This window comes from Manacus candei, unplaced genomic scaffold (assembly GCF_025592945.1).
Source record: "Manacus candei isolate 608988 ecotype Guabito, Panama unplaced genomic scaffold, ASM2559294v1 h1tg000067l, whole genome shotgun sequence".
NCBI lineage: Eukaryota > Metazoa > Chordata > Aves > Passeriformes > Pipridae > Manacus > Manacus candei.
In genome coordinates, this window is record NW_026138115.1 from 13,492,704 (window position 1) to 13,564,792 (window position 72,089).

General features: G+C 42.6%; 1 protein-coding gene and 1 long non-coding RNA gene across 2 annotated transcripts in view; one reads left to right on the forward strand and one right to left on the reverse strand.

The window, feature by feature from the left end:
• The first annotated feature begins 21,427 nt into the window (after nucleotides 1–21,427).
• Nucleotides 21,428–51,391, forward strand: EGLN3 (egl-9 family hypoxia inducible factor 3). Its single transcript, XM_051806296.1, has 5 exons — nucleotides 21,428–22,137; nucleotides 43,545–43,664; nucleotides 45,556–45,692; nucleotides 46,375–46,448; nucleotides 47,617–51,391. Exons 1-5 carry the CDS (start codon nucleotides 21,781–21,783, stop codon nucleotides 47,652–47,654), a joined length of 726 nt encoding a protein of 241 aa, XP_051662256.1. The 5' UTR covers nucleotides 21,428–21,780; the 3' UTR covers nucleotides 47,655–51,391.
• A 16,534-nt stretch (nucleotides 51,392–67,925) lies between these two features.
• Nucleotides 67,926–72,089, reverse strand: part of LOC127479403 (uncharacterized) — a 12,081-nt gene continuing 7,917 nt past the window's right edge. The window contains exon 3 of the long non-coding RNA XR_007907549.1: nucleotides 67,926–69,396. This is a non-coding gene — a long non-coding RNA (uncharacterized LOC127479403). The remainder of the gene's footprint in view (nucleotides 69,397–72,089) is intronic.

The window sequence follows — 72,089 nt, forward strand, 5'->3', positions numbered from 1 at the left end:
GAACTGTATTAAAGATAGAGAGAAAAAGTATGCAGAGAAGAGACTATAGGAGTTGACAAGTCACTGCTTGAGGTCCTAAATGATATTAGAGTTTATATCATAGATTTCAGTGGGTATGCTGGATCTGTATCTTCCTTTGCCTTTTATAGCTCTGGAACTAATTTTACTTCACAAATGAAGTACTTTGTCGACTCTGTGTGTCTAGCACTGAATTTGTAAGTCCATCCTTTCTATCAGTCAGGCATGATTGGGTGATAAAAGAAGTGACATGAATAATTCTTCCTTGAAATAAGGTCAATGTTATCTTCATGTGACTTGAGCTGTGTGGAAGGCACAAAGACCTACATCAACCAGCTGCTATTAGCAACTCTAGGTGCAGACATATTTTGTCATAAGTCTCAGCTAATAATGAAAGAGTCATTACAATTATCTCAGTTTTTTTCAAGAAAACAGTATTCTTCATAGAAATGTGTTTCAGCATCAAATCCACCTTGGGGTGAAAGAAATTTTGTCACTACAAAGCAACTTACATGTTATGCCTCATATACATTTAATAAAAAGTTGCTAGTATTCATATTCTGATTGGTCTTTGTCATCATAAACCTAATCTCTTCTTGTCATATTAAAATGCACTTTATGGATTTTTTTTTTGTTTTTTTCGTTCCTTCATGTACTGATTTCTCATTTCAATATATAACACAACTGATTTACTATTGTCAGCTACCTCTGCCATACATACAATATTTTCAGTGTAAAAGAAGTGGTAATAGTTGACACAACCTGCTTCCTGTGTTCAGATAGCATCAATTTCAATCTAGATTAATTTAGTGTGGAAAGATTATTTTGTCCTTACCACGAAAAGAAAAGGACAATTTTGCAGATATTTTTTTTTCTACAGAATGACAGAATAGCACCAATGGTCTTGCTAGCAGAAAATGACAGCATCTTTAGCAAAATGAACTTGCATAGATTTTTCTTTGATTGTTGAAAGTATCTGCCTTAAAGAGTAGGTACTCTCTTCAGAAATGCTTAAGTTACCAATTTCACTGCCACATTACACTTCTGCTTATCTCTTAATAGGGGTTCACATTCTGCACTATGTCTATCTAAATCTACTTAGAGGAAGGAAGGATAAGTCAGATGTATTGCATTGAAAGACCTACATTATGTTCTTCTTCTTTTCCTTACTTAACTCTAACTACTCTCAGCACAAATTAAATAGCATAGGTAGGAAAACTTGTCTTTCTCATTTATACTGATTTATCAGGTCTATGTATAATATTAAACCCATGCTATACAGTTTTACAAGCATGCCACCAGTTTCATAAACATAGGACTTTAAAAATTGCTTATGGAAAGCTTATGATGCACTACTGAATCATCACGACAATTCTCTCTACCATGCGATCCCTTCTGTTTAGTGTGGAGAGATGTTATGTCAGAGGGTTTTTTGTCAATTGATGTTTTGCTTCAACTCTTTCAAAATCTGCATGTAGGAGTCAGGTTACAGGAAGGATGCTGGATGAGGCATCCTGGGAAATGAAGTCCCGAAGTACTCCCACACATGGACAGCGAGATGTTACTTTGGGGTGCATATAAAAGGTGTAGTCTCATTTGAGTAAAGAGGATTTGGCTGTGAACCCTCACCAAGCTAGCCATATGGTTTATTATGTATTATATTAATGCGCCATATCTGCAGTTATAATCTGGTATCTTGTAGACCAGTTCTTTGCCCTAGGTGAGTACCCAGTGCAGCACTTGGAATATGGGACCAAAATCTCTTCTCTGTTTGCTGCCCAGTCCAGATGGATGATGAGCCAATCTGGATCTGTGACTTGCAGAGGCTATGGCAGGAGCTAAGGATGGTGTGGAGAAGGTGAACAAGGAGCATGCTTTCTGTTGCCCAAAATACTGTTGGGTGATGCACAAAAGCAAAATCACAAATAAGCTGCGGGAATCACAAAATCTGCCTTAATTTTCATATTTCTAGTCGTTTAGGACATGCAGGTTTGAAAAGCACAGGTCAGGACAGATTGCTGAGTGGCAGTGGGAGGCTGGATGTCGCGTACACTGGAGCTGCACCACAGTTCTCTCAAAACAGAGGATGCAGTCACTCCCCTCTCTTTGAAGGAGATGGGGCAAAGCAAGAAGGCAAGGTGGGCATTAGTCTCAGTGGCTTCAATACATAAGTTGCTTGGCTGACACTACTGACTGTTTTTTCTATAGAGGAGAGTATTGCCAGGTAGCAGCAAGAGGGAGGAGGATGTTATGGATAGGAATGTTTGGAGTTCACAGGATGCAATGAAAGTTTTGAAAGTGCTACCCTCTTGCATCAGTATTCATTAGCATATTCAAAGATTATGCTAAGCACATATAAGGCATCATAAGGCCTTGCATGAGAGATCAGAGAACAGTATTCTGTGGTGTAGTGAACCTTCTCAGGTTACCCAAGAAAATACATCTAAAATATAAGGTGGTCTGTCACAGGTGTGCTGTGTTATGGGAACCACTTTCTATAACTCCCAGATTATCTTCATATCATATTTGATTATTCTGGCGAGATTACCAAGACTGGGTAAAAGAAAGCAGATGGAGATAGAGGTTTATATCTTTTGCTGATACTACAATATTTTTTGATAGACTGTTCTCATTACTGGAATCTGGCACAGGTCATGGAAGACTATATTTGAGTAATCTTTTTAATTTATTATTGATTTACCTATCTTTTGCCCAGACTGTGTAAATACAGCTAAAATTAATTATTTTTTTCCATTCTGTTTCTCAGTGGTGGACAGTTATTTCCAGTGACAGCAATTCAATTATTTTTTTTTTAATCTGGCAGATTGCACAACTCTGATTTACATCCCAGTCTTTCTAGGCATAGCTGAAGCCATTATCAGCAGATTTCAGTTCTTGCATTCTAAAAGGACAGAATTCTGGCCAAAATCAGCAGTCATAGAATCAAAGAATCATACAATCATTTAGGTTAAAAAAGACCTTTAAGATCACTTCAGCAATGTAGGAATGTGACCAAAAGTCAATTTCTTATCCATTGAAAATAGATCAGGAGATTAAAAAGAGTTCAACAAACACAGAGTTAACATGGGTTGGAAAGCAAATTCTAGATATAACAATATATAAAACTGAAGTGGGACATATTTGATTTTAGGGAACTGCAGTGATCTAGATCCTTTGAACCTTTGATTTATATAAGCCAGTTTATATAAACTGACTCCTTTAAAGATGTGGAAATTAAATTTACATGTAAGCTCTGTTTTTCTGAAGAATTCAGTCAATGTACTTTTCCTGAAAGCCAGTGGTCCTTTTTAGCACTTCTCCCGATGAAAGAAAATATTTTAATGATTGGGGAATTAGAAAAAGTAAAACTGTCTTAATGTCAGTTTAGCTCTGCTAAACAAACTTTTCTGTGCTTTCCAGGATCCTGCCTCCATAGTCCAATGCAAGGCAGTAAAAATGGAACTTGCACACCCTAACTGTATTTAGATTGGTTTTCCAGAAAAGCAACAGAGCCTGATCTCAGAATTTAACCTTGCATCTACAGAATACAACACACTGAAGCCATTAACTCTTTAGCACTAAATTTAGTGATGAGAATTCCCTAGGTTATTTTTGCATTCCAGGGCTGCTACCACACAAGATTCATGGGGACATGAGGAAGAATCAAAATCCTAAACAAACACACACACACACATATATATATATATATATACACTTATATATACACGCACACATAATATTTTATTATTCCTCAAACTGTCTGGTGAACTAATATTGTCTTCTAACATCACTAATTAGGTCTTGAAAAAATTCTGTGGTATCACAGATGTTACTGCAGAGGAAACCACACTGGCAAGCAAGGAGGAAATAGTAACAGTGTTTTTGTTGATTTAACAGAATAGAAGGCTTAACCCTTTTGGCGTTAGAGCAGGATGAGGGTCTGATGTTTTACACTGAATATTTTCATCCATTTCAAGGTGTTAGTACTTTTCCCCTGGAAAGAATTTTGGCAGAGACTGACTGGACAATTCATACAGGTTCTCTTTCATTATGTCCCCAGGTACAAATGTCACCATACCAAAAAATGGAATTTTGATTAGCAGAAGGACATCGTAACACAGATTCTTTGGACTAATATGCCTTCGGTCTCTACTGATAAAACTCAGAGCAAAGACTAGTTCCACAGACAAGAGGAAAAAAAACCACCTGAGATACAAGTAAAAAATTGTAATGGAATGTAATTTTTAAAAATATATGTAAGCAATTCCAATGACAACCCACTTGATTTTGTCTGTTCTCAGAAACACAGAATAACAGAAGTGCTTAGGATGAAAGGGGCATCTGCAGATCACGTGGTCAATCCCTCTGCTCAAGCAGGGCCACCTAGTGCAGGTTGCCACAGACCATGTCCAGTTGGGGTTTGAATATCTCCAAGGATGGAGACTTCACAACCTCCCCGGCTAACCTGTGCCAGTGCTCAGTCACCATCACAGTAAAAAAGTGTTTCCTAATGTTCAGATGGACCCTCCTGTGTTTCATTTTGTGCCCATTGCATCTGTTCCTGTCACTGAGCACCACTGAAAAGAGTCTGGCTCCATCTGCTTTGCACCCTCCCCCCAGGTATTTGTGCACATTGATGAGATGCCCCAAGCATTATCTTCTTCAGGCTAAACAGCCTTGTATGAGAGATACTCTAGTCTCTTTATCATCTTTGCTGGACTGTCTCCAGTATGTTCATGTCTCTGATAGTGGGGAGTCCAAAATTAGATGCTGTATTCCAGGTATGGCTTCATCAGTGCTGAGTAGAGGGGAAGGATCACCTCCCACTGCCTTTCTCTTCTATTTTCTTCCTTAAACTAGGATTGAGGACATTGTACTTTCCAACATCTTTATCCAAGCTTGGTAAAAGATATTTACTCTTACAAAAAAACTCTGAAATAATTTTTCTTGTTAAACTCTTGGGGGAAAAAAGATTTAATAACTTGTCTAGCCCTTGGGAAGTATCGTCTGCCCATATGCGTAGCAGAAACCATTGAACTTTCACAGTGGAACTTCCTATTTTAGTCCCTATCTTGGGTCAAGACAGAGGGCATTGGAAGGTTTTCATGCTCACTTATGGTGACTTTAAAGGATGAAAATTTTTGTTTTGCACTTAGTAAGTTATTTCCTTTGCTGTGCCCCCTATTAGTAATCTGACATTGAAGCTTTGGCTTCTAGCCATTGGATTGTTTTCTATGTTTGTATACCAAAGTAAAGACTTTTCTCCCTGTGAAGTAATACAGTCTCCTTGGGCTCCCTATAAGGTGGGTTTTCTGCCATTCATTCTCTTTAGGAACCTTTCAAAAATTTTTTTTACATTTTCTTTAGGAATGACCTAAATAGGAATAGGACACTGGACTATTCCAGTCATGGTCTATCTGCTGTGGTGTGTGGTGGCACCAGATACACTTGTATTAGCACAAGCCACATATTAATGCTTCTATCTTTCAGAATCTACACATAAGTTAGCTAAAAATACAACTGTTGATTTTGCTTACCCAAAAAATGTTATTGGTAGGGCGGCTGATTCTGAGCCCTGTTGTGTCCCAGCTCTTCTCTCCATGTGACAGTGTGGAAGTCCACCACACATGGATAACCAATGTCCATGATCTTACTCGCTGCAGCTGTGTCTGTTAGAGAGGTCAGCAGTGACCACTCATGCATCAGGGTGCTGTGAGCAGCCGTGAGTAAGCAGGGCAGGGCCTCCCAGACAGGGCCATCCCACCATCCCCAGCCAGGTTCCAGGGCAGGCTGGGGAGCACTAAGGACAGGCATATGGCCAGGCTGAGATCTCAGCCTGTGGATGGAGGCCTAGGGTCAGACAGCCCTGGGATGGTCCAGTTGAGGTGGCAGGCAAATGGTTGGGACTTGGCTCGGAGCAGCTCCCGTGGAAAGGGGGGCTAGCCCTTGCTGCGGCTCCTAGAAGTGTTGTTTGGCAGCCTTTTACCACAGCCACCAAAGGGACCCTGAACCCAGACCTCTGGGAGCAGGGATACTCTTGGAGCCCTGTCAGCATACCATCTCTCATCATAATAGTGGGAGCTGAGGTTCAAACACTGACTTTTTCTTTGTTTAATCTATTAATTTATTTGACTGTCTCATTCCTGAGGGTACCATCACCTGCATGGAGAAGGACCGAATAATTAAGTACTTTCGTGTTGTTAGGTCAGGATATACACTGCTGTAATAGGGAGGACCCTGGAAGTATTTATGTCCAAGGGTGGAAAACATGTCAGAGAGGAATAAAGTTTAATCGCTTGTAAGTGTAGTGTTTGCAGGGCAGATGAACAATTTGGTGAATCTGGTTGTTATATTGGCTAGCAACGAAACTAAAAAAACAGGGTGCATCATGTCCTTGGAGCTGTGGATTTTCAGCAACAAAATGTACAGGGAGACTACATTCCCCATATGTACTCATTCCAAGTTCCTAATTGATTGTGTGTGTAATTAATTGTGATTTTTTGTCATCCTCACCTATGGGAGCTAGTAACTCCCATGTTAGCAGGTTACTGGGGATGCCTCAGTACCATCAGCCTGGGGTGGATAAGAGCATTAGGCAAAACATTTGGCAAAGCTGTTTGTAAGGACTTCTCCCTCCCCTAATCACCTAGTTGATATTCATGACACTAATCAAGATACTAGCTGTCCCTGCCTGTCTCTCTTCTTTTCCAGGCTAATAAAAAGCAGAGCTGTCTTCTTGCTAAAGGAGACAAGTGGCAGGTGATCATAGGTGTTGAGCAGTTCTGTGGAAAGTCAATAGGCAAGTGGATGTATCTTATAATAGGGCTTAAGTTCAACAAGAAAACTACATGAGACTACCTCTCCTGTTTCATTTTTGGTATATAGAATTTGTGAAGTTCACTTTTAGCATGTGAATGTACCACCATTTTGGATGGGGATGGCAATACAGTACTAGTTTGAGAGTAGGTGATCGTGATACAGGAGTGATTGTAAGGCTGCACCCTAGTGCTTATCTCTACTCTCTCTATTGTTCATCTCCTATCTATTCTTATGGTTATCACTTACAATAAAAGGACATTGATTTACAAAACACTTGAACTTCATTAACAAGGCATTGTTGTAAGATGATGAAGTCAATTGAGAGCTCCAGAGGAGGAGCAGGAGGAGGTGAGTTGATGGAGTATGATGTATGCATTTGCTGGTGGCAAGGATTTGCATGCCTTCAGCTCTATAGCTCTGGGCTTATATTTTCTGTCCTTGCAAGTGTACTCCTTGCTATTATTTACAGTAGTTAGTCTTGTGTTTCATTGTCCAGATAGCATCTAACAGCATGTCTTTCAGTATTTCTTTGCCATTCCCAGAAGGATGGCCATACTAGACTGTAGGGGAAATCCAGTTACCATTCTCCTTGTGGCAGCAGTACGTACTGAAGGACAGTATCTGTTGGTGTTTTTGTTGGCCTCTGTACCTAAGCTTACAAAATACATGCTCACCGCTCTTTTTCTCCTATGGTTCAAACCTTGACCAGAAATTTTGCAGAGGTATTGTAAAATATCTGTAAGATATTGCAGAAATTTACTTCTTCTGGTTATGCATGAACTGAAAAAACAAAGAACAGATAATTGTTCCTAGTTTTTTTATTTCCCCACTTAAAACCATGAATTTAAACCTTAATTAGAGTCTTGAAGTCCATTTAAGGCCTTACTGTGCAAGATCAGCATATTGTAAAACTTCTCCTGGGAGTACTGAGCTAAAGGGATAGGGAAGGGTAAGCAGATGAAGTATTTAATAAAGGATGTTAAACCATTCCAGACAGAATCCTTGAGGGAATATCTTTCAAGAGGAATCCCTAAGTGGCAAGACACAATCTGGGAAAATATGAAACCAATATCTTTTACAGCCTTCTGAGAAAGGCTGGTGGAATAATATGACGAATGTTTTCCTTTCTTGCCACATTGTTTCCTCTTCTGTGCAGTGCTAGCAAAACGTTAAGCACCCTATGAAATACTGTCTCTAAATACATGAATGCTAACGTGTTTCTATAGCTGTAAACCACAGGACTGAGTGTGGCTACCTCCAGCGAGTTGTTAGAGGCTTCTACCAAGCAGCCTCTCTGGTTCCCTCCCCTCTGCCTCTCCAGTACTGGCTCATCACTGTGTGTCTGCACTGGGGATTCAGTGGCCGTGGCAAGCTCCTTATAGCCCAGTAACATTACCCTGTAGATAATGCCTCTACTTCCCATGCCCTAAATAAATACTGCCTTTGCCCGTACTTGTATCACATGCCAAAACAGGCAGAGCGTGACCTGAAACATGCATGGCACAATCCACTACTCAAATCTGCGTCTAAACAAAAAAGGTGGGTTTCTGATGCACACGCAAGGCAAGTTTATGTATCTGTGACTGAGTTTGGAAAAAAAAATCCTGTTCTACTTAAAAACTTGAATTTTTGTGAGCTTACATGTCTTTTCCCGTAGTTGCTTACATGTGTGCATCACATTTCACACCACATGTAACACAATCAATATGTGGTTTGTATGCATCTATACATATAATTTACTCCTCTATTTTTCTATATGATGGCATTACATAAAAATTAGTTTTGTCATACAAATCTTGTATAATACACTTCATGTGATTTAAGTGGTTTTCATTAATGGATTGAATGATGTGCTTTAAAAAGATCAACAAGTTATTGTATACTATTATCACTGAGGTGAAAATGCTGCCATCTCCAAGCAGCGTGTTTTGTTCTTACATTCAGCTTTTGGCAATAATTAGGTGCCTCTGGGTGTTATGTAAGGATAGAAGAAGCCGCTTGCTGGAAATTAGTGAACTGTTATAAAAGAGAATTTTAGTGAGTTTGAGAAACCTTATGATCCATTTTCAAGAAACTATTTGGGGCTTTGGGTGGTGTTTGTTTCTTTTAGGCAGTAGAGAATTGGAAAAAAAATCTTGCCAGAAAGGAAATGGACGATGATCTGAAACCATGTGAATTAAGTGGAGAAAAGACAGAATCTCTATCTTTTAACTCATACCTGTTTTCATCATCTGAGAAGGTAGGGGCCAGAGATGCTTACTGAAAATCTAAGTACAGTAAACATTACTTTGAATGCAAGGTAATTTGACAGAGATTAGTATAAAATGCTTAGCTGAGTTTTGTTTCTTGTGGAATAAAACTTCAGGCATCTGAGTAAGATTCTGAGCTCCACCTCTGTGTTAGGGTTGGACATGGACCAATGCTGGGCTTTCAGACAATTTATTGTACTTGTTCTTTGCCTTTCTGTCCAAGACGATACATGACTTCCTTTCTGCACCTTACTGATCATGTAGTGAATGTTCATTGACAAGGAATAGAAGTGGGGAATGTAGCATCTCATAATATAAAAAGGCCTTTTAATATCATTGCAATTTTGAATTATGAACAGAAGCACTCAAAAAGTTTGCCAGATTCTTGATTGTGGAATGTGAGAAAACCTGCACTCAGAGGACCGTATCAGTGTAAGTCACCATTTCCACTGCTCTGATGTGGCCCACTGGGAAGGGTTTGCACTATGAGAAAAGAGTATGCCAAAGTGTCAGTAGGATGTGTCAGTGTCAGGTAGATATGGGTAGGATGCACACACATTTCTACTAGAGCAAAATGAATTCTCATGACATAATTTCTGCGCTTAGACCAACAGTTCTGTCATGATTGCAACAGTTTCTCAGCCATGATCCTACAAAACAAACTTATTTTCCCTGACCTTTAAGGCCTTTTGAAAATCATTCTGGATCCCAGAGCACAAAATAGTATATAGTTCAGCTATTATACATCTAAATATACATGCACACAGAGACCACATCTTATCTATGTTCTTTACTTCTCAGTGCATAGTTGATTTGCACTAAAATGTGTGTTGTTGATACCAGATAGACTAATGCAATGATCCACTTTTCTCTGTAAAATCAGCCTGTCCTTATCATTGATGCAGTACTGGTCACATTTAATAACATCTACTCCTGGTTATATATTTAATAATACACATACACTCAGACAGCTTGTTGATGAAACAGCAACTTACTTTAAAGATTATCTTTAAGATGTTGATTTATCTTTTCTGTATTTAATTGAAAAGACATAGGAATTTGTAAGGGAAATGACAAGAAAAAAAGATGAATATGAATCAATCCACTCTGTGATCAATACATTATAACCTACTGAGACTATGGCCTCTAGAAAAGCAATAACTCTGCCAGAAGAAATGTCTTTTTCCCCCAAGATTTTACTGAGATCACAAGCAAGATTTCAATGGGCTTTTCATCAGGCAGTTTGTTCTTATGCTTATAAGGCAGAGTAGCTCCTAGGATATAACATGCCTTAAAAATACTCTCCTGGGACCCCAGGATAGATTTTTACCTAGATCAAGCCTAAGAAAATAGTGTAATCAACCTCTCAAATTACAATACAATGTGGCACAGATCTCTTCACGTGACTCCTCAGTCCCAAGCCAGAAAGCATAATCAGTAATTCCTAGTGAAGTAAGGGTGCAGTCATTTGCTAAAAATCTTTCTTTGTAAAACATAAACACCTTTTTCTTCCTTAGGGAAGGGAGAAAATGAACAATTTTAAGTTTTTTTATTTCTTTGTTTTGGTTTGGTTTTTTGTTTGGGTTTTTTTTTTTTTTAATTCATTCAGGTCATAATGTCAGATCATTCAGAGCACAGCAGTGCAGATAAGAGCCCAGATGAAGTTTCCATTCACCACCACACAATGGGGAGACAAGCTTAGTCATAGGTGTTCTCCAAGTGTTTTTCTCTTTCTTCCATATATCCAGAAAAAATAGATATTTTTCTCTGAAAATTGCTAAAGAATGAATCATGTAGATTCATGTATCTCACTTACCATAGACATAAAGCCTTGAACACATGCCTAGTTGCTCCAATCTCCGGATTTGGCAAGTATCTGGTATCTACTCAAATTATCTTAATCTAGGTAAATCTCCACTGAAGATATTAGCTGCTCCCATCTGGTTTGGGCACCCACATTCCCAAAGCTGGTGTTGCTCTGTGATCTCCAAGCCTGACTTCCTTGACATTGCTATTGAACCTCCACTGGGTTTTTGGCAGTAAATAGCTACTTACCCTCTGACTCGGAAATCCCCAGAAAGGCAGAGAAGGAACTGCAAAGTGAGATTGACCTGTTTATTAAGGAAGAATGACATTTTGAACTGAATCTAATTGCTGCAATTTCTGTGCAGGAAAGGCAGCTCGAAAAATCCCTCATGGAAAAAAAATTGGTGACAAAAATATACCTCTTCAAAGGAGATTTTGGTCACTATGTCCAAGGGTTTTATTTGAACCTATCAGCATTCTGACATGCTAACATTTCATAGGCAAACAGACAGTGAAAAACAAAATAACATCAGCCTCTATGGATAGATGATGAAAAACATGAATTAAAGTCAATTAATCCATTCTGACAATGAACTAGGAGTAACTGGATCCTTGCTTTTGCTACAAGATGAATTGTAGGATTATTGCCTTGTCTACCACATTAACGCTTTAACTGTATATAAATTAAATATATAGTCTGCTCCTTTGATTATAATATTTTTCAGTCCTTTTGCTTTCAGAACTAATTAAGCAAGACAGTCATTCCACAAGGCCTTTCTCCATTAAACCCCCTTATCTATCAGTTAAGTCATCATTTTGTGCCTGTAACACAAGTTCCTTTTAAGTTTTCCCATTGTAAGCCACAAAAATAGTTTCAACACTTATGAGAAAAGATATGTACATATCTTTTTTTGCCACAATTCTTATAATCCCTTTAAGAGCCTGCTTTTTCTAGGCACTACATGAAGGCTTGGATTTTCTTTTCTGCATTGCCTTTTGAAAGTTTTGCTGGGGAAAGACTACTGGCTAGTTGGAAACACAAAGTATGTTTGAAAAGTCAGGTTTTAATTACGAGTAGTGTTTTTTTTCTGCTGAATTGCATATGGTTTGTGAAAGGCAATGTCATTTGGCCAGCAAAGTCTGTTGGAGCCCCATGTCAGAGATGATAAAGTGTTGTGCACACTATTCAAACACTGGGAAAAGGACTTTCAGGTTTAGGAGTAATAGTGTAGCATTTGGCCAACACCAGCTGAAAACTGTGCCAGTGTGATTGATAACTACTGTAACTTCTGCTGTTAACTTTTGACTTAGAATCACCTAATAACATTGATTTTTGTTGCTATTTTGTGTCTGGATAGCTTGCTATCAGTGCTTGAGGCAGCAAAAATTGTAAAGGAAAAAAATGCTTATCAGAAAATCAAATGTGTGAACAAGAGGTAATCACCTATGAGATCCTCAGAAGTGCATGAGTGTCAAGATTTTAATTACATTTTATTTACAAAAAAAAAAGTCTTATTTTAAGTAGATCAAAGCCTATGTCCTGCCACAAGGGTGTTTAATTAGAACTGTGTATAGGACAAACTGAGTGCAGCTTTGCTTTAACGCTGGTTCTACAACTTTACATGTATAAATTATTGATTTTATAACTTCCTATGGACATGTATTTTATATGTTATGCAAACTAAAACTTAGGCAGTACTTGCTTGGAGTAACATGTGGCAAACATCCTACAAAATAGATGAGCTTTATTAGAAAAATTAATTTAAGAGAGGAAAACAAATCTTTTGTGTTTTATTAGCAAACCATTCAGAAGAGAATTTAGGGAACAGTACTTTCATGGTTCTGCATTAGGAGGAAAAATTGCTTTAATTAGATATGGTAAGTGATCAGTTTTGCATGCTATGATTAGGAGGACAGCTCTAGTAATTATATATAGGATAAGACGTCCAACTCCTTGAACATCTGTTCCTAATAATCAAACTTACAATATAGAAAAAGTTTACATTTGTATTCATTTTGTATGACAGAAACCCAAATCCCAAATATTTTATTGTGATCTTTATGCAAAAGTGCCAACTTTATTTTTAATAAAATAAAAAAACCCAGCAAGGTATGTTCTATATTTTCATTAACACAATTGAAAAAGTCTTTATGCTACAGATAAGCATTTAGGAAGGCAGAAGTTGCATATTATTTATAGCCTGGCTATACACAACATGATAATCAGTATTTTTTACATTTTTTAACTGAATAATTATACTGGTATAAGTACTGATGTGGATATAAGTACAGCAGTAGAAACGTGCCTTATATTTTATAGGATTTATTCTCTATCTGATGCAAAAAAACCCTATATACTAGTATAAAGTACCTTTGTATGTGCATAAATACACCAATACTTGTAGAATAGGAAAAAGAGGGCAGAAATACACAGCTTTAATTATCTTAAGTAGTCTAGACATATTTTGACTTCTCACTCAGGCAGTTTGAAAAAATCTTATTTTCTGTTTGTTTAACTTGTATCATATCTTAATCTAAAGACAGAGTGGAGGACTATAATTCTTGAGAGATAAGGCATGAGAGTTAAAATGTATATTCACTAAGCTGCTTAAAAATTTTCCAGTAGTTAGTAACGGCTTCCTAAATAAAAAGGCAAAGAGATGAAATAAGATAAAGCAAAATCATCACTCATATTGAAGACTATTTTTATAGCCATGTTGATCAGAAACAGGTAAGAAGGACCGGAATTCTGATTTTGTTCCCTTATAAGGTGTTTTGCTGTCTCTGTTTCAGCAACTTTAAAAACATAGCCCCCCCCGAAAAAAAAAAACACTCAAAGAGAAAACTCAACAACAAACTAACCCAGACAACTCTCTTATTTACTGGCATATCAGTAACTGCTGAAAGTCAACTGTAATTTTTGTTGCCAGCTAGGGGTTTCTCAGAAATTAAATCTGCCTGTACTGACAATTGCACAGTGGAGGCTTTAATTATAAAATCCAGATAATAAGCTACTGCTCATTCATTAACTAACACGACAGGAAAAGTGGAAAGTCTGATCCCTAAAATTGTCCATCCTCTAAGATCCTCTTGTTTTGGTTTTTGTTTACATCACATACTTATTTCTTGTTTTCCTTGGAAGCTGGAAGAGAACTAGAAATGTGAAAACTCACCTGCAGACCACCAGAGAAGATATTTATTTCTGGCTCTCTTATTCTTCACCTATATTAATGTTAAATGAGCAGTTAATGTCTTTGAGAAAGAAAAGACATAAAAAAGATTTCAAAGTCAGGTTCTATCAGCAGAAATCTCTTTAATATCAAGAACTTTGATTTCTGGTCTGTCAAAATTTGTGTTTCTGGCTGTTATATATCTCTGACTTGAAATACTTGGCAATGCAGCTAACTCGGCTATGGTTCCAGTCTTCTGATCAGCGGCTTATTGTTTTCCTGGACAGATTCTCTATTTTGTTACAATGCATCATTTGGGGCACACTTATTTCCCTGTTCTCAGGATTTACTGTTTAATTCCAGAAACACTGAGATACACTTGGGAGCAAATTATATGGTTTCTGGGGAAGAATATCTACTTAAAATGGAAATAAGTTTTAAGGTAATCATAATGTTATCTATGGTAATTTTCTATTTAATTTCAAACGTAAGTACTTGCATAGATATAGTTCTTAACTGATCACTCCAAGTCAAAAAGGTAAGACAAACCTCTCTAAAACATGGAAATATATATATGAATATCTGTACACTCAGATTTCTATAAAGATATTAACAATTTAAAATTCATTGAAACTTAGTTTTACAAAAATATTATACTGTCAAAGTTTACTGCTTTCCCTTATTTGCGCTATTTACTTACCACATTGAACTTCTCTGTTTACGTAATGAAAGTCTCAATAATTGCCTTTTTTTCCTCATAGCCATACTTCCAAGTTCTTGGTGGTATGATACTTGATAGCCATAAAATTAACTGCCTAGTGCTATATTGGTCAGATTGTGCATTAATTGCATTTACTATACAACTTCCCTCTACTTGCATTCTGCTCACTTGCTAACTCCCTGAAGGACAGTTTTGAATGTCCCACGGCTCCTCAAGGAGCTGACAGGATGCCACAAACAACCATTCTTCTAGAAGAGATGCACCACAGGCCAGTAAAAGCTGCAAGTTTAACATCTGGCATACCTCAGGAATGGCTGGCACAAGATAAGGGCACTTAATCCTATCAGGAAGGCCATTTTTGCACCTAGAATGCTTTGATAAAACACTCAATTGTGGCTGAGGCTAGCTGAGGTCCCTTAGCCATAACAACATTTCTAGTGTTATATTTTCCCAAGACTAGGATGTGGAAGATACTTACTGGTGCATCAGATACACAGCCTACTACAAACAATGGAATCTTTAGCAGATGTTAAGCTGAGTCAAAGCCTATCCTGAAGTTTCATCACATTACTAACTCTGAAACCTAGTGCAGGCCAGGTGACTGTGGCAGTGATGGCTGAGCTATCATAGATCACAGAATGCCTTGGATTGGAAGGGACCTTAAATATCACCTAGTTCCAAACCCCCTGCAAAGGGCAAGGATGCCACCCACTAGATCAGATTGCTCAGAACCCCATCCAACCTGGCCTTAAATACTTGCAGGGATGGGGCATCCACAACTTCTCTGGGCAACCTGTGCCAGTGCCTGAACATCCAGTCTAAATCCTAACATCCAGCCTAAATTTCTACTCTTTCAGTTTAAAACTATTCTCCCTTGCCTTATCACTATCTGCCTGTGTAAAAAGTCCCTCTCCCTCTTTTTCATAAGCACCCTTTAAGCTCTGGGAGGCCACAATGAGGTCGCCCCAGAGCCTTCTCTTCTCTATGATGAAAAACGCCAGCTCTCTCAGCCTGTCTTCATGAAACAGGTGCTCCATCCCTCAGATTATCTTTGTGGCCCCCCTCCGGGCCTGTTCTAACAGATCCATATCCTTGTGCTGAAGACTCAAGCCCTGGAGACAATACTCCAGGTGGGGTCTCACAAAGGTAGACCTGAGGGAAGAATCACATCCCTCAACCTGCTGGCCACACTTTTGATGCAGTCCAGGATGTGGTTGGCCTTCTGGGCTGTTAGCGCACACTGTTGGCTCATGTCCAGCTTTTAATCCACAAGAACCCCCAAGCCCTTCTCTTCAGAGCTACTCTCAGTGAGTTCTTCTCCCAGTCTGTACTCATGTCTTGGATTGCCCTGACCCAGGTGCATCACCTTGCACCTGGACATGTTAACTTAATGAGATTGTCATGGGCCCACTTCTCAAGTTTGTTCAGGTTCCCCTGGATGGCATATCTTCCTTCTGTTTTGTTAACTGTACTGCTTTGGGTCATCTGCAAAGTTGCTGAGGGTGCACTCCATCTCACTGTCTATGTCATCAATAAAGACATTAAAGAGCTCCAATCCCAAGACAGAGCCCTGAGGGACATCATTCATCACTGGCCTCCATCTGGACATACAGCCATTGACTACAACTCTCTAGCTGCATCCATCCATCCAATTCCTTATCCACTGAATAGTCCCTTCAAATCCTTATCTCTACAGTTTAAAGATAAGGATGTCATGCTGGGACCATGTTACAGGCCTTACAAGAGTCTAAGGAGATTGCATCGGTCGGTCTTCCCATGTCAACTTTTGCAGTCAGTCCACCACAGAAGGCCACCATATTAGTCAGGCATGATTTGCCCTTAGTGAAGCCATGTTGGCTGTCTTGGATCACTTCCTAGTCTTACATGTGCCTTAACATGGCAGCCATGAGGGCCTGGTCCATGATCTTACCAGGCACAGAGGGGAGGTACCAGTCTGTAGTTCCCCAGGTCTTCCTTTCTCCATGTTTTAAAAATAGAAGTGATGTTTCCCTTTTTCCAATCAACAAGGACTTCATCTGACAGCCATTACTTTCCAAACACCATGGAGAGTGGTTTGGCAATACCATCAACCAGTTCCCTCAGGACTCTGGGATGCATCTCATCAGGCCTCATAGACTTGTGCCTATTCAGTATCATCAGGGGATCTCGAACCTGCTCTTCACTTACAAGGTGAGGGACTTCACTCCCCCAACTCCCATCTAGAGGCTCATGGACTGAGAGACACGGGAGGCCTGACTGCTGGTGAAGACTGTGGCAAAGAACTTTTTGAGTAGCCCAGCCTTCTCTGTAACCTGTGTTCCTTCTTGTTTATCAGATCATTCACTCCTTCCCAAGTGGGTCAGTCCCAATGATTCCCATCCTTCCAGTGCATCTCACTGGACCTGTCTCAAGGTAACTTAACCCTCCAACCTGGCATACAGTGACTCTTTCTTTATTGTTTTGCTCAGGATAGCTTTTTTGTCACCTTAGCAAGTGGGATTGGCTGTGAAGGAGTTTAAAGTGTGCCAAAGCGAGTGCAAAGAGAGGTGTGGGGGAAAAGGCACTGAATGTGTTACTAGATCAGCTCAGGCCATGACACGTACCTTTACCCTCATGCCTGCTTTCAGTATGACATAATATTAAGGGTGCTGACAAAGGAGCTCTGTCAAGTCTCGCTGCTGCAGTTGGAGGAGACCACACCAAGACATGACTGCTCTGCCAGGAGTTGGTATGTGCACAGCAGGCAGAGTAATGGTACAGGTGCTGATGCCTCAGCTTTTTCTGTGTAAAACTAAGTCTCCAGTGAAGGTGGGTGTAAGGCTCTGGACTTTGCACTTTTGAAGGGGCCGAGGCAGAAACACATGTTCTCTTCTGTCAGCCCTACAGGGGAGAGGTTGCAACCTGCAGCAGAGGGATGAGAAAGGCAGATGGGGTTAGTGACCTCTCAAGAAGGCATGGCAAGATGTGCTAGCACTGGTGTGCCATCCCTGTACAAACACTGCCTTGGCCAAAGGGGTTGTATAACCATACCAACATTGCCAGAAAAGTAGTTTCTGTAGGCAGGGCTTCAATTAATGCCTTACTAGATCATGAGACATCAGCTCTACAAATTGCATTATGAGGTATTAAAAATACTATTTTACCATTTCTCACTGATATAAAGAATACTTTTCCCTTCTTCCCTTTCTCTTGCTGGGGCCTTTGCAGTTCAGCCCTTGGTACTGAAGTGGTCTGGCTTTCCAAAAAGAAAAAATCTGAAAACAAGACTTAAAACGTTTAAAACACACTGCTCTAAAAAAGTGTGAAGCAGTTCATCTGTAAATTCTGTTGTAAGAAAAATGCATTAGTGTGTAACAAGTATCCAGCTTGACTGACACCAATTATTTTAATCCTCTGAAACAAATCTCCTTAAAATCATTCTGCCAGCATGCTAATGCCCTGTTTTGGTCTACTGAACTTTACTATGTGCCATAGCGGCAGGTGTAAGCGACAGACTTAGAAGTTTTGAAAGTGAGATTCTAAAATGGAAAGTAAGAAAATACAAAATTAATTTTAGAAGGGAAAATAAAATTTTCTACAGTGTAAGGATAAACAGGGTTTCACATGGCAGAGGGATTGCTCATATATAATTGAATGTGGTAATGCCTTTCATACCTGTGATACACAGCAATGTAGACAAACTGTCCATGTTCAAAAGTGTGGGTGACATTGTGAATTGCCTGGTTTCACACCTTCATGCCTTTATTTGTGCCCTGTGCAACACTTACATTGTATGTCCCACATGATAGCTTTTTTTGGCGAGCAGCAGAGTGGTTGGGAAGGTTCAATGTCTGGTCCTGCTCTGGTTTTTATTCCTCTGGGTGGTTCTTGTACAGGATAGTGTAAGCTGAGGGCTGCTTTGCGTCTTTATTGGCAAGTTCATAGTTTAGCTTGGGAATTACTAACATTGCAGCCCAGCTTCTCTTGATTCAGCTTTGGTACCCTTAAGGGGATTAAGAGAGCTCTTGCAGAGTGTCTGTGGGCTAGGTAGGAATCTGTCTTTCCTTGGTGATGATGAAGGTGTCTGATAGAGGCTGTGATTACTCAGTTTACAAATTTGTTCCTGTGTAATGATGTGAAGACTGCTGCTTGGTGCAGTCTGTATGCATGGAGAAAGAGTTTCTAACCTAAACAATCACAATCTCAATCACGCATCTTCATCATCATCACATTTCTCACAAACTAATGGGCAAACAGATGAAGTAAAATAGCACTCATAAATAAATATAAATAAAAATCACCACTCTTTGGTTTTGTTTCTCCTGATGTTTTATCTTCACATGTAACAGTCTGATTGCTACTGCAAATGCTAGTGTGAAAAGCACATCATGCTTTATGGGACAAAGCACACTGTCCACCAGAAAACCTGATTTGCAAACAAAGGGCAGCAGATGCCCTCCCGAGGAAGACATGACTTATCAATGCTTGAGGAATAAAAGTATTTACAACTCTGTGAACCTCACTCTGCAAATAGGGCCACAGACTCAGTTTTCTAAGACAAATCTCTGACTCTCTAAGGTGGCTTTTTCTGGTGCAGATCTGCCTAACTCATAATTAAAAACTCTCAAAAGGAGAAAAATAAAGATGTAATGACCAACTTCAGCTACTGCTGGAAGACCACTCTCAGCCCTTCACTTGTCAAGGCAGCATCATTACACTTGACAGAAAGGCTAGAAGGTCAGAATCTACAAATACCTGATTCTGGCACAGGAGTATGTGCTTGAATGGGTGTGTAAACAAGAAAATGGGGGAAATCCAAGAGAAGTCAAAGGATTTTGGCACATAATAGCTTTTACATGACAAAGAAAGTGTGAATGCAGCAATAATATTTCCTACTGTATCCAAATTTCATAACTTTGAGATTTTGTAGTTGAACCTTGCATCCCTTGCTGATTATGACAGTTGCTCTTAGTCTATCATGCCTGATTGATTTTTCAGGTAAGCATTAAGGGATTAATAAGATGCAGAATTGTATCTTATTACTTATAAAACCACTTAAATGTGAAGTGTGTACTTAAATCAAAGGAAGTCCTTTCACAGTCCATATCTCACCACATATGAATTTATCTGATGTCATACTGCTTGGATGTTGATAGAGCTGTCAGGGGGTAATTTTAGATTAGACCTGTGCTTAGTGCTGTGCACTGAGGGGTAGATGCTACTGGATTCAAGGAGAACAAACGTGGGATACGTGACCCACTCCTGCATGTGCCGGGACCTGGAGTTTGCAGCTCGAGCAGCATCAGCAGCACGCACTGCTTGTAATCCCGTCAGGATTCGCGACGTGAAGGGGAAGAAAAGAACCAGCATGGATTTTGCCTTTTTAGGGGGTGAAATGTACCGGGTTCCATCTGAAGCGCATGTCACCCCGCGCTGTGCCGGGCTCTGCGCGGGGCCCTGCGGGACACGATACGCCGCGTCTTGCGGGAATCCCGGGCGGCACTGAGCCCGCGCTGTCATCGGTGGAATTGCGGGGGGTGGGTGTGCGTGTGCAGGCACCGCGGGACGCGGTGCCGCGGAACGCCTGGGACAGCACAGGTCGCCGCCGAGCAGAATGGATGCCCTCGTCACATGGATGGATGCGGGGTGGCGAAATTAGAGCGGGGCGTGATGCCGGTAACTTCAGGGACACCGAGTGAGGCACGTCCGCCCTGTCCCGCCCGGTGTCCCGCCCGGCTTGGCCGCAGGCAGCGTCTCTCCGCGACGTGTCTTTGCTTTGGTTTTGATTTCTGTAGAGGTTTCGTGTGTTTGTTTAGTGAACCCCGGGCATGTTGCGTGTGTGAGAGGAGCTGAGCGGTTATTTACTTTTCCTTTTTCATGAGGCGTTTTTCCGTGAAAGCGTGCTGCTCGGTCGGACACAGACTGAACAGCGACAGTGGGACAGTATTTCGTGGCTGGCCAGTGCAGGGACAGTGTTACTGGCAAGGGGTCACGCGGAGGAACGGCGAGTTTTGGTTAGGAAGCGAGGAACGAAGTTTGTCACGGTTTGACTGCAGTTGTCCCGGCGTGGCACGAAGCCGCCGACGGTCCAGGAGGTGTTTCCTGCTAGCAGAGCCAAGCAACCTGGCGGGCCCTTTGGGGTAAATAATTCAGGGAAGTGTTATTTTATTACATAAACCTTTATAAAGGAGTGCATTCCTCGCCCAGAAAAGCGGTACCTGCCGCCTAATGCTACACTTCTGTCTGGTGCTGAAACTGCCGCTGCAGCAGTCGGAGGTGAGAGGCAGCAGGAGAAGCCCAGGGAGGCTTTTGCAAAGTTCACTTGGACTAGTCCAAGAGCCCCGGAGCGGTGGGGTACGTCGAGGTGCGGTGCGGTGTCCCCCAGGGCGCCTGCGGGACGGCTCGGTGGAGCCAGGGGGAGTCTCAGCCCCGCCGACATGCAAGGCGAGAATTCCTCAATGGCGCTGGCCACGCCCACCCCGCGAGGAGGTGGCACCGGGGCCACGCCCTCCGCGTGCACGTGTGGGAGCCCTCGCCGCCTGTTCCCCGGGGGCTGGCCCCGCCCCGCCCCAGGCGATTGGCTGCCCGCGCTGCCGCGGGCAAGGAGTGGGCGGGGCGTTCGGCCCGCGCCGGCGGCTCCACCCCCGCGCGGCGGCGCGAGCACACATCCCGCACGTAGCCGGCGTGTTAATCAGCGTGGGGCCATCTGCCGCCGCCGTCCGCGCGCCGGGCGGGGGCTGCCGCGCCCTCCCGCACGCCTCGGGGCGGTCCCGCACGCTGCTGGGGCGGCGGCGGCCGCAGTAGCAGCGCGGGGCTCCGGCAGCACCGCCGCTCCCGCAGCGCCGGGCCGCGGTGCGTAGCCGAGCCCGCCGCTGCGAAAGTTTTGCCTCGCCTCGCCTGGCCCCGCGTCGCGGCGGAGCCCTTGCCCGGCTCGGCCTGGAGCCGGCGGCGGACTGGCGGGCATCACCTCCCGACGCGGGCGCCGGCAGGGCACCGGCGCTCCCGTCCCCGCCGCGCCATGCCGCTGGGGCACATCATGAGGCTGGACCTGGAGAGAATCGCCCTGGAGTACGTCGTGCCCTGCTTGCATGACATCGGCTTCTGCTACCTGGACAACTTCTTGGGGGAGGTGGTGGGGGACTGCGTGCTGGAGCGGGTGAAGCGGATGCACCGGGACGGGGAGCTGGCCGACGGGCAGCTGGCCGGCCCCAGCCGCGGCGTCGCCAAGCGGCACCTCCGCGGCGACCAGATCAAGTGGATCGGGGGCACGGAGGAGGGCTGCGAGGCCATCAACTTTCTCCTCACGCTGATAGACCGGCTGGTGATGTACTGCGGGAGCCGACTTGGCAAGTACTACGTGAAAGAGCGATCCAAGGTGAGGGTCCCCTGGGTCCCGTCCCTCCTGCCCGCCCGCCCCGGCTCCCAGCCGGCCCGACCCGCCTCGCAGCTGCTCGTAGGACCTGCTGGAAACTTAACATGGGCGTCCGCGCTGTCCGCCTGTGGGTGCCTGTGGGCTCGGGCTGTCCCGCAGCACCGCCCCGGGTGGCGGAGGCGCCGTGCGCTGCCCGAGGGGCGCCCTTGCCGGCGGGCGGCCGGGTGCGGGGGTCCCTCGCCCCGCCGGTGCAGGCAGCGCTCCGGGGCGGCTCCTCTTGCTGGGTTTTCGCTGGGCTCTTCGGCTGCCGGACCCTGGTCAGTCCCTTGCCTGTTCCTCTGTGTGGCACCGGCGATCACTTCGCAGCCGTCCAGGGGGCTGCAGGCAGCTCCCCGCTTCGCGGTGGTGGGGCCGGACCCGCTGCACCCCGCCGCTCGCTACTGCTCGCCCCAGGTGCGGAGAGGGTGGACCGGCGCGGGGAGTACCCCACCAAAAACGTCTAGCCTTGTCTATGTTTCGGGGGTGAGGAAGCTCTCCACCTCCCTCCCTGCGAACGTACCCAGCTCGGATCCGATTATTTGGTTGTTTGCGCCCATGTGGTAGTTTTATACAAAGTAGTTTCGAGGTTCCTACTCATGCCAGCGTCCAGTAGCAGAAGAGATTATCGTTATTGCATTGGGTATGTGGCACAAAATAAGGGATGCTCAGTTTGAGCACTGCAAACTTTTGTCTTAAAGAGTTGTTTTTTCTAGGCTTTTTTGCTCAGAAATGGAGAGGACACTTGTGTTGTTATAGGACACTTGTATTGTTGGTTTCTTTCCCAATGAAGTTTATTTGCACTTGCAACGTCATTAGTTTGAGATAACTTGTCTTTTTTTTACTTGTCTGTTTTGCTGTGGCAAAGTCGACTGCCTTGGAACTAAGTTCATTCGTTGTCCTGAATGCTGAAAACATCCCCATTTATTTATTCCTGTAATATATAGTATATTTTCAAAATGTCCACTGCTTTCAGAGATATGCCAGAAACAAAAAACAATGAAACTTTAAAAAAATGACAACAGTGAGCAGTTAGGCATTTCTTTTGGTCCTTACTTGCACTGGACTAAGAGGATGTGTGAGTGGTACTGAGATTTATTTTTCCCCGCCACAAAAATGAAGAAAACAGAATGGTGATGCTTACCAGTTGCTTGGGAATACACTGAAACCTGCACATGCACCCCCCTACATTTCCTCTCAGTGGTGGTAATAATAAAAGGTTGAAACGTTGCTCCTATGCTTAGCTCCACTGAATTACTGATCATCAATTCAGTTAATGCTTGGGTAGATATGGTTTAAAATGTGGGTAGATTGGATTTCACTTATTCCTGTTGGGAGCCTGGTATTAGGAGGTATAAATAACCATTCTGCTTTGGCATACCTTTAAGGTCATCTTCGTCCTTTCTCTGGGTGACTTCTGTTTATCTGTTTATTGCTGAAAGTGTGTTACTGGCTAATGGAGTGGGTGTTCAGGGGGTGAAAGAATAGGGGCTTACTTTAAAGTTGGATTGGAGTGAAGGGAGGTTGTCCAGCCTTTTTACAAGGTATTTGGAAAAAGACAACTGGATGAGTGAAGGCTTTTGGCACTGGCTAGGGAGAAGGGTCTTTTGCTGAGTGACTTTAAGTTTTGGAGATGATTTTTAAAACTGAATTGTCTTGTTCTTGAAGTCATTTTTGCACAAATGGTAATAACAGAAGGGACAGAACTTGTGTTACAAATAGATACCAAGCTACTTGCTTTAAAGAGAGACTTTTGATGCCTGTGCTTTAGTGTGGAAAGCGTCGGACTCTGAATAACTCATGGAAGGGCTACACAGCAGTCCAGGACTGAAAGGGACTCAATATTGTTTGTAAAACTAAATGCAGAGAAATTTTTATCAGACACTAATAGTCACCAATCCCCTTGTTAAAATAATAAGCACCATGGATATGTGAGGCCCTGGAATAGCAGCTGCCATCTGTAACTGAGATGTTGGATGTCTTCAGCAGGAAGATTATTCCTGTGACTAATCAACTGACTCCTACAGTGCATGCAGGTTCTCACGTCATCTACTGATGTTTCTGTTCCATCATTAAACCTTCCCATTTTGCTTATCATCTAAAGTCTTGTGAATGCATATACACAAATCCCTAATTTAAATTCAGTGTATTTTTATCAGACAGATTATACACATAAATGGATGCCCATAAACTTTCATAGAACTTCTTTGTGGGACATGTGCTATTGTAATTTATTGTTTTGGAATATAGATATTAGACGAGCTAAGAGTCCAGAACAATTTGTTTAAAATGTAAGCCTTTGGCTACATGGTAACTCCTCTTGTCATGAAAATGTATCCATCTCATATTGGCCCATCGTTATTTAAAGGTTTATACTTTTAAATAAATAGTGTGACTTCAGTCTTCAGCCTAAGTGTTGGAAGAGGAGGAGAGGTTTGCCTGGTAAATGAACTTATGTCAGATTACTATCAACTTAGCGTGAAGTGCTTCATGTTTTTGTAGCTACACAAAGGAACACAAGAAGAACTTTTGTCCATTAAAGGAAACTTTCCTTGTAGCTACATGAGAGAAGTGAGCCAGTTAGGATTTTACTGTTTCCAAATGAATTTCAAGAGCATTTCAAGAAAGTTAAGATTGCATCAAAGAGAATGGATAGAAGTAAAATTTTACAAGGGTATTGGATATTCTTATGAGCTGTTGGTTGACATTTGAGGGCTGATAATGAAATGTAACCTTTAATCTTTGCAGACTAGTGATAAGAATCTATCTTTGGAGTAAGTCATAGTTTAAAATATTAGCTGATTAGATGATCAAAACATGGTTAAATGATCAAAATAACCAGATAATAAAAGGATTCTTCTGTTGATAGCCTTGCACTGCTTGTTGGCTTTTGCATTCTCCTCAACTAGAGCCTCTGTTTTCCAGTAAGATAATACAAAGATTCCCTTTTTCTAGTAGGTAAATGGCTGAGAATATCACTGAGGTGTTGTTGATCCAGGTTTAACCCTCTACTCAGAGTGAGAATATTCATGTCCTTGAGTGGAGGGGATGCTCTGGCCTGGGGACCAAGGTCACTCTGATTTTGAGGACCTCTTTCTACTCTATTGGAGCTTTGCTTGAAGAAAAGCTGGTGGGTGGTTGGGGCCAGGAAGAAAAGCTGCAGCTTGGTCTGTGAGGCCAGTCACCTGGAGTGCTCCCCAGGGTCAGATGATGCTCCAGGGACCATGTGTGAAAGGGTGTTGTGCTGCAGCTTCCAGTTCCTCAGGTCCCAAGGTCTCTTCTTTGGGTTAACTGGCATTTGCGGTGACTTGACGGGATGCCCTGTGGAAAATTCCCCCCGTATTATATGTAAGTAAGGGCAGTAACTCTTTTTTAAAGGCAGAAAATATTCCAGAGGAGAAGCCCTTTCAATTTCTCCTTCAAGACCTGAGAAATATTTTGGTGGCGGGTGGAGGTTTTTTGTTTTGTGGGCTAGATTTTGTTTGTTTGGTGGTATCTTTTGTGGGTTTTTTTTGGTTTGTTCTGTTGTTTTGTTTTGTTTGTTTGGTTTTTTAGGAGCTTCTGGGGGGCCCTGGAAGTCCCTGCTGCGAGGAGACAGGGGACAGAGGATGGTAGGAACCAGGTTGGCTGGCTGGTGATGTGCAAACCTAAAAGCTGTGTTTGCAGTGTGATGGCTGGGCAGCTCATCTGCTGTTAAGAGGCTGTGGTTATTCCCTCATTCTCCTTTTGCCTCTGCTGGTGAAGGGCAGCTTTCCCTGTGGTGGGCAGGGTCCCAGAGCAGTGCTGTCAGTGCCTGCTGCCCTCAGTGTTTGACGTGCTGCCAACAGGCTGCGTTGGTCCTCACGGGCGAGGGGTGGAAGGTACTTTGAACTGGTGTGACTGCACTCTGCATGGACTCTGCACCTCGTCCTGACAGCAGCACATTCTGCTCTGAGTCACAAGTACCCTCCTGGGTACCATCAAGGGCTGGAGTCTATGTCAGGTCTGCCATTGGGGACCTTGAACTCATCTTGCGCCTGGATACCAATGAGTCCTGCTGGTTAGAGAATAAGACAAGAATTCGTAATTTTAAGAGTTGATCTGTTGTTAAAGGAAGCCCATGACTGATGTTTTCAGCTCAGAACACAACTGTTCACGTTCAGCGTATCTGGCCTGAAGTTAAAAAAAAAGTGTTTTCAATATGAGATTAGTTAATTTAGAAGTCCCTGTGGGATTTGAACCTTCTTGAAAACTTGCTTCCTTTATTTGTTGCTGTGAAACCACCCTGCTCACCTCACCCTGTTGGACCCTCTCTGATGGTCACAGGAGAAGCTAGTCTTCTGTGGTGGCACTTCATGCCTAGCAAGTGTTTGCTGAAAACCAGAATGGGTGGTTCTGCCTATCACATGATAGGGTGTTCTTAGGTAGGTTTTGAAACATGGTCTGCCTAGCAGGTTGTTACCAGGGTTTCTGTTCCTGAGGATTGGAGGAGTAGATGAGATGTCACAGGAGTGGTTTCACAAAGTCCCTCATAACTGAGGTAAGGTATTTTTGCATTTATGTGCGAAGAAAGAAGAGGTCTGTTCTATAGCATTTGAATTCTATCCTTTGCAATTAAAACACCGTGAAATGCTGAATTTTCTAACTTAAGGTGCAGGTTTGAAGAGCAGGATAACAGAAAACTATAGGCATGGTAGGCTGAAGAGCAATACTGCCTATAGAAATATACTGGTTTATTATATGTCACAAAGTGTTTTTGATACTTTGGTAGCAACATGCCTTGCAATTAGTTTACTATGGGAGGTCCGATGAATACCACCATCCAGAAAAAATATGCATAACTTCTTTCTTTTAATCAAATGCACATGTTCTGGCATAATGGATAAGTTCAAATCTGTTCTTCTGGCCAGCTGCCGGCAGAGTCCAGAGCCACTGGAACTGTAAATACAACAGACAAGTCATTTTATGATATCAGACAGAAGAATTCAGCATTGGCACAGATCCTAGAGTGGTTGCTTTGGCTCGTTGTCAAAGCTGATGTTTACATCTGTGTTTGTCAAGCAAGATTAGTTAGCCTGGTTAATTATACACAGGAATGTATAATTTTTACTTGACAATCAGATGAGTATAAACTTGGGCATATTAGCACTTGTTTTTGTTCTTCATCAAATTATTCTTAATGACTTTTGAAACTTTCAAAAGAACTACTTCTCTGAAAGAGGCACTTGGAGAATCTCTCAGATTTGTTTTTCACTCAGCAGGGACTGGGTATTAGAGAAATGGGTCAATATTTTACAAACAGTGATGCACATATCTGTAAGTGGGTTCAGAAGCATGCGGAGCCTCTATGAAATGGTATTTGAGGTAATACTTGGGTGTGGAGGTTACAACCAGATAGAATTTGGTATCTGTTATGTATCATCGCTCTTAAAAACCTGACTGTAGTGCACTGCTAGACTTATTTCATGGTGACAAAAACATGCTGCCTTCAGTGTGTGTTACACCAGAGCCCTTGGCAGCCAGGTGTCTTCTCTTGGCCCTCCTTTCCCACTCTTGCAGAGGAGAAGTATGTCTGCCTAGTGACCTTTCTTACACTGTGCTAGGAGCCTTCTATGTGCTTTACAGTCACAGTCCCAGAGGAAAGCAGAAGGTTGTTAATCCTGTAAGAGAAGGGAAATAAACCAGTGCTCTCAGGCAGTGCTCTCAGATAATGTTAAGATCAGAGTGGTCTGTTTATCCTGAGTTTGTGCATGTGTTTGTGGCATCAGGGCAGGTTACTTAATTTTTTTTATTGTCTGTAGTTTTGCAGCCCAACAAAGACTCTTCACGAGTCTTACTAGACTCTGGAGTTAGAGATTGATGGCAAAGTGGTGAAGTTTTCCATAATCTCTCCCATATTGGTAGTGCATTTTTCACAGTAACTTCTTATTTGTTGCAGTGCCTGCTCTGGTGCCACTCCTTGCTAGCAGGACTATGTCAGCTCTTAATGCCAGAGACTTGTGGTAGCCCTGCTGGTATGCCTGCCAATATCTTGATTACTTGTGAGCCCTAAATGCCTATGTGCTTCTAGTTTATGTTTCTATGAGGGCTCGTTGCTCATTAAATGCCAGTGTAACTGTAATACAGGTGGCATTAAGGCCTCTGCATACAGGGAGTGTTTGTCCTTTGGACTGGCAGGGGAGTGTGCAGCATTGCAAGGTGCATTATCCTGAGGAGAACTACTGGGCAAATGGCAAGAATCAGAGTTCAGTGCCCCATCCCGCTGAGCTTGCATTTTGAGAGGGAGGAGAGTTGGTCACAGAATCATGGAATTAGTCAGGTTGGAAAAGACCTCTGAGATCATCGAGTCCAACATATGACCAAACACCACCATGTCCCCTAGACCATGGCACTAAATGCCATGTTCAGTCTTTCCTTAAGCACCTCCAGGGATGGTAACTCCAGCAGCCCATTCCAATATCTAATCACCCTTTGTGTCAAGAATTTCTTCCTAATGGTCCTTAATATTTGTACGCCTTTTCCCAAGGTAATTATTAATGGATAATTCAGTCCATTACATACAGTTCATTGCTAATAACAGTATATGTTAAAATGGAGATTGATGCTTATTACACTGATGCAGGGCAGGATGTACACAGTAAAAGTGGCTTGTTTCTTTGCATTAAGGATTCCAGCTGTGTGAATCCCAGTGTCTTTATTTGATTTCACAGTAAACTCTTCTTTCTTTGACTTCAAAATTTATCTGGATAGTGACTCAATACAACCTTACCTTGAATGTTGTTTCCTGAGAAATTTGCTTGATTAATTACATGGAAGTATCTTCTCCCTCCTCCTCTTCTATCTTGCACACTGTTTAATTTTTTTTTTCCCCTGCAGTGATGGGGCTGTTCAACAGTGTCTTTACTCCTTCAGCAAGTCCTTTACACAAGTGTGTAGAAGGGGATGAGATAGAGGGAGAAGATAAAACCACAATGTCCAAGCATGAATGTATTTTTAATTAGATGAATTTTTGATGGTTGTTGAATAGACTTGACAGACCTGGAAGAGATTAATACTTTTATCAAATGTTTCAAGATGACTCTTACAAAGTCAAAGAACCTTTTTTTTTTTTAATTTTTTTTTAAATAATTTTGAGGTGTTTACTTTTTAAAAAGTTTTTTTACTGTTCCTCTTGCAGTTGGATTGCCTTTTCCCAATATGTAATGGGCCAGGGGCAAGTGGTCCTTTGGCACTAACGGGCCATGTAACACTCACCTATCTTGCAGTAGATGGCTTGAGAGAATGAGGAGATCAGGAAGGGAAGCCTAGGAGTAAGTGTTGCTGGTTTCAGATTAATGGAAAAGGGGTTGGATTTATCATGACTGTAATCCTTCTGTGACAAAGCTGAAGACTGAAATAACATTGTTAGAAAGCTGCCAGCAACACAAGCCTCCCTAGGCTTCTGTGGAAAGGTTTTGTTTTATTTATAGATGAATTCTTGGTAAGAGGTGTTTTGGAAACTGCTTGTGGTATCTGTGCCTAGGGCAGATGATGGCTACTATGGTGGGCTTCAAGGTGAATAACTGATGCAGTGGTACAGAATGTGGTGGACCTTGACAAAAGACTTTGGCTGATGCATAGCACTACATAGCAATTAGTTTAGACCTTTTACTGCTTTAAAAAGAGCTGACAGGGAGTAGGTCAGAAAAGCAAAGTCTCTGTTCAGGCAGTGAGATGGAGTAAGACCATGAAGGAGGCTCATGCCAAGTAAAACCTCTGTCTCCTGCTGTTTGAACTATTCACAGGCATGTCATCCCATCAGCATACCACTCATGATCATTGCTGTGAGTGATTTGATTCCTTGGCTGTAAGGCCCATTTCCTCTCTGTCACTCACACATATGCATTTACTATTTCTCAGTGATAGAAAGGAGCTTTTTGCCCTGCAGTAATTTTTCTCTTGATATTGTGCTTTGATAAGATTAGTAGATGAAGAAACTTAGTGCCACATGCAAAGCACTTATTAGAAAGCGGTCGATGAAATAAGTTACTTGTTGCTCTGATTTTTTGCAAATAAAGTAATGCAAGAGATTTCTGCTGACCACAATGGTTCCATGGAGGCTTACTAAATGTTCATGCCATCAGCCATCCAGCTAAAAATTAATAGTGTAAATTACAAGAGTACAGCATAGCATGCTGTTTGCACTGACTGGAAAGAGCACAGTTTGTCCAAAGTTTTGACAGTTGGAAATGGCAGGGTAGCTTCGTCTTTTGCCAGACATCAGGGAATTGCATCCTAGTTTGTAGCAAAAAAGATGATAACCATTTTGAGTCTTGTATCTATGTAGTTCATATGAAGTCTGTTTTCTGTGCTTTCTTTCTGGACCTGAAAATCCAAACAAGAAATATGTCTGCATTTTTCTTGTCTCTAAGTCATAATAATAATTAATCATTGCTTATGTCTTCTTGTGCTGTTATTTTTTTATGCAAATTAGTAAAACAAATATTTTTAAAGTTTTGGCCCCAGTTCAGCAATTCACTTAACTACTTTTTTTTAAAGCTCTTTCAGATAAATGGGACCTGAAGCATATCCTTTGGTGCTTGGCTTAGAGTATGCTAGAATATGTTTAGAAAGCTTCAGGAAAAGTTGTAGTGATTTCTCGTGCCATTCACGGTCTTGCTATAAATTTTTTTCTTCTATTTGAAGTGCAAGCCATCTTTTATATGGTCTCTTGGGAGGCAACAAGGAGCCTTACTTGATGGAATAGATAGCAGTTGTGATTTTTATGACCTTTGCAACTGACTGTCTTGTGGCAAACCTGTCTTATACCATTAACAGTGCCAGTTATTCCAGTAATACATACAAGGAGATAGGCAGCGCGTGGTGGGGAACACCCCCCTGAATGGGAGAAGCCTTGGGTGCAAGGACCCCAGCTGGATAGAGCTTATTGCCAATAACATCAAGGTCGTGAATTTGATCCCTATATGGGCCATTCTGTTGAGTGTGACTTGATGATCCTTTTGGGTCCCTTCCAACTCAGAATGTGATCCTGAATGATTCTGATTCTGAGTGGCCTTCATTGTAGTGGATGGAGCCTCTTGACTGCCTCGAGACTCCAGGGGGTGAAGAAAGTGTCTTGCACAGCCCCTCACTGGACCACGTGGGTAGGAAGAATAGTGCAGAACCAGGATAGTGAAGAAGAAGTGGGGAGGAGAAGGGAAGTGTCAATTAGTCCTCAACTTGCCTGTTTTTTGGTTGTTAACAGTCGTAGGGTATTGTGCTTGCTGCTGATGACTGTGTAACTGTATCTTCCCCTTCTGATTTCCCACAGGAAACCTGGTAGAAGTAGTCTAAAACGTGGAAAAAGAAGCTTTGCTGTAGATGCTGTAACATGTCCTGTTGTTAAGACACAGTTATGTCATATGTGCACAAACAGAACAGGGTCCCCAAGGTTGTATCAATAACTCTGTTCTTTACAATATTCACCAATGTTTCCACTTCCACTGAATTAACATCAAGCAGGCCAACATGAAGGATCACCGCCTGGTTAACTGTTTTATAGACTTCCTCTTCATGCAGGAGCAATGAGAGGATTTATGAATGCTGGTCCTCATTGCCAAATTTGCTGTAATTCAACATTTTGTGGTGGTCAAACACTGAAGTGTCAAAGTTGTGCATTTTACTATTATATTTCTGAGTGCAAAACTTGATGCTTAACTAGTGACCTAAAGGCTCAGTACCAAGTCTCACACTTGGACTGATAATTTCTTGGCAAGGTTAAAAATGCGGTTGACTTGGATTTTGTTTGTTTGTTTCTTTACACTGAGATGTCCCTGTAACTGAAACAAATACAATTTTATTTCTTTGTTAGTTTAATTTTGTCTCTTGCTGGCACTTGGCTAAAAGCCTGTTTCACCCTCACGCCTAAATGGGCACATGTAACGCTATAGCTCTGCCTTCCCTGCATTCATCTGTCCTGCCTTTCCCCTTTGTGTTTCTCATTGCACCCCACACCTCTAGCAAAGCCAGCTGCAGGACCCCCACTAAGGGATTTCTTACCTTGGTTCTTACCACAGCCTGTCATGCCTATACAGTCACCATCTCTCATCTCAATCCCAGGGAAGAGAGAGGGATGAGGGCTGCTTCTTCCTCTGGCTGCCCAACCAGCTGGCATCCTGGGAGAGCAGCCCCTGTCCAGCCTCCAGCTTGGCTCAACCCTGGCTGCCCCTGTGGTGGTTCTGAGTACATGCTGCTCTTGTCACTCTGGCAGCCAGAGAGGAAAGATTATGGAGAGGAAGAGGAAAAAGGAGGGGAATGAGCCAGAAAGACCACTCCAGGCTTTTTGCATCCTCAGGAAACATCCTGAACTCACACTAGAGAGACCACCTTCCTTGCTCAACAGTTGCTGTGCTTCCTGTAAAAACTACCTTAAATGCCAAAGAACATTATTACTTTAAGACTCAGCCCTGAGCTGGGTCTTGAGAAACCTCCCAAGGACTGCTGGTTCAGTGAATTGTGGTGGGAATGGCTGGATAATGTTCTGGAGGGGACCGCAGCAAAGCAGAGCAGCAGGAGTGAGCAGGCTGGAACCTGTCAGGCATGTCTGTGTCCCTGTGCAGGGAACCTGTCAGGCATGACTGTGTCCCTGGGCACGGCCACTGCCCCAGCAGGAGGGTCAAAGCCTATGTCAGTGACTGCAATGCTGGCAGCCTTTAGGGCTGGTCACTTCTGTCAGGTGGTGGCAGCATAAATCCATGGGAGAGACTTGACCAGTGGAAAAAGAGAAGTGGGAATTCTGCAGCTCATGCTCAAACCCAGAATCTGATGTCCTGCATCTGGGTTAAAGACCAGACTTCCTTTTAAGAGATGAGAGCTTTTGTGAATATCTTTATGCTGTGCAAATGTAAGGCTGGAGCTCAGTTTCTTGTGTGTGTGCATGTCTGTGTCTATGCAAGCTTGCCTTGATCAGAGTTGCTGAGTTTCTGTCTATACTTACTGGTGCAAGTACGAACTGTATAGGTGGAAGAGAGAGGAGGCACTAAAACACTTAGAAAGATTTATTTGTGTTTTTACTTATATATTTTATTACCTAACCTTAGAACAGGTGTATAGTTATATTACTATGAAATTGCCTTGAATCTGAATGTCTTGTTTCCCTTCCTACATGGAAAGATGGTGTGTCACTCCATATACATCCATCTCCTTTAACTAAGAGATTGAACTGTTGTAATGTGCACATGTACACAGAGCAGTACAACTTTATGTGCAGGCAAAGCCTTAGAGGTAAAGACCACACAAACTACTGAAGTGTAGCAGAAATTATTCCTGATGTTACAGGTAATTTTAGTAAGTTTTACCAATAAATACTCATTCACACAAAATCCTATGCAGGAATACATGTATTGATAGCTAGGCAAGGTCCTCTCTAAAGGTGTGGGTGAGCAAAAGATGTGTGGAGGGTGACACTGCTTCCTTCCAAAATTAACATAGAAGATAACTGGTCTCATCAAATTAGCCTTGATTTGGTGCTACTGCTGTGATAACAAACCATTGATCTCCCTGTTTATTCAGTGCAGTAATGTCTTAGCAGGCTCAGAAGCCTAGACAGCTTTGACAGTTCTGGGAGGACCCTTGAGGAGTATTTGGGGTACCTGCCAAGTGTGACGGTGCTTGTCTGAACCCTGCATTCCTCTCTGGCAGTGGAGAGAGACTTTTACTAAGCCAAAGGGGACAAAGGAAACCATTTCCCCGGTGTGGTGCTACCTCTGCTGTGGGAGGATGCGAGGTCACAAGAGGTGTCCTGGGCGGTGTCCCCAAGGAAGGACTGTGCTGCACAGCTGGGGCCTGCTGTCCCCATGGCACACCTGGATCAAGGTCACCTCTGCCTGCCAGGGTGCCCAGGGCTGCCCCGATGAAATCCCAGGAAGTGTATGAAGTGCTGCATACCATATGTGAGCTGATAAGTCTTATGAGCAGTGTTGCTCACTTGCCGTGGGCCCATAGGCTAAAAGTCATGGGTAATAGTAAAAAAAAATGATGTTGGCCAATTCAGGCAACTCCAAAACCAGCAGAACACAGTTTGCCTGTGTTGTGGCTGTCTTTCGTGACCTTTCTTCGCGCAACCAGAAGAGCATCAAAATGTGCAGAGTTCTTTAAATGTTGGAAAAAAAAAAGTGGTGTAATCCTCTGGGTGATTAGTAGCAGAACTGAGAAGGTCTTAAGTGCTGACAAAGAATGAAAGGCTGGAATATTTCAGGAACTATGAAATTATCTTTCTACAACACAGATGAGGATATTCCTCAGAGGATGTCTCTGCTGGTTACCATGCCTTTATTCCCTGCTGAGAACCTGAACATACAGGGACAGTCCTTACAGATTTTCTTAATGAGCTGCACTTACTTATGAATTTGCCTTTCTGCAGGGGTGGCGTTTGTCATGGTGTCCCCCCAGGGCTCATTACAGGGGATGCTTTCTCCATCTGCATCAATCGCTTGAGATGCTTTCTCATTAGTGCAACTTGGGCAGGTTTGGTTCTTGGGGGAGAGGAGGGGACTGAAAGCATTTTCTGGGTGATGAAAGAGGGCTTCAAGAACACGCAAAAATAATCCTAAAATTTAATTAAACAGTATTATTTTTTTAAGTGTGGGAAATAAGCGTGTGTGCCTCTGTGTGCAGCAGAAGGGAGAGAGAGCCCAGTAAGAACGAGAGACGAGAAGCGCCCTAAGTGCCTGTGCGCTCGCTGCCTATGTGGGTTTCCCCTCTTCCCTCCGCAGCCTGTCTCTGAAGTGCACTCTGGAGTAAAGTTTGCGTTTGATCGCCGATCGCCTCACGCTCCGCACGTAGCACTGTCGTTAAGCCATCATCCCGCTGGCCCCGAGCCAGGGCTCCGCGGCGCAGGGCCGGGCGGTCTCTCTAAACTGAAACAGCCTTTATTGATAGATCGATGCACTGCGCATGTTTACAGCTGCTAATTGGATACTTAATCTGAATATCCTTGACTGAACTAATTCACTGGCAATAGCCTTTTAAATTTCAGGTCCTGCCGTGATGGTATGCCTGCTCTTCACAGCACGCTAATCGCTTCTCAAGCGGCGTTGTCGCTGTGTGCGTGCAAGCCACAACGAAGCAGTAATGTCGCAGACCAAAATGTAGTTTTAGGTCAGAGGAGGATGTAAAATAAAAATCTTACCTGATTTTTGCCTTTGCATAAGATGAGAGGAGTACTGGAGAAAAGTGTTAATTGACAGGCATGCAGACGTGTAGATTAATTAAGCACACAAGAAAGGAGGTTAATACTTTTAATTATTAGAACAAAGATGTGCACCACAAGGACAATTGTGATCCCGTGGCAATTTCGGATTTGTTTCCTTAACTTTCAGTGTTCTGTTTTCTCCTTGCCATGCCCAGAGGCTGAATACAGAGAGTTTGGGTGATGGAAAGCAATCTTATTTTTCTTGGCTTTTTTAAAAAGCAGGCAATGTAGTCAGTATATACAGTGGCAGATGAAATCACCAGTCAGACTCCTCTTCTTGGAAGCCTGGAGAACTTCTCCCTCAGTCAATTTCTTTCAGAGTTTCCTGAATTGCCCCTTCACTTTAGGATCCCATAGGATTCTGGAGATAGCTCAACAGAACTCACCACTGCCTCCAAAGCTTGGTTCACAAATGCTCCCTATTCTCTTGACAGTTGCAGGTGGCCACCACTGACATGAGGCATGGCTATTCCATGCCTTCCCATTTCACAGTGGCACTGCTCTAGCAGCCAGCTTGAACTTGAAGGGCATCCAGATTTATCTCTAAGCATGTGTTCTGTGAAGAAAAGAAATTAAAAAAATTGTCACAGGCTAAAGCAGTCTTCCACATTAATAGGACTCTTCAGGCCATGAAAAACTAAATTTTGTTGCCAATTATTAGGAAAGCTTCTTAAGCTCCATCACATATTCATTTAATAGGGAGCTCATTTTTATAGCAGCATCAATCTGTGATCTGGCATCCTTACAGACACATTCCATAAGTTTTGAAAGCTTATTAGGGGCTCCTTGAGCTACCACTATATAACATGCCAGTCATCAACAGCTGTGTGGCATGGAGATAATCTATGAACAGAGCTTTCGTAGTTCTTTCTGTCTACTCTTAGTTCTTAGAAGAAATTTAACAAGGAGGAACAATTTTCCATCTTATGGTAATTAGAATGTTTTCAGGTAGTAATAGACTTTTGGTTGATAAGCAAAAATAAACCAGTGTCTTGTCATCTTTTTCCTGCAGATGAGAGAATAGTCCTTCCCAGACTCTTGGGCTGTTCCTCAAAATATTCTCAAAAGCTGAGCTTTTATGTACCTGGAAACAATAATCAAGCTACCCTGGTTCATGCAAAAGACTAAATAAAATAATAAAGGAGAGATGAGGTTGCAGTTCTTGGAGGATCTGAATCTGATGGTTAAGGTTGCATGTAAGCATAGAGAAACAAGTATCAGATGTCCTGGCTAAAATGCTATGCAATCCAAACAAGATTTTTGTACAGATGCAAGTACTTGCCCAGCAGAGAGGTATTAAAAAACCAACCAACCACGCAAACAAACAAAAAAACCCCCTGATGGGCATCATGAAAACAGTGTTATGCACCTGAGATGAGAAATTTTGAGAATGGATGTATTTTCACTTGTGTGATTGCATCTCGGCCATAGGAATGTTCTTCTTTCCTCTAAAATGCTCAGGTTTGCTGACATAATACAAGAGCCAGGAGCAAAAATAACTGTGATCATGTCAATCTCATCTAAGATGTAGTGCTCCAGAGATGAGTCACCTACTGGTAAAGGGTCCTATCAGTCTTTCATATCTTGTTTGCCATGGCTCATCTACCCCTTCATTAGACACTTGTAACCTGCATCCAAGGTGACTTTGTGTAGGACTACTTCTGCAAGCTAAGAAGGAAGTGTTCAGCAACTTGTTTTTGGAGCTGAGTTTGATCTGCTTTGTGTTTCAGACAGAAAATAACTGCTTCACCAGGGTGTTTATTGTTATTTCTGTTGGCTTTTTTGCTTTTCAGATGTCTTTCACATGGCTTCTGTTTAGGCCTCCATATGAACTTGAAAGTTGAAGTGAAAAGTTCTGTGTGTCTTGCCCTGCCGAATTCTAGCACTTTCCCCAGTATTTCTTAATTTCAAAACATAAGCTTCTTCCTCACAAAACTTTTCTTCTCTCTTGCCTCCGCCTCTGAGCAAGAAGCTGATAAAAGAGGAGATGGCAAGGTTTAGCTCTCTAACAGCTGTTTGATTGAAGACTGATAATCCAGTTATGGGTGAGGAAATGAGGGCCCAGTTTCCTATGCAATACTGCCACTGAAGCCCATTTCATGTGTTGCATGACTGCAGCGATCAGGGTTTCACCCCCTCTTGGAACTGGTGATTCCCTGTCCAACAGGCACAAAGCTAATGTTTCTGATTTGTTGGTGTTTTAACATAATTTTCTTCCCTCTGTTTCTTCCCATCCCTACAGAGTATTAAATTAGACCAATTTTCATAGTTCATGCCTCAGTATAGCAGTTGAGTGTTTTAACTTTCATAAATTCAAACAAACTAATATTTAATAATGTTCATGAATATTTTATACTTAACCATTATAAGCTACATGGCAGAAAACTCTTGGGTGCAATTGGGTGCAAGAAGAAATTACTAAAGAAACATCCTGTTGTGCTTGTGTGTCAGACAAGCCTCAACTGAGAATCTCTTGTCTTTGATCATGAAATGTCAGACTACTCATGTTCTTTTAATGTAGAGCATGCTGGGTGCCTTTCACTTTCTGGATGTACAGACTGTGCACATCTATGAACTAGAATCAGGCTGAGCACAACATGAGCTTAGACTATCAAGTGAACCCTGGTAGTCCTCATTTTCTAGAGGACTGGTCAAGTTATTTTTGTTCGCCCTCAAGTTCAGGTCTGAGAACCACATATTGGGCTGAAATTTGGGAAGTGTGTAGCCAAATAGAAACATATTTGAAAGCTATAGTGGCTATAGCACTGTTAATTCTTATTAATACCTTGGTTTTCTAGGCAACCATCATAGTGATATTGTAGAGGAGTATTGCTTTGGGCCTGTATAGCACCTTTCATCTAACAGACTTTACAAGTAATTTCTGAATTTAACTGTTTGATGTACAAGAAATTATCTACACTAGGGATCAAAAGTAGCAGCTGTTCAGCAATATACAGTACAAATCTGGTACAGAAAATGGAAAAGCATATTATGGAGTCTGTAGCTTAATCTGCAAAGGTGGTTTGTGTTGGCGGGATAGAGTTACACGGGTCAGGATTTTCTCTGCTGGCTGCAAAGGTCATACTAGTTCTGAGAGGAAAATACAGGAAAATACAGGTATGGGGTTACAATACCACCTATGCAATCTGCACTAGGAGTGTACTGAGGCCCTAGCTTAGTGCTAGGAGGTACAGAGAGCTTCTCCTTCTGACCTGGTGTGATCACTGCTTCTTATTAAGCAGTGTTAGCATCTTCTAGCTGAGGTATTTTCTGAAATGTTTTGTTCCAAGTGTCAGGCTGCTCTAGCACTGCTTATTTTGTGAAACGTAGCAGAATCATGTCTCACAGCATGATCCTGGCCATCAGCTAAGAGAATTTGTTTTTCTTCTTGCTAGAAGCACTGGGAGGCAGGGAAAAATCCTCTCTATGGAACAGTTGTTTATTATCTGCCTCCAAACTTTGCTGGTGTCTTGCAGTTTGACTTGTAGATTTCTCTGGCTGACTTGAGTGTAATACTTAACCTGAGTGATGAATAACATTTTTGCAAGCTTCTGTGCAATGTGGAATTTACTGATGATTCCTGGGCCCTTACTAAAGCTGGTAATTGCCGCTTGTTTAACTTGTGATTGATTTGCACCCTCTTGGGAAAGCTAACATTCCTGAAAATGACAGTGCAGAAACTTAAGTCTTAATGATTTGCTTTTCATTTTCCAAGTTTTGTAGTTTCTAATTTATAACTGTTGATTAGACTAACAGAGCGTTGGTCTTCATATGATGGTGTGTGTATGTGTGACTGGAAAGGCATGCATCTGTATATCAGAATTTATAACTGTTCAGTAAGACCAACCTTTCTATTTTAACTTAGAAAAGGGTAGTGTTGCTGAAATTTTCTGAGTGCTTACACTAGGAAGTTAAGCCAACTAACAGTCATTGTAATGGATTGTATTGGGAAAAAAAAAGTTAGGTATGTTCCTGCTCATTACAGCCTGCTGTAGTTAGTTTAGGTTTGGAGTTGGTTAATGAAGGAAGGAGTTGTATCCAAAAATTTGGAGTGTGCTCTTCTGGACACAATAGCCAAAAGTATAGGAAACATTTTTTACTCACATTCCGTATGTGCACCTGGTAAATGGTTTGATTATTGTGATGGAGCATCTGGCTTTTGTAGCTAGACTGTGCACTAAACTGGCAAATAACATTGTTCACCAATTACCTAAATTAAGTCTGGGTCATGCATCTCATCTCCTGTTTCTTGTTTGCTTCGAATGAATCCAAAAGTAGTGCTAACAGCTGGAATCCCTGCTGAGGCCAGCTTGATCTGCTCTGGAGCTGCTCCAGCCAGTGCTCTGATAAAGCTTGATATCATTTCATCTAGGAGGACCAGAATGATTTCCCTTCATTGTTTAAGGTTTCATTCAAATATTCACTGTGCCAGGAAAAGGATATTTCACTTCTGCTTTTCTCCTTTTGCTGCTGCTACTAAAAAACTTTTTTCTCTTTTCTTTTCTGAAAGTTAAGCTAGAGTGTGGCCAGTGCTTTAGAATTCTGTGGAAATTGTTCCACTTCATCTCCAGGGAATCAGTGTTGCAATTGCAAAAGGTGCACACTGTAAATAAATAAATAAATAAATAATGCATCAATGTCTCAGAGACAAAGCACACGTTCTGGTAAGAGAACATATTATGTGGGGGAGGCTGGGGAAAACGCTGGCCTTCTGCCCAGATTTCCATAGTAAGTAAAGCACCTGAATCCCTTTAAGGATCTGGCCTGCAGTCTGTTGTTGTTCAGCAGCTTTTTGATTGTGACATTAAAAAAGAGTAGTAATATTGAATTAATTTTTTAGGCAGTTCAGTAATCTTGGAATAATATCTACTCTCCAAAGAGAGACTTAAGGTCTTCATAATTTTGTGTTGTACATCGACTTAAAAACGAGGTATTATCAGTCAACAAAGTTTTGTTCCCATCTTGTGTCATCCCTCTGGTATGGTTAGCAGAGCTCTGCCGAGCTCACACTGGTAGTGTAGCTGCACATCCCCTTTGGAAGCAGCTGTGCCTGTGGTAGAGATGAGCACCCAGTTCCCCTGGCACAGCCCTCCTCCCTGCCTGTCTGTTGGAATCGCTGCCCCTTCTCCTTTGCACTCTCAGCTCCCAGGATATGTTGGGTTTGCAGGGCAAGGTTTTGGTAGCTGGTGGTGCTACCAGGGTGACTTTTGTGAGAAGCTGCTAGAAGCCTTCCCCCATGTCCAACAGAGCCAATGCCAGCTGGCTACAAGGTGGACCTACTGCTGACCAAATAGAGAACTTGGAAATGAAGCTCATCTCAGGAAGAAGGGAGGGGTAGAGGGAAGGTGTTTTAAGGTTTGGTTTTATTTCTCATTTTCCTACTCTGATTTGATTGGCAATAAATTAAACTAGTTTCCCCAGGTCAAGTCTGTTCTGCCTGTGACAGTAACTGATGGGCGATCTCTCCCTGTCCTTATCTTGACCTGTGAGCCTTTCATTACATTTTTCTTGCCCCTGCTCAGTTGAAGAGGGGAATGATGGAGCAGCTTTGCTGGGCACCAAGGTTGTGTTTCCCAGTGTATGAGGATCCAGTTTCGCAAAAGGTTACTATTTTAATTGTTAGATCTAATTCAGCTCGCTGTGCATGGGATGGGTGAAGAGTGCACCTGCATGAGTTGCTGTGCTAGCAGCTGGGATGGGGGGAGGGATGTGTGAGGTGGGTTATCCTCACCAGTGAGGGCACAGCTCCCTCAGACCATTTTTACGTTGCAGATACAGCTGACTTGCGGTTTCCGCCAGACTTCTGCTTCTAACAGACTTGTTTCCAACACTGGCTGTAGGCTGACCCTTACTGCTGTTATCAGGCTGATAGTGAAATGCAGATGCAGCTGTGAAGCCATATATAATGGCAGAATGACAACAGAGCAGACAGGGTCTACAGCAAAACATCTAGCCAACTGCCAGGTGTGATGGAAGAGAGCTTATTACTTGGAATTAAAGGTATTTGCTCTTGTTTAGCATAATCTCCTGCCTCTGTAGGCCACCAGTCTCTAGGCATCTGTGGCTTGAGGTGTCAAGGTGAAGAACAGGTCCTGGTGACTTACTTCTGCCTGCAGGTACTGTTCTGGTGCTTGTGGGGAGGAAGGAAAGTTAATTCATACATGCTGACTCCTGTGGATAGATTTTGTTCTTGGTAGCCGGGGGTTCAAGGGATCCTCTGTGCTGGCTGGCAATAGCTTCTGCGCTGGTGTTTGTTGGCATGGTGATTACCTTGGTGATTAAAGCACCATGTGCTATACTCTAGCTGGTCATGTGCCCCATGAGAACAGCATGGCTTTAGCATGTGCTTGGAAGAGGAAAACAAGACTTCTGGGGTTCTTAGATAAAAATTTCAACTGGTCTTAGTAAAGGCTGTACTGTCAATCTCCAACGCTATCAACTGTGCATGGCAGATCATTGGAGCAGGTCATACAAATGGTACACAGTCATATCCTTGTCCTGGGGGGCAGGCATGGACAATACTCTTGCATCTGAAGGTAGGATGTTATGGTCTGAATGGATGGAAAACTAGATGGGCAAAAAACTGGTTGGATGGTTGGATTTGGAGGGTTGTGGTCAATCAGTCATATTATACCTGGAGGCTGGTAACAAATGGAGCACCACAGGGATCTATCATGGGACCTATCATGTTAACCACTCTTATTTATCAGTAACCTGAAGCAGATGGTAGAGTGCCCTCTCTTCAAGTGTGCAGAAGACCCCAAACTGAGGGGGCCAGTTGATGGCCTCGAGGGCAGGGCTGCAGCCAAAGGGTCCCAGATGGACTCAGGGAACAGGCCAACAGGAACCTTATGGAAATAAATATGGGCAAACACAAGTCCTGCTCCTGGGAAGGAAGAGTGCCTTGCAGCAGGCTGGGGGCTGCCAGCAGCTCTGATCAGCTCTGCTCTCCCCACCCCGGGGAGCCTGGGAACACTCAGGTGGTCTTGGTGGAAAGTGAACTGAACATGAGCCTGCAGCGTGCTTCCTGCACAAGAGGCTCCAGGGCACTATTTACAGAAGCACAGCACATAGATTGAGGGGAGTGATTATTGCCCTCTCATCTCTGGAGAAACCACATCTGGATACTGTGTGCAGCTTTCCAACCAAACTTAGTTCATCATCTCCCATCACTCTTGCTGCTACTACTGGCAGGCAATGAAAGGAAATGTCAGAGGACTGGGAACAAGACAACTTTGCAACAACTTTAATGTTGATTGGTATTACTACTAAGTAGCCCCAATAGTGAAGACTTGACTCTGAGACAAAGATCTATACCTTACCAACAGTCTCACCTGCTCTTCCCTGCATTCTGCTTAGGCTGCTAATGATGTCAACATCTTTGCTGTAAAAAGCCTTATAAGACGTTGACTGTCATGTGGTTTGGAGTAATTCATGTTAGGCTTATCTCATCATTCAACGTGAAATTTAAACCGTGAATTAAGCGATTGTATCAGCAAGTCTGAAGATGATCAAAGAGAGAAGTATGCTCTGAAAGCTGTTTGGTTAGTTCTGTGGCTCAGTCCATGAAAGCAAACATGCCCTGCCCTGTACAAACACAGCACAAAGGAGCTGCAGTTTTTTGCAGACTTTGCTCTGTGGACTTTTACCCACACTTCCTGGGAACCCTTACTCTGTGTTGGACTTAGGGGTCTATGACAGTGACTGGAAGATATGAACAGAGGAGGATGATGGTAGTAAGGCATGACGTGCTCGGATTGCTTTCTACTTTCATTATGACTGGCAAATCAATTTTGCAAGGACTGCTTATCTTTAGAAACCTAAGCAAACTTCAGCTGAAACTCCTTCAAAGTCACGTAGCTTGTAGATGACAAACTTGTACCACACATATTAGTGCTTTAGTTTAGTTCAATTTTTTTCTACCTTAGTGTATATATTGTGAATTATGAAGGGTATTTATTTTCCAGTTTGGAATTTCATTCTGGCTAACCTCTCCTGTGAAAGAAGTTTGTGCAAATATACCTTCTGGTGGTGTCTGCTGCAGGTTTTGGATTGATAAGCTGAAAAATACTGAACCAAACTGGTGATGGGAGGATGCTTAGAAAATTAAAACTGAAGTTAGGCATCTTGTAGGATTAATTATTTTACAATCTGTATCTTACAGGCTATGGTTGCTTGCTATCCTGGAAATGGAACTGGTTATGTTCGTCATGTGGACAATCCAAATGGTGATGGGCGCTGCATCACCTGTATTTATTACCTGAATAAGAATTGGGACTCCAAGGTGAGTAAGCCACAGGTTTGAGGCAGAACATGAAAGAAAAACTACTTCAGAAACAGAGCTTTGGAGCTGTTGGTTTGTTTCTGTGAACTCTGAGCTTCTGAACAGCTGATCTATTCTTCATCTCTCCATTTTTTTTTCTTGGTGTTTATGGCAACCCTTTGGAAGTAAAAAGCTGAACCGTTTCCTTACCATTCTCTCTCCCATCATACACACATACTGTTTTGTTGCTATAAAATAAAGCTTCTAAGCACTGGGCTGTGTGCTCTTAACACTTTATTTAGAGGAAACAGCACTAGAAAGAAAAACAATCCACTAAAGAATAAGTGGATTCTGGGAGCAGAGTAAAATGACAGTCCAAATTTGTGCCTTTATCATTCTTGATACTTCAGGCTAACCCGCGGAAGATCTTCAGACAGTTCCCTTTGTGGTTTTCTTTAGGAAGCAGTGGGGCTTAGTAAGAGGAATAAACACATGGTTTGGTTCATGCTCTCTGGCTTTGATTCTACCAGTGGGTCTCTTGACAGCACAGAGCTCTAGTTTCTGCCTATATTACTAAGACAGTTAAGTCAGCCTTGAATGTACCGTACCTTTAAGTTAGGAACAAAAGAAGGGTTTGTAAAACTGCAGGATGTCTCTTTACAATTCTGTTGTCATAATGCAGCACAAACCATTCACGTGGCTGATCTACTGAAAATTGTCCAGTGTTTTTTGCTTCTCTAATCCGTTTTCAGGCCAAGATACTCTTTAAGCACATGTAAATACTATGAACCCCCATAAGGGAGTTCAGGTATAGAGATGATGCCATTGAAAAATGCACTGTTGCAGAAAAACACATCCCTTTACAGAGAGTATGACAGTGAAACATCTCAATGTAATAAAATGAAGGAGGAGATGTGGGAGGAAATGCAAATATCCAATTTATTTTGTGCACTGCACTCTTACTCAGATAGTGAGGAAGCACCTGAGTGGGCACTAAGAAAAGCTAACTGAAATCCAGGACACTGGATGGAGTTCATTAGGTAGGTGTGACAGTAATTTTATGTAAGTGTATGCTGGAGGAGATGCAATATAACAGTATAACTGTACTGGGCTTTGAAAGCAACTGTGGCTTTAAACCTGACCTAGTAGTTTCTCACTGAGCTCTGCATGCCGCATAGAGGTACTACGTTGGGTCAGTGCTGGGTTGGCAGCATCTTCGCTGTACTCTGGTGCATCATAAAAACCTCCAAAGAACCCTCTAACAGCAGCAGGGATGAGGCAGGGTTCATCTTCATCTTTTGAAGTTTCCACAGTGCGTGCAAATCATCAGACCTTTTCCCTAAATATTGTGGCACACGGAAAGGCAGAAATTATATGGGAGAGAAACGAGGCTATGTCTAAGTAGGGACAATGATGACTGGGAGCTATAATGTATTAAGGGGAAGCTTTACAAATCTAACAATAGATCAGACTTCAGTCTTCTCAGGGCATAAAAGTTAATTCATATATTATCAGATGCAGGCACTGAAACACTATAAGCAGTGTCTACCAATTGCTGGGAGGAGAGTTTGAATTCAGGCTGATCAGGTGGAGCAGCTCTGTGGTATTCACTGTTTCTAGAAATGTGACTGGGAGCTCAGAAGTTTCCCAGTGTTTGCTACAGGGCTAGCGTTATCTTTATCTTGGTTCCATTTACTTTAGATAGAAGGTTATGCTGAAGCATTACAAGCTTCAGCTTGGGAAAATTAAGGTGGCCAGGAGATTCAGTAAGGTTTTGCCACATAGCTGTCTTGGTTATCATTAGATGTTTATTCCTCATTTGTTAGGTGTTGAGGAGGGAGAAATAAGTTATGGTTCCCATGAATGTATGGATGTTTATATATGTAAAAAGCAATCTTTCCTTTTCTTTCAGCTGCATGGTGGAATTCTTCGAATATTCCCAGAAGGAAAGTCCTATGTAGCAGATGTTGAGCCGATTTTTGACCGATTACTTTTTTTTTGGTCAGATAGAAGGAACCCACATGAAGTCCAACCTTCTTATGCAACCAGGTAAGTAGCATATTTGGTATTGGTATTTGGCTAGGAAAAACACCAAAGCAGCTCTTCTACCAATATTTGTATCTAACATTATGGCCATCATGTTTAAATACACGTGCATAAAAAATAGGTTTTGAGTGAATTTTCTGGTTAGTCACTAGGAATTCTCTCATTAAATAAGGAAGAGCAAGCTTGAATGGTAAGTTTCCTTGTGTGATGGAAAAAAAGGCCTTTAACCATTGACAGGAGAAATCTTCGAAGCAGGCATAGCTATTTAGCTGGGAAGTGCTGGGTTATTCTTTTGCCCTTGTAATACTATCGGGATTGTTGGGACTACCATCTGTCAGCAGGCTATGAAAAGCTGATGTGATGCAGGGCAACCCCCAAGCTGCCTACAGGCGTCCCAGAGCAGAAAAACATGCAAAGGCCTGAAAGCTACTTTTGCCCTCTGTTACCAGGGGCTGTGCTCTCTGTTGTGCCCCCAAGCAGAAATTCTCACCTATGTTTCTATTTGACTTGATAAAATACATGCTAAAATGCTGTCTGTATTTGTCTATAAAGATGAACCATTTTCATCCTATTTTTTTATCTGCTAATCCAGTTTTGTTTTTTGCTTTCTCCATGGGCATAAAACTCCAGAGTTCTATTTTAATAGCAAAAGTTGAAACAAACACAAAATTTCTTTCTTTTATAGATATGCCATGACTGTGTGGTATTTTGATGCCGAAGAAAGAGCAGAAGCCAAAAAAAAGTTCAGGAGCTTAACTGGTATGATTTTTTTTTTTTTAATAAATGTTCACCAGAAAGAATTTAATGCATTTTGATATTTCCAAAGTCAGAGACAGACCAGGAATGATTCTGTAGCTAGAGGGGTATATAATGCATTTTCAGAAAGCTTTTTCACCTCTAATCAGTAGTGAGTTATTTTATGCAAATTGGAGAAGCTGTGGCAGAAGAAGATTTAGGCCTGGCCCTAGTATCCCTGTTGATGGGGAAAATAGGAGAGACAGTTTCTGATTTTTCTCCCAGCAAATGACTGAGATTTTTTTCCAACCCAAGGTTCTACTCATAGAGTCAGATCATCTTTTGTTATTTAGGAGGTATATTTCTAAGTGGAAAAATTTATAGTGACCTTGGAACGTATAGATTATGAGCTGGAAAGAAACCAAGTTTAGAAATACATGTAAGTGCATCTTTTGGCAGGCAGTACTGGAGTAGCTGTGATCATGGTGCACTTCAAGAGCTACCTAGTAGCTTCAAGTAAGCCCACAGACACTTCGGCAGAAGCCCACAAAGAGATGACCCCAGCTTTCTGGTGGCAGCCACACTACCTGCTAGTGTAGTAATGGCATATGAGTCATGGACTGAGTTGCCCAGATGTGTCCCAGCACCATACCTGGGACCATGATCAAAGGTTTGCTGTTTGGAGCAGTGTAACATTTGGTCTTCAGGGGCTGCCTCAGGCAGTTCCTCAAAATACAGTGTGGAGAGCACTTGTCTTTTTGAAAACATGTGCAGCTGGGTTCAGCAAAGTTGTAATTAGTTGAATGATTTCCAGAACAGACTGTTGTCATCTCTGTACTTATATGCAAAGCAAATACTGGCTTCACCCTTAAAGGGGATTGTGAGCCAAGAAGTGGGGGGAGGAAGTATCACTAATCTGGAGTCTGAAAGTTTATTGGGCTTCTTAAATACTGTATGGGTCATCTTCAGTTTCAGTGGGACAAAGGTACAAAATCTTGGTGTGACTGTTTCATTAACATGCTGCGGTGTCATACAGCATTTCAGGCCACATAGTGGATTCATATCACAATTCTGAAATGGAAAGTATTGTCCATTGAAAACAAACCAACTTGTTTCTGAGTTTTCAGATGAGTACTGTCAGAACCCCCTGGTTTAAATTCTTCTCACTTTTTTCTTTTTTTTTTTGATGTAGATGCAAGGAAGAGAGAAGCACCTCTTAATGAAGACTAATGAACTGTTTCTGAACTCTTTGTGAGGAAATAAGATCCCAAAGATGACTTCCATTTCCAGCAAACAATGGCAAATCATTATTATGCACAAGAACGTACTGGTTGTGTCTAGCATGTGCATCTTATACTGATGGTACTTAAGGCAGCCTCCTGTCATGCTGCATCTGGCAAAAGGAACACTTGTTTTCTCTTTGCCTTTTGCTGGAAAAAGTAACCAGGGTTAAAAAAAAAAGAGTATCACTAAGCCTAGTAGTAGTGGCTAAGCCAACTGGCTTTTGATCACTCTTGTAACTAAGATAATGATCATTGAAACTAGTGGTAAAAACCTGAGTCTTATTTGCACTTTATGGTAAAGAAAAAGTCTAGCTCAATGGGAAGGAGCTTTGTAAGTTTAAAATCTGTGGCAGACTGCTAATAGGCACGGAGATATATTGGACATGTGAAACTAAATTGGATATTTCACAGATTTGTAGAGTGTCATCTCATGGTCTGTCTCAAGTGGACCTGTTGATGTACTGTTCATCACTTTGCAGAACATTGGTTCAGCTCTTTGATAGCATGACTTTCCAAACAGATTTTTGTCTACACAATCATTGCATTTCCTGGATTTTGTTTGCTTTTCAAGAAGCAAGTTCTAGCTAGTTGCACTAGTTGCACTGCCCTTTCTCTCTCAGGACTGAGGGGTTAGTAGTTATGTATCTGTTCACAACTTTGTAAAACCATTTCCTTTCTGTTCTGAGCAGGATGGGTTCTACATTTTCTATTTTCACAGTTGGGTACAGCAGCTGTTTTCTCCCTAAAGTCTGGTAAACTTGGAAGGCTTATGGCACATAATACTTTGGCACTAAAGGCCAGTGATGTGCAGAGTTTAGGGTTTGCTTTGTGACTTCTCCATCTGTTATGTTCTGTATGACACAGATATGAATCTGAAAGGAAAAGAGATATCTGACAGTCTGACAAATATATGATAAATAATGGGTAACTTAGACTTGATTTTTATGTTGATTATTCTTAGTTAACACGCTTGTTTAATTTTGCATGCATGTGTAATTTGAATGAAACAGCAATTACGTTTCAGTTGGTCTGTTATTCCAGGTAACTATTACTGTTGTGCCCAAGCTGTGGGATCAGTTATTCAATGGCAAAGCACACATTTTTTTCTCCATTATTTTTTTAAACAATAGACTCAATGAGTAACTGGTCAGCTATCTCCAATCTGTCTAAGCTTCTACAACCAGCACTTTCTGTGCAGTTCAGAATAGCTCTTAGTGAAGCTGGGAGCTGGTGGTGGGTGTATTTATCACTCACACTAACTGTTCTCAACTTAATATACTCACTTGCATTCATTTTTATCTCATGTTGTCAGCGTGTATGTCACACCCTATTAAATGTTCCAAATAGATGCCCCCTTCCGTGTCCCATATTTTCCCGTGCCACCTGCCCACAGTGGTGAGGGTGGTCTGTCTGGACCACTGGCCCCTGCACTGGTTCACCACACTGTGCCAGGCTGTCATGCTAGTGATGGGTCTGCAGGCCAGCTCTGTTGCACTTGAGCTAGGGAATGGAAAAGTAGCATGCAATGGCAACTATTAAATGTCAGCGGCAGAAGGGTAACAGCTGCATAGGACAGAAAAAAAATAACTTTCATAACTTAAAAAATTATAATATAAAAGGAGTATTTTTTAAAGCAGTTTTATGTCTTAAAAAAGAAAATAAACTGGGCATTCTTCAGCCTGTCCTTGAATGCTGAATGTAAATACAGTAGTGCTAAGAAACCCCTCATTCTCTCTGGCTTCTCCCAGAGATCCAGCTATGGTCTTATAGGCCTGACCACTCTGCACCTTAAGAGAGGAGTATGAGGGAACATGTGTGACAAATATTCTTACAACTCAAGACCAGAAAACAACAAATAATCTGATAAATGTCCTTTAATGTTATGAAAAACATTATTCCTCTATAGTTGCTTCTAAGTAACACACCATAAATTTGAAGGAAACTTAATGATAACTTAATTCTCATTCTGCAGTGCCCATGTGGGAGGAGAAAGTTAGGGCTCTTCCTTGAGAGTGAGAGGTAATCCTTCGAAACATGTGAGGTGTTGAAAAAGGGGGCCCTTATTTAGAAAAGGTGGTGGAACACCACCTGTTGTATTACTATGCAAAGTTGATAATGTTATGTAAATTTTAAACTCCTGCATGATTTTAAAAGGAGTAAAACCAGCTAAAACAGAGCAGAGCAAGTATTGCTTTGCCTCTAGTAACTGTAACTTTAAAAATGCACTAATAAGAGATGTTAGTACACATCTTACTGGAGCCTGGAACAGTGAAAAACCCAACGTGATGGGAGGGGAAAGGCTTTTGTTTAAAGTTTGAAAAAGGGAAGTACTTTAGTTACCAATGTTGTTACCACCTGTTTTCTGCAGTGGTCAGCAACACATGGGTGGTGGATGGAGCATGGAGCCGTATGATTCCATTTATTGTAAATAAAGTACATGTTTTCATTTTTAGCCAATATTTTCCTCATCTAGATAGAAGACAGAATGATTATTCTGTGTCAGAGAGCCCTGTCTTTATTAACACACATAATCAAGTGCAAAAAAGTTGAGGGAACAGGATTTTAAAACCATTTTCTCAGTCCTCTGTTTTGGACTTTTACCCTGTTTCCAGAAGAGTGGGATTATCTCCTTGAAGATACTGTAGTTTAATTGGGGGTGGGAGGTATGGGGTGTTGCTCATGTAGGAATACCCAGGTATGATGTTTTCTACATAGATTTCTCTTACCTGTCTCTGGAATTGTTGCAAACTGCTGTGTAAGAATGCAGTTGACTAAAGAACTGTGGGGGAAGCAGGTTGCTACAGTGGGGAGGGCATTTCAACGAGGCTCTTTCCTTGGGTATTGTCTTCATGGTAAGCTGTTTGAATCATATATGGTCAAACAGCACTTGTTAGCCAGTTGGGAAAGTGTTTTCTCTAAGGCATTTAAGTTTAATCCTCCAAAAGTTCTGGGCTTTTTTTTCATAACCTTTAGAAAATGTGCCTTCATAATTTGTATCTGTGAAGATATTTCATGCCACATGTGCACGTCATACAAATTTTTCATGGCTCTTAAGAAATACGGTTGCCTTTTCAAATACAGTTGCATGGGAAAAATGTGCAGAGCCACCAAACCACAATTTTCGACAGGTGGTTTTTGTTGTGCAGGGAGGAAAAAGGCCGGGAAACAGTGCTGAAAATCAAGAGATTATTTTTATTCCTAAACCTGCAGCCACTGGCCTTTTGAGCAAAGTAGCCTCTAATAAATCTTTTTCTCTAGATTACTTCTGACTCTATGAGGAATGACCTCTACAAAGTAGTGACTAAAAAGATCCACTCTTTTTTCCTTCTATCTTTAAACAGTTTTAGTCCTTTCCAATTGTGTTTTTTAAAATGTTGGAATATATTATATGTATTTGTTGTTGCAAAATAGCTGGCTCTAACACCACTTGCATCTAGAAGAAAATATCTATTTGCAGGCAAATGACTACTTCTACTTTGTGATGTACTCCCAGCAGATATCTGAGAGTGAGTTATAACTACATCTTCTCTTGTCAGGTTGTATGCTGGTCAACAATGCTGGCACTTTGCATTGGATTCATATAGAAACTCCTAGTAGTATTTTACCATACATCACATTTTGTGTTCCTGTTACTATTAAAAAAAAACTGTAGCAGGAGTCAATAAACACTGGGTCATGTTAAACGTTGTCCTGTGCAAATCTCTTCAGTCTTGTGTCTTACTATGGCCAGGGATGTGAGGGATAGGTGCAGTGCCACACTGCTGGACGTAGGGTAGTGGCACTGCACAGAGGTGACACTGAAGACCATATCCACCACTGTCTTCTGCTGCTGGGGAGACCTTTTTTTGTTGTCCTCAGTTTGGTACATTTCGTTGGTCACATCCTGCTATTTGAAAGTTATTTACCTTGCTAGTGGCCCTCTTCTTGAAATGCCTATTTGTTTTCACACTCCTGTTGAACCAGATAACATTCTCACAATTCAATTGTTGTTTGGTAAGTTTTATTTTTAACAGTGTTCACATCCTCCCCCTGCTACTTTTCCACCCTGACTCCCACAGTTTTCTCCTATGGCTGTGTGGGAGACTTCTCCTCACTCCCACTAACGCTGCAGTTGAATGAAAGCCAGGGCATTTTTACCCGTTTAGTAGAGCTGTGAACTTTCTGATTCCTTTGCAGTATTGTGAATAGTGAGAATTTTCCTTTTCCTATTTAAAACATGCGTTCTATCATTCAGGGCTTGGATTTTACTTTTTTTTGTTTGTTTGTTTGGTTTTGTTTGTTTGTTTGTTTTTGGTTTTGTTTTTGTTTTTGTTAAAGGGAAGAGATCGCTAAATAATTTGCCATTTATTTAAGCATTTCTTTTACACTGAGGAGTGCTTAGAGCATGTGGAGAAGACTTAAGGAAAGCAGAGGCGTTTCTCTTCTGATCATGCTCCTCACAGACTAAAGGTTCTTAGGGACAGTTTGAGAAGCTGGCTGTTGGCCATCCAGCTGCCAAGAACTTCTTTCTGTACTCTGACTAAACTTTCCCTAAGCAAATATGTTTGCAGTAATTGTTATCTTACAGCTATTTAGGGGTCTCTTTCCTCCCCCACCTACCCAAAGGGATATGGCTAAATATATTTGCACTGACAATTCCCATGACTCTTGAGAATGCATCTGATATCAGAGGTTGCACTGAAAATTGAAAAGTAGCGTGACAGTGGAAGAGAGGTTAGTAAAAATCAATTCCCCTTTCCCACATAATGTTGTCTCTCAGAGAGTTGGTAAAACTCCCATCCTCTTCCACAAACCACAGATAGAATTTTTAGTCTGTCTTGTGAAAAGCAGGGATAATTTCATCTGCATGTGTGCTTATTTTAAACAAAGTTGGAGATGCTGCACTGGGTCAACTGCAGTCAACAGCAATTCCTATGTTGTAGCAAATGCAGTCAGTGCCAGCATGCCCAGTGCTCCTGTGCTGGACACCCACAGTGGTAAGTCTTCCTGCCAGAGAGGAGGCAGTTTGTGATCCCTGATCTTAGCCAACACACTGGACACTGATTTGACAGGAGGGCAGTCGGAATGTAACTGGCTCTTAAAAGCCTGCTGTATGGGGGGGCTGGTGAGAAGCATGGAAAGAAGTACCCTGTAGTCTAAACGGTGGAGCTCTGAAGATCACTTGTGGTTACATGCAGCTGTTATTAGTTCCTTTAATTTTGACAGTTTCTCAGCTCATACCTGCTGACTCTCTTGTGCTAGAACACCTCAGAGCAGCAAAATCAGAATGAAGGTTTAAACTTGTGCACTTGGGGAAAAGAGCTCTCCGATGAGTAGAGCCAGTGCCTTTAAACAGAAGGTTTTCTGTGCCAGAATGTATCCCTTTTTTCCCAGCTGTGGCAGTCTGATTAATAAAAAATGCTATCTCCCCTTGCAAGCCTTGTTTCTCTGATACAGCTGTTAAAATTTAGTAACTTCCAGAATTGTGAACCTAAAGTGTTTTCCTGGTCCCTGATGGCCTCTGACCTATGAAGCATTGCTGCTGCATGATGTTTTGAACACCATAATGCTGTATGCAGCATAGACAATTTCTTAATGAAAAACCATTATCCAGTATAGCAAAACAGCGGCAGAAGGGTTGGCACTACTTAAAAGAGGTCCTCTTTGCCCTGTACAGCTGCTGGTGGTGCTGTGGCAAGCAAGTTATGTTGTGTTTTTCTAATAACAGTAATAGGTGAGAGCAGACCTGGGCTGGCAGAAGTGGCCACAGGGCAGTGATGTGAGCTAAGAGTGGGACAAGGTTGCCAAGCACCCTGGGAACAGTGGCCTTTGGCACTGAGCTGCCCTCTGCCAGTGTGAGTTGCAACCGGATACATCATCCTGCCAATGTGGATGAGCCCAGGAATCTGATATAGAAAGCTGAGAGTGGGAACCCAAGCATTTATATATTTAGCGGTTACAGCATGGAGCTGTGACCACCCTCTGCAGGCTTTGCCTTTGCTCCTTGGCAGAGGGGATTGAAGTCACAGCTCCCATCAGAGGGAGCAAAGCCATCCTCCATTCAGGCTTCTCTTTCACACCAGAGCGTTACATAGATAGGCAAGAGAGCTATTTAAGGAATGAGCCAGCAGCACAACAGTAAAAACCTTCCCCTGTCTTCTGTAAAGCTCACCAGCACTAGTGATGCTGTCACAACCCCATGTAGATGGATCCAGGAGGTATCTGTGCTTACAGCCGAGCAAGGCACTTGAGCCTTCTCCTGGGAGACAGGAGATGTGTGAATGACTGTCCTGTGCTGAACGGGAGAGAGATCCTGCTCCTCAGGGCTCCACCTGCAAGTGTTGTCATGGAAGGGGAAATGGCTCTTGCCAGTTCCCACATGTACCACCACTCTAAATTGTGGGGTTTTTTTTAACTTCTCTTTTCACTCCTTCCATGCACTGGAGGGATTTGAAACTAAGTGCTCATAAGATGCAGGCATTACAGTGCTGGGTGCTCCAGTGCCCACAGGTCACATCCTTAGTTCCCAGAGCAGTTCCCTTCCTAATATCCACACCTAAGAGACAGGCAGTTTTGACTGCCGTATCAGCCAGCAGCCTAGGCATGTAAACACCTCAGCCAGGCCACCACTAATATTGAAGATGGGGAAAAATGCCCCCTTTTTGCACGATTCCTGGTCAATTTGCAGTTCTTGGACAGATGCTGTGGGAAGTGGGAAGACAAAAGTATCCGAGGTGGCAGGCAGGTGTGTGTGTCTGCATTTGTTAGTGTATGTTTGTTTCCCAGTGCGGCTGGGCTGGAGGGAAGCCTGATTTCCTGGAGGAATTAATTTGAGATAACTGAGTCACTCTTCTGTTACCAACCAAGGTTGGTAATAAAAGCTAGTTCTTTTTCCTGAAAGGACTGCAGAATGGAACCACATAACACATCTTTGAAAGTGGAATAATTTAGACAGCAGTAATTTTACTATTGAGCCCTTGTTAGCCCACTCAGCTAACCTCCCAGGCTCTTTCACTAGCTACCGTTACTGGAGAAAAGATATGTTGCATTTTTCAGTGTACAGAAGGGACTCATTCCCTTTGCCAAGACTGACATAGGAAAGAATCTATACTTTAAATATTTACTGTTCCTGAAAGGGGCATCTTTGAAGTTGTTTGTTTTTTTTTTTGTTTTTTTTTTTTTTTTTAAATAATTTTTTTTCTTAAGTAAACTGAAGGAGAGGAGTTAGAAAAACAGAAGTGTAGCATTTGCTTTTGATATAAGTAAAACTTATTAGCGTTGTGCTCACAAGGGAGCGGGCTTAGGCTGGACTGCAGCACTGTAGTAAATCACAGCAGTTCCCAGTTCTCCTGCCAGTCTCCTGCCAGCTGTTTTGCAACATGGCATTACTGCATGTCAGTCAGGAGCATGTCAAGAGGGAAATATGATTGGTGCTATCACTGATGCAACAGTTGCCAACTCTGGATTTGTTTGTTTAAATCAGCTGCATCTCCTATCAAATGCCTCCATGGGGCAAAACTCAGCTGTGGGCTGTTTTACAGAGGCTGCCTGTGATGGACCTGACAGCTCCAAAAAATACATCTCCAAAGTTGTATTCCCAGACAGTTTAATGCTCTTACCTGGGACTCAAGGCCCTTGCCAACCTACCTTCAGCAGCCACCCCCTCACCACAAGCTTCTAAGCTGTTGGGGATGAGCCCTTGTACATAATATAGTGGTGGCAAATGGCCTAGGATGAGCTTCAGCAGTGACTTGCATGACTACAAGCATGTGTCCCAGCTGCTCTGAGACCTCAGGGTCTGGAGAGGCCTTCTGAGCCTATGGCCAAGATGTTGGCCAGACCTCAAGGCAAAGATAAGAAAGGACCATTAGTGTGGAAAGCTGAAAACAAGCATAAAAACTTTTGAAATTTCATGAAAACTGCACGGCACTTTCGTATTTAGATTGAAGAGAAAAAGAAAAAAAATAAAAAGAAGAAAAAGAAAAATATGGAAAAAAGAGACTGACGCTATACATTTGGCCAAAAACTCAGGCTTGATCAACCTGCCAATCATGCTATTTTTAACCATGTGTGAAGAACCCAAGAGGGCTTGGCATTTCCCTGCAGCAGTACTGTAAAATCTCCTGATCACCCATGGGAAATACCTGCCTTCCTTCTCAGTGACTGCTGATACCCCAGTAAAGTGAGGAGGATGTTGAAGTTTTTTCCCTCCCAAAGACAGAGAGTATAATCCACATTTTATGCTGGAAATATTTTTGTCTTTCAATATATGTTGCATTCATGTGAAATAACAGAGAAACTAACCAAGGCTTGGTTTTCTTCTTGAACTTGAATGGAAAACACTTCCAGAAAAGTAAGAAAAGAAGACTTAATGGCACTTTTCTGGCAGGGAGAGAAACAATCCTTAAATCAAAGAGGGAATTAGAACTCCCATGTTGCATTTAAGCCCTCTGTCTTGGTGGTTAGTCCATACAGGGAGCAAGAAGTTATTACACAAAATTATTAAATGCTCTATACAAAGGGGATAAAGTGGTAAATGTAGTTGCTGTTTCAATCCAAGTGCAGTGGCTGCCTCTGCTTTTGTCAGGACTCCTGAGTGCATAGCTGGGGCTCCACTGAGGGTGCTTGCGGGTAGCTGGTGTATGGCCGTTTCACTTGGGTGAAAGTTTCCCCCCACAGGACCAAGAAGTTGGTTAGCTTTTTAAAAGGGGCTTGGCATTCCCTATAACACCTAGAGGTTGTCTGTCAAGGACACGGTGCTGATCTAGGTGGGCCAGGCCAGATAGGTGTGCTTGGGAAAGGTCTGGTCAGAACGTAACCTCAGGTGGATGTTGTGGCATGCAGTGACAGCAGGTTGCTTTTAATTTACTAAACACTCCATGCCAGTTTTAACACTTGTCCCACCTTTACAGTGGTTCAGTGGATGACCTGTGTTCATCACTGTGATATATGTTAACACACCACCCCATGCTCCAAGCAAGGGAGAAAATGCCTGTTGTTTAGAGGTACCAGGAGCTTCTCTTATAAGAAGAAAAAAATCAAGGCAGAAAAAAAAAGACATTTGAACAGACATTTAGTAGTCAAAGTAAGAGTCTTAACAGACTTAAGCTCAGCTGTCTTCAGAGAGTTTTCAAAAGCTTACTGCAAACACTTCTGTTTCAAAGCTTATGCTCCTTTATCTATGAGAAGCTAAATACTGGCTAATTCTTTAATTAGTTTCCAACAAGATGTTTTTCTCTGTAGCCAAGGCTTGCAACAGGATAATTATGTCTTTAGTTTAAAAACAAGTGTCAATACAGAAAGTTGTTTTGATTTCTCTTTCTTCAAATGTTTTACTTTGCCTTCTATTTAGCTTCCACTGTGTTGATTCTCACCTGCAATATCTTTCTTTGATTTGGGAAAGGTTGATTACTTTATTTTTAGCTGCCTGCGCTGCAGTTCTAAGGCATGGACATGACAGAACCAAGCCAGTGCTGTGGTCTGTGGTTCAGTTGTATGAATGCAGTGCTTGGGCCCCTCCCAGGGTCAAGAAGATGGAGGAATCTGAGCCACCATCAGCTGAGCAGCACAGCTTATTAAACTGTAATAACCATCTGTCCCTGGGTGCCCACGTGCTACACTGCATGCCAAAGACCTGCATTTCGAGCTTCCCAATCTCCTGCCTACAACCAGAATCATCTACATTTATTTTAGCAGAGTTCCCAGCACACCTACAGATCTTCTGCTGGTTGGTCAAGAGCTGGCTAAGTCTTGACAGTGCTGAGCAGACATGAATTTTCTAGGCCTGGGTCCCCTGTGAACGTCATGGTTTAAGCCCAGCCAACAACCAAGTACTGTGCAGCTGCTTGCTCACTCCCTCACCAGCCAGATTGTGGAGGAAATCAGAAGGGTAAAAGCTTGAAAATTAGTGGGTTGAGATAAACATGGTTTAATAGGGAACGCAAAAGCTATGCATACAAACAAAGTAAAAAACCGAATTCACTGCTTCCCATTGGCAGGCACGGGTTCAACCATCCCCAAGAGAGCAGGGCTCCATCAGACACTTACTTGGGAAGACAAAAAACATCAGTCCAAATGTACCCCTTTCCTCCTTCTTCCTCCTGCTCTAAATACTGAGCATTCCATACGGTATGGAATATCCCTTTGGACAGTTTGGGTCACCTGTCCCAGCTATGTCTCCTCCCAGTCTCACAGTCCCCTTGCCAACGTGGCAGTATGAAAAGCATAAAAGGCCTTGGCTCTGTATAAGCACTGCTCAGCTAAACAAAAAACATCTCTATATTCTCAACTTTGTGTTCAGCAGAAATCCAAAACACAGCCCAGTATTAGCCACTGTGAAGAAAATTAACTTTACCCCAGCCAAAACCAGCACTGAGACCACAGCGAGAGGGAGGGGAATTGCTCCCTCTACACCTGTCTGGTCCCTGTCTGTCAATGCGTGGATGCAGGAGGCCAAAGGTCTGACACCAAGCTTACCCAAGGAGAGTCAGACTGGCTTCATACTCCCCCCAGGAGAAGATCCTGAGTATTAGGCTACACAGCATGTCTGTGTGCTGAGGGGGGAGTGTGACCTTTCTGGTTAACCCATTGAAGTCGTTACATGAGGGAACAAGTACATTTTCATTGATTCAAGAGAAAATTTGATGTGAACTTGAATATTGTGGATCAGCTGTTTTCAAGAAAGATGTGGAAAAAAATGTTCTCCTATCAGTCCACTGAAAAAAATGAGTATGATTAGAGACCTAGAAAATATAGCCTGTGAGGACAAGCTAAAAGACCTGGTACTGTTTCTTCCACAGACAGGGAGAGTGGAAAGAGGAGTGAAGGAAGAAGTAAAAGCATTGTGAGTGTCTTAAAATGCAGGAAATGTTGCTGCAAAGAATAAGGAAGTAGTTTGTTCTATATACTTGTGACGGATTACACAAAAATAATGGGATGAAATTGCAGCAAGGAAGTCGCCAGCCCGCTGTTGGGAAAAGCTTTCTTATGGCTGGGACGCTGAACCACTGGAGTGCCTGAAGATGTGTAGATGCCATTACCAGAGATTTGGTTGCAGAAATGTATGCCAGGAGCTATGTAAGTAGCAGTGACTTTTTTTCCTGTAGCAGTGAGTGAGGACCAACCAGTCTAAATGACATGTCCTGTGTCATGGAAATGTAAGCATTGAATCTGGGCTCAACTTAGGGAGCAACTTTCTCTCCTGTACAGAGCAGACATGAAGTTGGCTTCTCTGTTTTCTAGCAAATGTGGAGTTATAGGTCATCTTCAATCATTCACTACTAATGGAATAATACTGGGGGGGGAATAAATGGGAATGAAGAAGAAATATACAGTGGGGTATCAGAAGTTAGCCTTTGGGGGCATATGGGTTCAAAGGCAGGAACCTCCACTCCCTCCCCCAGTTCAGGTTCTGATTAAAAAGAATGTGCATGCATCCATTGAGAGTCAGCATTTGCTACTTCCGGAGAACATTTTCTCCCCTTTGCAAATCTGTGCTGCTTTCTGAGTATATTGTAAGTAATTCTCAGTTGAGTCATTAATTCTTTCAACACATCTGAAAGAACTAATGTGATCATAAATTCAAGCACTTTGAATATCAGTACTTGAGCCTAGATGTGTTTATTATTAGTATTAAATAACATGAATAGTTCTTACTTTCACTTTTAAAACTGGCAGTCCAACATTTTATATAAGTTTGAAACCTATACTATTCTTGCTGCTATAAACATGGTAATATCATAAGCCAAACATTTCCCCCTTATTGTTAGTGTGCTTCCTTTGCTTAGTCTCTGCAAATGTGCCCAGAGAGCACACGAAAATTCTTGGTCTCGGCTTCCTTTCATTCCTCTTATCAGCAAATCATGACCATAAGATGTAGACAAGGCCATTTTGGAGGACGTGGGGGCTTCCTAGCCTCCACAGATGGCATGTACTCCCCATGCTGGCTCAGCACTTTGAGGGGATGGATTCCACTGCCTTCTGTCTGGATAAAGCACCCATGCCAGTACCCTGACCAGCATCACCCTGTGCAGCAGGCACAAAGGAGACTTCTCCCCTGCAGTCTTTAGACTGAGTGCCTCAATTTGCTGTGTCCACTGTCAAGGTCTCTGTACTATTATATTTGTGTTCTGTCTCTTGAGAGAGATAAAAGATAGATAAAAGCATGTTTGCAACCTGCCTGGAGAGATGCTGCCTCAACTCCGAAGATGGCGTGCCTCTTCAGTCAGACCTGTGCTTCTCACAAGGAGGGGTTCAAAGTCTCCTGCCCTGGGGCAGGCTAGGGCTCTCCAGTGCCTTTGGGACCTATGCAGGGCTGCAAACACAAGGTCAGCATATGTCCTGCCACCCTGGCTTGAAGGCCAAGTGAAGCTCAGCACTGTCTGTCCTTGGCATAGTGTGACCCTGTGTGTGGCAGTTCTAGGGGATGCCTGATGGGGTGCCTGGCAGTGAACTTGCTGGACTAGCAGGGATGCAGTTGGACAAAAAGAAGCAAGGACAGAAAACGAAGGAAAAAGGAGGGGGAGAGCCCCAAGGCTCAGGTCCAGCCCTGGCAGCTTTGGTCCCCTTATGGCTGTAGGGACAAGTGACTCATGCTGTGCAGGAGCAGGGGAGACCTGGGCACTGTGGGGCCATGGCTCTGACTGCAACCAACTCCCCCTGGTCACAGAGAAGGGCAAAGAGGATATGAAGATCCACAACCCATGGGACTGTGAGATGCTGGTACAGCTCCAGAAGAGAACCCTGTGGCCATCCTGCAGAGCCTGATAAGAAAAATATAATTTGGGATGATGTCTGGGCTTGCTGGGAAGCAGGACAGCTGGGGACAGGCTTCGCAAGGGGAAAGGATGGATGAATAAATGGGAACAGGAATAATTTTAGGCTCCTTCAAGAGGAAAAAACACTTTGCCCACCAGATCCTCAGGCTCACACTCCTTAGCACTTACTCACATAATGGCCTGACTTGAAGACTTGGAAAAGCAGATTGTCAACAAGAAGTGATCCTTGCAGAAGGCTGCAGTGCTTGGGCAGAGCATGAAGATGTGGAGTAGCTATGTGGCACTGTTATTGCCAGGCTACTGTAAAGCATCTGTGTTCTTGTACTGCAAAATCCCCAGGGGGATGCGTGTATTTAAAACAATAAAAAGTCCTAAAATCTCTTTAAAAAAGAACTTGAACAAAACCCCTGATGCAAAGCCAAGGGGTTCAGCTATCACTGTTGCCTTGTTTCTCCCAACCAGCAGATCTGGGATGATGGAGAATGACTGCATAGGCAGGCTGGGCTTTGAACAAGGACATGTGATACCTGGCCTTTCCCCAGAGTCATTGGGATAAGCCAGTCCCCGTGCAGCCCTAGTGGCCCCTGGCAAACTACTTTGCAAGAGAAAAACCTACAGTGGTTGCACCCTGAGAGCTTTTGCCTTCTCAGCATCTGCTGCTAAGTGATGGGGCAAGGAGAGCCAGGTGTAGCAGGCAGTGCAGGGGCATGCCTGCCTGGAGAAGAGAAGGCTCCTGGAAGACCTTATTGTGGTCTTTCATCACTTGAAGGAGACCTATAAGAAAAATGGGGACAGACTTTTTAGCAGGGCCTGTTGCAATAGGACAAGGGGTGATTGTTTTAAGATAAAAGAGTGTAGATTCAGAGTAGATACAAGGAAGAAAATTTTTACAATGAGGGTGGTGATGCAGCCACAGAATCATTAGGGAAACTGGGCAGTAATTAACAGGCATGAGAGGGTACTGCTTCCTGCATAGGTCTCCTGAGGGAGGAGAACAAAGCAAACTCAGGGGTATCAGCCTCTTTCCTCCCAGGGCAGAGCAACTGAAATCAATTCCAGTTTAAAAACAGTGCAGGCACCAAATTGAGAGAGTAGCGGGTATGTCTTGGAGACCCTTGTAGCAGTTGAGAAGACAGCCCAAGTCTGGGCACCATCCCAAGGGGACTCAAAGTGTTAGCTTACCATCAGGGCCAAATTCTCCCAGGCTTGTCTGCACACAAGCCAAGCAAAATGTTAATTGATATTTCACTTGCTAAACACTCTCCCAGTTTGCAATGGAAGTAGTAGGATCCATATATTTAAGAGAGGGCTTTTGGCTCAATCACCACCATGTGCATGCCCTTAGCTGTGCTTTTCACTGTCTCGTTTTCTGCCCTTAAAAAAATCCAAGCAACGAGACGAGCCCTGGTTTTAGGTAGAAACTTGCAAAATGCAACAAAACCTGAAGCTGTGGGGGGAACAGAAGAGTTGCCCAAAGCAGTATTTTCCAGTTTCTATGTGTGCTCCCCTCTGAGTTGAAGACCATTCCAGTTGCTCAGGCACTATGACGGGACTGGCCATCCTGTATGCCATGAACGTGGCCTTCACCACGCAGGAGAATGTGCACCCTCTGCATAAGGAGATCTCCATTTTCATCATTGTGATGGATGGATGACCCCACTACCATGTCACCGAGGTGCCCACCCAGGCCTGGAATGCTGGTGTTGAGATATATGCCATGGACATCCAGCAGGTACACATGAATTCATTCCGGGCTGTGGCCTCACCACTGGTGGAGGAGCACATCTTCCTGTTGGACTGCTTTGAGCTCATCTAGCCGTTCAGGAATCAGTTCCAGGACAAGCTCTGCAGTGGGTGAGAGCTGCCTTTGTGGGGTGGCAAGGGTGGCCCTGGTGCCTGTCTCTCATCTGGGCTAAAAGATGGCCTTCAGATGAGTGTTTGGGGTCAGGGAAGCAACCTCCCTAGTGGGGAGGTATTGGGGCAGGTAGTCTTTCCTCCTGCTCACCTTTCCTGGCGTGACATAAGGGAAGTTTTGCAAGCATGTGTTTTTCTTCACCCATGCCTGGTAGCTCTGCACCAAACCAAGATGTTATGGTAGCAGTGATGGGAATGTTCAAGAGCAGAAAATGTGGAGCTGGTTTCCCTGGGTGTGATGGGGCTGGGGGACATATCTCAGAGCCATATATACATTTCAATGTGGCTCTAGCAGGCTCTCCTCCTATGCAGTCACATGCATGGCATCCACTGCATGTGTGTTTGAGTTTAATAGATTCTTGGCCACATGGTGCTGCCCAGGAGCATCTGGCTGGTCTTGACTGTGAGCCAGGAGGCTAGTTTGCACTGTGGCTGTGCTGGCACAAGTTGGGACTTATCTGTCCCCCACCATGCTGGTGGATTTTGCTGGAGACCTGGCACTTGTCAGACAAGGGATCAGTAAAAGTATTATTTTAATTACTGGGTTGGAACCAACTCTGTGTGTGCGTAGGGAAGGGCACACAGAACTCATATGGCAGCCCCAGAACTCACATGGAGCAGCTGTCAATCAAAAGGGCAGCCTGGGAGCCCACCCACACCACTCCCCCTGGAACTCCTAACCCAGCCTCTGACTGGCTATATCACCCATTGCTCCCACCCAGGATGCACTGAGTGGTCAGTGAGCCAGATGTCCCACTGGGGAAGGGTGGCCATTGTGGGCAAAGCACATAAATACAGGAGCACAGTGGTTCCATCTTGCCTTTTCTCTCAAGAGCTGCTGTTGCTGTTTTTCTCTTAATCTTTTTTCTTTATATCTTTTCTCTTTCTTTACTCCTTTTTCTTCTCTTAATTTCTTTTTTTTCTTTACTCTTTTCATACTTAATATTTTGGGTAACTTGAAGCCAGTGGGTTGGATTCTGCCTTGTGTACTAGGGTAGTGGTTTGGGGAATGGTCTACTTGGTTGTGTGTTATGCCTTTTAAGCATTTGCCAAAATCCTTATTTCCTCCTGAAATTAAAAGTATCTCCTGGGAAAACATGTCAGCATTCTCTCTTTAGGCTATATAACTATCTGAAACTATATAAGAACCAAAGGCTCTGCAAAAGTTAGGTGGGCAAAATTTTGGAGTCTTAAATATATTTTTAAAAGCAATGCTCCCAGTTAAACTTCTGGCTTCAGGACTTTAGTGTTACAGCACTGCAGCAGGTCGCCAAGACCTTACTTACCTGCTTCAGCATCTGTTGAAGGGCAGAAAGCAGCAGCCAGCCTCTTTCAGACAACATTTCCTTGCCAGGGGCTGCACTAGTGCCATGGTGAGGGGAGTCTCAGCTTGCTGGGTCTGAGGTGTCCAGGGCTGACCAGGTATTGCTTCCCAGGGCCCTGATGTGCTCCTGCACTTGATGCTTTTGCCTCCTATGCTCTGCCTGTTGCCTGCCTGCCCTGCTGCCCAGTTCCCTCTGGCTCTGAAGGCTTCTGGCAACACAGACATGCAAACCTGGCTCCTGCAGCATGTTCTGGCTGATCTCAAGCTTATCCTTACTCAGCTCAAGTTATCAACAGTATCAGTTAATACTGAGTGTTGATTCAGTGCTTGGGTAGATCAGAAATCTGAGGTGGTTCAGAAACCTTCCCCACGCAGTGTCCATGTCTGAAATCAGTGGATGAGTGTTAGAGCTGGCAGGGCTGGGACTGTGTGGGTTGTCCTGGTGGCTTTGACTGCAGTGATGGGGCATGTGCCAGAACCAAAGTCCCCATGTGGCCAACTTCTCTAATGCCTGCTCTGTCTGGCTAGGGTTGGACATGTGTGTGGAGCAAGAGCATGTCTGCCAGCACAGCTGCATCAGCATCCCTGGCCCTTTCTACTGCAAATGCAACCTGGGCAACAGGCTCAATGTGGGTGGAAAGAACCTATTCCTGTAAAAACCCTTTTTAAATCCTAAATCTTGTAGGGGCCTTGTAGTCTCATGGAGGAAAGTTGAAATGCAGCAGAGGACCTGGTGAGGCCAGCAGCCGCCTGGGTGCTCTGTTCACTGGGCTGCTGCCTCCCAAGTCTGTAATGACTGCAGACATTCAGCATTGCTAAATACTGGCCAGTCACATGGTCCTTACAGTGCTTTTTGCATTATCCCCATTCTGTCTGAGGCTACCGTGGTCTGGGCTGGTGAGCACTCCTGCAGGCTATTGCAGCATATGACCCTCATCCACATTATCTGTAAACTGCTTTGCTACCCAGAGTCTGCCCATGGCAGTGAACAGAGACCCAGGAGCATTCTCATTCTCCGTGCCACCCCTGGGCTGCTGTGTGACTTTGGGCTGCTTTTCCCAAAGCAGCCTGCCTGCCCCTTCATAGCCTTAGGGTGACATGTTAGTGTAGAGACAGGTGACAAAACTGGACACCACAAACTGCAGGTATGGGCCCAATACCAGTGAGTTTGCACATCCTCTAATTCAGGAAATTATTGACATTAATGATATTGCTTGTCAGGTTTAGTGGGGTGCCCAGAGTTGAGCAGGTGGGGACACTGAGCGACCTTAGCTGGAAGAACGAATCTTGCAGATCAAACTTAAGCTGCAAGAAAGCACCATATCATGGCTGTTGCTTGTCCACTATACAAGACTACAGCTTGAATGCCATTCAGATGTTCACCTGCAGTCTTAAATCCCACTTGCAATGGAGAAACCTGCACAGTGGTAGCCATCTACCTTGTCTTTCCTGAGTACCTGTGCTCTGCAAGCAGCTGGTCAACACTTTCTTTCATGGTTCTGGTTGCACATTGAAAGAAATTATCTATGCCAGTATTAAGTTGAGATTGCTGTACAAGGCTTCTCAGCAATGTCTCTGAGGAATATGAAATTTTCCTGTTAGAAATGTCTTAGGATATAAAGTAACATCCTCTTGTAAAATATTTAGTGTGACTCCTGGACAGAAAGTAGTACCAAAGCCATTCAAAGCTTTTATTTTTATTCTTCGTGGTAATTAATTGCACATATCATAGCCTACACTTGTCTTTTCAAGTATCAGAAGAAAGATTATGAGAAAGGTTCAATAAATCAAACATGGAAGTGTTGCCACCAAGTGGTACAAGCTGTATTAGGCAATGGCTCATAATTTATAGATCACAGTGTTGTATCTGAGATGTCCTGATGTATTTATAAAAAGATTCCTTTTTGCTTTGTTTAGCTATCTTTTTCTTGCGATTCATTTTACCTCCCATGATGTTAAATGATCATGCTAGCACCTGTCTCCAGGGAGTCATGGAATCTATGACATGCCTCTTTCAGCTTCTGCTGGAGCCGCAGACAGTAGAGAGGCAAATATGAAGGGTCTTCTGGATGTATGGGACCTTGTCTTGTTAGGATGTGCCATATCCCTCCCTCCTCAGCCTCAGGTGTGAGCGGAGAGAGTGGCCCGGCAGTGGAATGTGTCCCACAGGCCCTGAAGACTGCCTGAGGAGTGTCCCAGCCCCCCCCAACATTTCTAGTGCAGGCCCTCCTGAGGGACTTGGACACTTTTGAAATCATCTGCAAATTTATATGTTGTTTTTTTTTTTTTTTTTTTTTTATGGCACATACTGTGCTAAGGTGTTTTGTTTTTCAGTCAAAGTATGCTGTACTTTAGCCATATGTTTTTCTTTACTATTAAGGAGCTTAATAATGCCCTTTTCTTCGATGTTGTTTAGAAACCTTAGAGTATATATATCGAAAAAATTGTGGAGAAGAGCTTGAGGTGCATCTTAGTTATTTATATTGTGAGGCACATATTATTCTTGAGAGCTGTCTCTCCCATAGGGACATGGGTCTCCAGAGCTGCTTGGGGCTCAAGGCAGTAGAAGGCATTCTGAGAAGGATGTGGAGACTTATGCATGCACACACACACAGATCCCACCCCTGGGCAAGCATATCTAAATCGCAGCATGTGCTGGGGATGTAGAGGGTCTGCAGGTCTCACACCCTTCTGCCTCCCATGCAGTGTGGCTGTCAGTACCAGCAAGCCCACCAGCTGAACGGTCCTTTTCCACTGCTGGGTGGAAAGATGAGGATGGTGCAGGAATTTGGAGAACTGAAAGTCATGGTGGGCCCTCAGATAGAGGGTGGTGGCAGTGGAGTGCTGGGTTGGCTGCTTGGATAAGCCGAACATATGGAAGAGGAACCCAACAGGAAAGATTTAGGTCAAAAAGATACTTTTTCAAAGCTGACATATTTTCTCAGCTTTTTTCTCAACAACCTCTCCCTTTTTCTCTGTCTTTGGACAACTGTCTTGTGTTTCTCAGAATGTAAGCCTAAAGTACACCTCTTTTTTTTTTTTTTTAGCACTGTCAATGTTGCCACCATTATCTTCAGACCAAGCAAATGATAGCAAAAGGCAGAATCAGTCACCAAGCTCCTTTTATCCTAGGTTCAGTCTCCTGAAATTACAGCAGAAGAGTTAAATTAATGCAGCTGATCCCCTGAAAGGAACCACTAGAAGGGAATTGGTAAGTATATGTGTTAGTGAAGCCTGACAGGAGAAAAGATCTGCAAAACTCTTGCTGCATAATTTCCAAAGCCCTTACAAGTGTGTGTGAATATATTTAAATTTTATTTTTTGACATTATAAAGAGAAAGAAAATAAATGCAAAGGGTGACGTTAACCTGAATAACACCTAGCATTGCTAGCCAGAGGGAAAAGAATAAAATTAGGATATCAAATGTAAATTAAAATAATAAAAATATAAATTTAAAATATGTCTTATCAGGAGCAGGGGAACTTGCCTATAATGGCTTATGTTTCAGTCTGTTATACAGAGTAAGTTCAACTTGACCATTTATGAATAGCTAATTATTTTCCAATATGATGACTGCTCTTTAGACATCACATTTGCATATGATTCTTCCACTTGTTATTTTCACTACTGCTCCTTTAAAAAATAATTAACACAGATAAATCAAGCAGACAGATTAATATAATAAATTCACTAGCAGATGAAGTAATTGTTTTCAAAATGATTGTAGCAAAATTAGGTTTTTTTTATTTTTCTACAGGGTTTTGCAGATGGAAGAGGCCAAATATTTAGACATGGTTTGTACATGGGTATATCTGTTGTATATCTGCATATCTGTCCCACCTACATTTGTAAAGAGAATATATACTTTCCCCTCCTCTATTAACTGAAGAAATAGAAACATAAATAGAAACTGTCATAAGACCATGTAAAAATGAAACACAAAGGAGTTACTGGACAATTATGACTTCAACTATAATTCTGTCCATCAACAAAGAATAGTTTTGAGCAAGGTATTTGATAACTATTTAGAACCATCTTATTTTTATTGAAATTTTATAAAATCCAGGAAGCTTTCTAGTTGTTTCTACTTTTGCTTATGGTACAGTGCCTGTACCAAAGTTGTTAAATCTCTAGTGAATACTGTTCTATATCTTGTTGGAAAAAATAGAATCAAAATAAAGGAAAACCAAAATGCTCAAATATATTTGGTTGAGCAGAGTGTGTACATTTTGGTGATTGAAATGGTAGGCCAAATATTATAGGGCTATAATGAGGTGAGAACAAATTTTGACACAAATTAAACTTAACCCAAATTAAAATGGCCATGAACAATAGGCAAACCACTAGCAGCAAATACTGCTTTATTCCAAGGCAATAGGTGGCAGATATGGCATGCAGCATGCCATGGGCTAGGATCATTATCTTCTGGATTGTTTGGAAGCAGGTGCACACAATCCGTTGGGGACGAGGGGGTGAATGATTGTGTCTGTCACTGCTGACTTGCATGGTGACTGAATTAGGTAAATAGTCGCCCGGGCTAACCTCTTCAGGTGTCTGGAGGTCAAAGAATGAGAATAATTTAGGTTGGAAAAGACCTCTAAGGTCATAGAGTCCAACCATTAACTCAGCACCACAGTGTTCATCACTAAACCATATCCCTAAGTGACACTCCTATGTGTCTCGACACCTCCGGATCACAATCCATATCTTGCCTGGCTTGAATCACTTCTGGTAGTGCCGGCTGCTCCCACTGATGAGGCCATGCAGGTACACAGTGAGGATGCCCACGTCAGTCAGATAGAGCAACTCTGCAATAATGCACAGCCTCAAGTCCTGGTCCATCACTGCCTGTGGTTTGCTTGTCTTACAGAACTGCAAGTGGGGATTAAACCTTTGTAATGACCTCTGAGGAGCAGCAAAGAGAAACAGTTTCTGGCCCTGAACGTTTCACTTTCACTTTATTTATTTGTTTTGCAGCTGTTTTTGAAAGAAGGGGAAAAATTGTCATGGGGCATTAAAGCTGAAATATCTAAATTTCCCTCTTTTTGGTGTGTAAAAAGAGGCTTTAGCATTTAAATAACTGAGCTATATGGATAATCTACTTTGAACTTTAAATTAGTTAAAAATATAATAAAGGATTATAAAATAATTGTTGTATTAGAATTACAGGGCATGAACATCAGCACAAAGAGACGTTTCCAGACGCTACTCATGCACACCCAGTGAACACATGCATTGGAGAACCCCTTTTCCACACATGCGTTTTCACCACTGTGGCACTTTCCCCAGGCACATTCCCGGGGTAGCACACAGCAGGAGAGGATGCTGTCACACAGAGTTGTTGCTAGTTTTTGAAAATATCTCAAGCACTTGTACTTGAAGGAAGAAAAGACTGACAACCTCACATTCCCGAGCTTTTTTTTTTTTTAATTCTTCCATATTAATTTTTTTTAAGAAACATTCCATTTTGAAGTCCCCTATCCAGATTTTCCTTTTTCTTGCTTTCTCCACTATCTCTCTGTGTCATAATGTAAGAAGCATCTTCAGAGTTTGCTACTAATTAACTGTGGCCTGTTTAATGGCGTCACTGGGCTGTTTCTCCAACAATAGCTTCTGGCACGAGCCGACCTTGTAATTTTCCAGACAAAATGTTTCCTCAGTTTGTGTGGAAAAAGCCAGGAAAACAAAACAGCACCTGCAAAGAACAAATATAACTGCAGTTCACTGTAGCCTTTCAGTACAGAGCCGTGAAAACCTTACTAAACCATCCATAAGCCTCCACTAGGTACTGAGGCCTTTTCACTAACAATTTATCATTGCTATCATAGCTGTCTTTCATCCTTCCTGTTCACCTCCCTGTCCACCTCCCTGCTAACCCATGTCTATGCATTGCAGGGCTGGTAGGCACTCAGAAAGGCTGGGGCTTTTATTTAAGCATTTTCAGCTGCTCATCTGTCACAGAAAGAAGGAACCTTGTAATGGACCACAGGTGTACCTACCACAGTAGGGCTGGGCTTTGAAACACTTGTGCTGAAGAAGTAGTATTGATTTCAGTGGGGTTGTGCCAGGGAATAACAGCTCTGCAAGAAATAGAGGTGTTTTGCTTTTCTCTGGGACCATATGGGTCAAGTTTTATCCTGAACAAGAAAAGGAACGTCTGAGTGCAGACCTGTTTTGTTTCAATTGGGGAGGAGGAGATGATTGTGCCAGGGCATGACCAGGTAGCACTTTTTCCTCCTTGCCCCTTCCCCAAGGAGCCTCACAATTGCACAATATCTCACTAGCTTCAACCAGGCACTGTGGCCAAGGAGGTGGTGGAAGGAGAGTGATCATGTAATGAAGATGTTGCTTCTCCCCTCTGCCCACTCTCTGGGGCAGTGGGGCCCAGGTTGCTGGCACCTCATATGGTTCATATATATAACCTTTCATTTAGTCTCTGGGAGCCATTGATGAGTTGTAACCAGAACACAATACTCGCCTGTAGTCAGGGGCACAACATATATGCCAGCCCTACAAGGGATGCGATGGGACTCTGGTCTATGCAGCATGTGAGGAGACGAAGGCTACTGTAGAGAGATAAAGTAGATGTAGATGAAACGATTAAATGTAGATTAAATGCAGAAAAATTAGTATGCAAATAATCAGGAGAAATCTTTGTTTAAAGGACAAACGAGGGGCAAAGGTGCTGGATTGGGCAGTGGAATGGGGGACATTGATGTCGCCTACATGTATGACTCTCTATGTTTTACCTCAGATGTAATTTTGGATTACAAAGACTATAAATAGAGCATCCAGAGCAGAAAAGTACAGGAAGGAAGAGGAAACCTCGAATAAATTATATCTTCAAAGGATCTGAGTAGAGGGAGTAAAACAAAAGGAAAGTTTAAAAGAAGCTTGTACTGAATATTATAAATTCACATGAGAAAAAAGGTCTTCTCTCAGTGTGGGAAGACACAAGAGTTTCAGTACTTTGTGCTTAAGTAGGGAAAAGGTCAAGACTGCTTTTGCCATGTTGTGATTAAAAAATCATGTTGTTAAAATTGTATTAAATGGAACTCCTGATTTCTTGCAGCCATGGATTTAAGAGCAATTGCTTCTCATTTAGCTTGTCCAAAGGTCTATCTGCCAAGAACCTGGCATTACAGTAAATAAAAAATATTGTTTAACTTATAACAAATACAGCAATCTCATCTCAAATGCCTACAGTTGTGAGTTGTGGACAGACCAGGGACACTAGGCCTAATTTTGTGTGGGGGAGACTGGGAAATGTTTTGGATACCAATATGATTTTTCTTATGGTGACTTGTTGTGACAGTCCAGATTCCCCATGCAGGATGCAAATGGCAAAGCAAAGCAGAGTTTTTGTGCTGTCCCTTGCTGGGGACTGGGGGTGTCCTGCAGAGAGGTTCCCAACCAACCCAAGGATTCCTCTGCAGGTAGGTGCTGTTGGTGGCCCTTTGCACATGGTCTGTAAAAGCTGCTTGCCTGTTGGTTTTGCTGGGGGGCTGTGGAGAAAGGGACCTGAATTTGAATGGAAGGTGCCATAGCATGAAGACAAAATTGTGTTTTCCAGCATCCAGCCCCAGCGCTTCAAAACTCTCCTGTTTCCCTTTCTAGTAAACAGGAAGTAAAGAAGACATGCAATATAAAATCACATGCACAGAAAGGATCATGCAGTTTTTACAGTCAAATTTGAGGATGAATTAGTTTTTGAGATACTGCCTGTTTAAGGATTATATTGTTAATAACCTAAATTTGACACACATTTTCCCCCCCTTTAGCCACTACCTGCAAAGCCTCTCTGAAAATTATCTTTATGAAGCAGTGTCATTAATGGCTTCCTGTGAGGTTTCCTTTGGAAGTGGCAGAAAGGTAAATAAAAATGAATTAATACAACATTTTGGGTTTGTAGGCAAAATATGCAAATATCTTTCTGACAAAGCTTTAGTAGCATTAAAGGCTTTCAGATCCTATCCTCAGAGGCTCTGTTTGTGGAATCAGAAGCCTTTAGGCAACCTTTAACTTAGTTTATGTGTAATACACACACACACGCACGCTCTCTTTCTTTTTCCCTAATGTCCTCTTGGACCAGTTCCCTCTGGTGCAGTTTCCAGCTTCACAGTTCATGAATTTTATTTGCAATCAATAAATAAACCTATTATCAAGTTTTGTATTCTCATCATATATTGTCATTTCTCATAAACCATTTCACTGTATAAGGCAGCTTCACTGAGCACGTGCCACTCACCTTTATGGCTCAGCAGAGGGCTGTCAGGTATATGGATGGGATGTGTATGAAGATCTAATAAGATTTCAGATCTAACGAATGCTTATGAATAAGACTGCAACAATTCATCATTGTTATCATTATTATTAATATTATCTTAC

Coding starts and splice junctions, on each gene's coding strand:
- EGLN3 (XM_051806296.1), top strand. CDS start 21,781: ATGCCGCTGGGGCACATCATGAGGCTGGACCTGGAGAGAATCGCCCTG. Junction 43,665..45,555: donor ATAAGAATTGGGACTCCAAG/GTGAGTAAGCCA, acceptor CTTTTCTTTCAG/CTGCATGGTGGAATTCTTCG. Junction 45,693..46,374: donor CAACCTTCTTATGCAACCAG/GTAAGTAGCATA, acceptor TTTCTTTTATAG/ATATGCCATGACTGTGTGGT.